The following is a 59,841-nucleotide window of genomic DNA, read 5'->3' as shown; positions in this document are numbered from 1 at the left end:
TTCTGTCTAGGTCTCTGTCTTCTGTGTTGGGGAAGCCTGCTAGGTTTCCTGCGTCTGCAAGTAAGGGCTATATTAAGAGATCCTATGCTGTCCAGGGCCTGACATTTCAGGAAGCGTTTCTGGTGTGCTGGGTGTACTCTGCTGTTGTGTTTTAGCTGTTCTTCCCCTAGGGCCAGTCTTCTGTAGTTTCTCCTTGCCTGCAGTGTGGACTATTTGGACCCCTTGACCACTGTGGTGAGTGTTAACCAGGTATGTTTTGGTCTATTTGCTAAAAGAAGCTAGATCTTGGGGCACTTGGGTGGCTCAGGTCATTGATTTCAGGGTCGTGGGACTGAGCTCTGCATTGGGCTCCCTGCTCAGCCGGGAACCTGCGTCTCCCTCTCCTCCTGCTTCTCCCCCTGCTTGTGCTCTCTCTCTCTCTCTGCCAAATAAAATCTTAAGATCTAGCCTTTTTTTTTTTTTTAAATAAATTTCCCCTAGAGCTGAAGCTGTGCAGCGCTCTGTGCCCAGTACACTTGGCGCAGGCCAGAGAGAGGTAGGGTGTGTGTGTGGGGGGGTGTGCGTGCCGCTCTCCTGGGGGAGAGGCCTGCTCTTGCTGTGACTCCCGGGCACACGAGGCCTAGTTCCCAAGTACCCGCGGCCAGGGAGGGGGCCGGGCCTGGAGTGAGGGGCGCAGGCCTCTCACTGCCGCTCACCGAAGCCCGTGCTAATGCCCGGGGGTAAAGATGCCTTGCGCCAGCTCCTTGGTCCCGAGCGGGAGCTCGTGCGGCCGGTGGCCCTGCGGACCGTCGTGCGTGCCGGGCTCCTTCAGGCCCCTGCCTTCAGCCTGCGCGGGCCCCTGTTTTAGCTCGGGCTCCGCTGGATCTCCCCCTCCGCCGCTTAGGGCCGGCGCGGTGCAGACCTGCTGACCTCTGGGGGGCGTCGCCCGCTGCGGTGGGTGCGGGAGCTCCTGGGGTCCCCGGGACAGCACAGCAAGGAGCCAGAGCAGGGGCTCAGCTCGGGCGGGGCAGCCCCGGCCCCTGTGGGCTCTGGCTCCTGAGAGAGGCCGCCCCCCTCCCAGATGCTCTCCAAGAGGAGGAGGAAGGGCTCGCCAGGCCACCAGGGGAGCCTGGGACCAAGAGGCCCCCGCCTCGGCCTCCACGGGAGCAGCGCTCCCCACCCTGTTGTGGGGGGTTTCCTGTGCGGTGCCCTCCCCGCCTCCGGGATCGGGCTCCCCCCTACAGCACCCCCCCAACCCCCACCTCCCACCTTCCCGTCCCCTCCATCTAGTCGTGCGGTTTCTTCAGTCCTCGGATTTCCTGGGTGTTCAGAACCCTGCGGGATCGACCTGCTGTGTTTGAGCGAGGAAGAGGCAGAGTCCCCCTTCTACTCTTCCACCTTAACTCCTCCCCCCACCTTTTTCTTATTTTGAGGGGCTTTTAGTTTTGTGTTTCCTCGTCTTCTAGATCACTGATGGGTTCTTCTGCATCTATTCCGTTGGTTCCTTCTAGCATATTTTTCAACTTATTTTACTCAACTGCGATTAGTTTTTAGTATTCTGTTGAGGTTGTGAATATATCCACTCTTTTCTCCAGTCCAGTGAGCACGTTTGACCATTACTTTGAATTTTTTTTTCCCCTAAGATTTTATTTATTCATGAGAGACAGAGAGAGGCAGAGACCTAGGGAGAGGGAGAAGCAGGCTCCGTGTGGGGAGCCCAATGTGGGACTCGATCCCAGGATATCAAGATCTTGACCCGAGCAAAAGGCACTCAGCTGAGCCACCCAGGTCTCCTACTTTCAACTTTGTATCAGTAGATTGGTTCTCTCCTTTTTAGTTTTTTTCTTTTGTGGCTTTTTCTTGCTCTTTCATAGGAAGCATATTCCTCTCCTTTTGCTGGACTCTGGGTTTCTCTGAATTAGAAATCCAACTACTTCTCCTGAATTTGAAGAAATGGTCTTGTGTGTGGTTGTCCGCTTGTGTAGGCTGTGTGGGCCTGGCAACTTTGGCTGTCTGCCCAGAGTTGCAGTGGCGTGGGCTGGGTTCCTGGGGCACTCCATGATGCGGTTGCCCTTGGTGGGATGCTGAAGTGAGCATGGGGTAGGGTGGTCCTGTGGATCTCCAGAAACTATGGCAGTATAGCTAAAGTGGACATTGGTACAGGCTATGGCAGTCCTGGGGCTCTCCAGAGGGCACCCTGGAGCTGTCTGGCAGGACAGCTGAAGTTAAAGTGTACACATCAGGATGTCCTGGGGTACTCCCCTTAGGTGGTACTTTGGTGGGGAGGTTGGAGCCTATGTGTACTACAGGCCAGGGGCGTATGTGTGTGGGTGGCTAGAGCCAAAGTGAGCAGGAGCCTGGAGGTCCTGGTGGCTCTCTGCATTGGGAGTGCTCTGGCCAGGTGTCTGGAGTGTTCCAGGATGCGGGGACCTGTCACCTTGGAGAGACAGGTATTGTAGTGAGCAGCGACTGCAGGTCTCCTGGTATGCACATGGATGGTCTTGGGCTGGTGGGTATGAGGGGTCAGAGTTCACGGACACACTGATCACAGTGCCTGCACTCCGCTCCTGTCTGTAGTATCAAGGTGGAGGGGGGACTGTAAATGGTAGTGATCACCCACCTACCCTAGTTCCAAAAGTGCCCTTCTGTTAGGTAGGGTTTCAGTGCTGTGATTTTTATATTCTAGTTGCTCGTTTAAATGGCAGCTTTTTCCTCTGTGCCCCCAGGCAAACCAATCTGTGCAGTCTTACATAAGCATTCCACCCCACTGCAGCAGTGTCAGGGTTTCCCTTTGTCACGGGCTGGTCCTTCTTATAATTTTCCACGTGCAGCTCTCAAGTTAGCGGTCTTCAGGAGAACTTGCTCTATAAATATGTGTAGATTTGGTTATGCCTGTGGAGGAGAGTTAAGGGTCTTCCTACTTTGCCATCTTGGACCCTTTTCCCCCAACCTCCTGAATTTAAGTATCAGCTAAAGACAACTGACAGTTGAGACTTCTCCATCCAGTAGTCAAACCAGTGCTAGACTCCATGGCCAAGGAAGCAAATCTGGTTGTCTTAGTCCTCTGGTCTCTTGTTATTCAGACTGTGGTCTAGGAATAAGCAGCAAAGCTGTGACTTAGAGACCATATCCAACAATTTCCTATGGAATCAGAATCCGCATGTTAAGATATCTGGTGAAGTTGTGAGGAAAATGTGAAATGAAGCAGAAATGCAGACTCATTGTGTCCAGAGTCCTTTTCATTCCCAAGCTTTTCATCTGTATCATGCTGGCCCAGCTCCTTTTGATCCTCCCCTCCATGTAACACTTGCCTCTTGAAAGGGACCATTGCAGGGCAGTCACCCCACCTCCTTGGGCTCTTGCACACAACAGCCATTACCGTAACTTTCCCACTGTATCTTGTCCCAGAGCCTGTTCCATTTCCTTCTCATCTTCGAGAGACCATGTCTTTGTCTCTATATTCTCAGTCTGGCACATCATTACCTGCCACTCAGCAGGCCTGTGATAGTTGTTAAACCCCCTAATTTCAGTAGGAAAGAGCCAGGAAGACTTAGGTAGGTCAGCTGTGGCCACAGAGGAGTCAGGGGGTTCCCAAACTCCTCAACCAGCAAAGTGCAAATATCATTTAGTGACTTCCGTGTAGGTCTCATTTTTATTCTCCCCAAAATCCACTACCCATTTGGGATATCTCCATTCTTGTTTCATGTTCTGAGAACAAGTCTGATTTTATCTAAGCTAATTGAAACAGAACTTCCATTATACTTCAAAGACCCAAAAATACTAATTTAAAGGAATATATAATATGAATTCCACAGGAGTCAAAACTGAAAACCTTTTCACATTGAACCAGCTGAAGTGACGCTCTAGTATTGTAGCATTTTTAAAGTGGTATCGCACTCTTAAGAGACAGGGCAGGAAGGAAAATCAAAGCCCCCATACGTTTGCTCTATTAATAGCTCCAAGAATCATTTTTAGTTGCAAAGATGTTGTTATCACTAAGATCTTAGTGGCAGAGATCCCGCTGGGCTGTGTCCCATTCATCCTGGCTTGTACCAACACAAAGAAAACCATGAATGTAAGCTTTGGCCTTTTTAGGGTAAGAATTAAAAATTGGCTTAAACCACCGATCACATAGGAAGCACATCTTTTTCAGTAGAGGAGAAAGCAGGTAACAATATGACAATCGTTCCAGTACCCACTGATAGGAGAAAATATTTCACAACACTAGTCAAAGGATGCTGAAATAAAACTGGTTTGAAGCTTTGAATAAGTTCCAAGTTTTTATATTTCACAATTTATATTTTTTATTAGAGTCCACAGTCTGCTAAATAAAAGCAGTAACAAGATATTTCACAAACTATTGTACAATTTAAATCATATGAATTTAATTTCATAAAAAAATTAGGTGCATATTCATAGTGGCTAACTTAAAAATGCTGTTTCACCTATGGTCTAAAATACTTTATAAGAGATTTAGTTCCAGCACTAAAAATAATCCCATCGTATATATATTTTTTACATGTTTTACAACATAAAGTTTGTGCTCTTAATCAAGAAGATCCACAGACTAACTCAGCATGTAAAAAATAATTTTACAAAACATCAAGTCAACCTTTCAAATCCACTTTTATTTTTTTTCTCCTCACATACAGAACATCTCCCCCCCCCCACCACATTTCTTACAGCTAGAAAGTCACTTGATGATGTTCAGGTACCATTTTATCCCTAAAACTTTGCTGGCATCAAAATAGGACAGTTAACCAGTGTTAAATCTATAAAATATTTACATAGCACAGCACATTAAGCTTTAGACACTTGGCAATTAAACCACATAAAAATAAGACAAGACCCCCATACTATTCAGATTTGGTGTTCATGGTCCCTATCTGGCGACTGTACACTGGTTCAAAAGGCAGCAGAGGCAACAGGCAGTTACTTGAGAGGACACTGAACACTATGATCTGAAAGCACATTATGATGTTACCCCAAGGTCATGTACCACACCCCACCTTTCTCCAAGGTGGTCTCATAATTCTAGACGGGCAGGTCCAGCTGATACAAAATGAAGACAGACAACACAACATTTACTCTGTGGAGATATCCTAACTCCTACTATGCACGTGCTATGACTTTGAACACAACTCGTCCTAAAAACTTGTCACGATCATCCTGGTTTTTTAGGTTGGGTGATCCATCAATCTTGCACTCGACTGTTACTTCATTTGTGGTACTGCTGGTCGCATTAAAGGAGACCTGGACAGCAACTAATGGCTGCAGATAACTCACCTGGCAAATAAAGGAAAATACATGAAACTCCTGTTCTATAGTAACTTCATTTACACTTTTATCAGGAGTTTATTCTGTAAAACTTTAAAAACAAGTTTTAATTAATAATACCTACTTTCTATTGTTATTTTCAATTGAATTTTTATGGATGTAGACAGTTCCTGCGAGCACTGCTTTAAATATATCTTGTAATTAGGTTGTGTCTTGTTACCAGTTTTTAGATATTCTATAATCTTAGTTTGAGTTTCCCCTTTACCCAAGGACTCCCTTACTGATTCTGTAATTTCATGCAAATATATTCCTAACTGTATTATCAGTGTGGTTTCTAGACACATTTCTTCACTAAAAGGAACTGGGGGCTGATTCTAGGATGGAGGCAGAGAAAGTACAAGATGAATGCAGAGTATCTTGTGGTGCCAGAAAGTAGACAGGTGCTCAAAGCAGCACAAGAGCATGTCTAAAGGATGTAAGAGTCTGCCTAAGTGTCTCACTGGCCAAATCGGAGACAATTTTAGCACCAAACAGTAACAGGTAAGAAGAGTCCATGAGAATACAGGGATGTAAATAAATGGTGGAGAAGGCAAAGCTCTTTCTCAGAGCAGAATGCCAACTAAATGGAGGGGAAAAAGGGGAAAAAAAATCTGGGAACAAGCCTATTAGTAGCTGATTCAGGCAAGAATCACCAACGTGCTTAAAACTGGAGGAGAAACAGAATTGTAGAGACTCTTAAAGTACTCTCTCCACGACATACTTGCTGGTTACAAAAGAAAATAAAGCAACCTGACAGCGGAGAAACCTGGCTGATGCCACCGGAACCCAGTGTTCACGGTTACCTGACCACTCACGTGACCAATCATAGCCACATCTCTCTTGCTAGGCTATTCTGAAAACATTTCTTCTGAGGCATTCTTGCCAAAAACGTACAATCTACATTTAATCGTGAAAAACATCAGGCAAACTCAAATTAAGGAACAAACAAAATAGGCCAAAAAAAGTCCTGTGCTCATTTTTGAAGAGCACAAGGGCAAGACACAGAGGAACTGCTCCAGGTTGTGACTAAAGATCTCTTGTACCAGGAATTTGCAAGAAAGGGCATTATTGGAACAACTGGCAAAACTTCAACAATGTCTGCAGACTGGATGATAGCATTATATCAATGTTAGTTTCCTTTGATAACTCAGTTATGGTCATATAGAATGTCCTTATTTTTAGGAAAAGAAAACAAGCATTTAGTGTAAAGAGGCACTATGTTTATAACTTAGTCCAAAATGGTTCAGGAAAAATATTAAACATAAATGGATACAAATGAGGTAAAATATTAACATTTGGGAAATCTGGAAAAAGTCTACAGGAATTCTTTGTACTGTTTTTTCACCTCTGTGTATACTCTACCCACATTCTAAGTAATGAAAGAGAAAAGGGCATTTTGAAAATAACCATCCTTTATCTGCTTGGGTTTTACATTTTGGCTGGAGATGTGGGATCTCTACTTGGCATCACCATTTATATTTAGAGACCAGAACAGAGGATGCACAAGTTACACAGGCCAGGGCCTGTCTACCCCAGACAAGTGACATTTACAACCACGTACAAACTTCTAAGTACTTACATGCAGTTTTTTCCCATAATATGGAAAATATTTTAAATCTATAACTCCATTGAAGGGGTAAGTTGACAGAGTTGCTGTGTTTTCACTCTAAAGTAGAAAACAAGAAAAATTCCTTTTTAGGTCACAAAAAACAACTTAAAAATATAAAGGCAGTATCAACTGTATATAGTAATCCTACAATGCTGTTCCAATTGCATTAATGACATTTTTGAGAACAGACCTATTAATCTTGATTTGAATTCTTTGACACAAACTGTCTTAACTCTTCTTACATTTCCTGGTACAGCCTACATGCTTTTCCAGGAGAATCCCTTCTTAGAGTCAGAGCTGTTCATTCACTGTCTGAAAATCTTATCTGTCTTCCAACTACCAAATGCCAGTTTCTCCAGCCACTGATAGCAGGAATACAGCAGTCTGTATGGGACCAATGCATTCCTGAAAGGATTTAAAATACTGTGCTTCCAGACTGTAAACAATGGCTGCCATACTATAGAATGCAGGATTCAGGCTTGGGAGGCAGAAGGTCCCAAAGTTTCCTGTGATTAGTAACTGTTAGGGTAGCCAGAAGGGGAAACTATGATGCACCTACCAAAAACTATTAGGAAAAATTTAAGGTACTCCAAGCAAAGCTTTTTTTTTTTTAAACTCTTCTTAACTGATTTAAATACCCTAAAATTGAGCAGCCTGGGTGGCTCGGCGGTTTAGCACCGCCTTCAGCCCATGGCCTGATTCTGGAGACCTGGGATCGAGTCCCACATCAGGTTCCCTGCAAGGAGCCTGCTTCTCCGCCTCTCTCTCTCTCTTTCTCTCATGAATAAATAAATAAAATCTTTTAAAAATACCCTTTAATTTATGAACACATGCAAAATCAAAGTCCTGAAATTTACTGAATCATACATATTCCATATATTTAAACTAGTAAATGTGACAAATCATCCATAATCCAACTCATTCATGCTATTATTTCTATTCTTCTTGATAACAAGAATTCTCAGGTAACACATTACGAACGGGATTAATTTTAATGACTATAACACACAGTAGATGACTAAGATCAGTGCAAGTTTAGTAAGCATGAATTAAAACGTCAGTAAATGCTTGAATTCTAGTTTTAAACACACTAATTTCTATTTTTGAAAGCACACAGGAAACACTATAGCAAAACTAGTATCTTCTCTAAGGAGAAGTCCTACTCCGCTTATGTAACTCCAGGAGTAGCACATGTAACAGACAAGTAACATAGCAAGATAGCACAATGCGGAGCGACGATACCCCACAAAATGGGCAAGTTCTGATGATCCAGGTCAAACATAGGTGGGAAGAACAGGAGATAACAAGACTAAAAAAAATTGTAGAAACCATTTCTACCCTACATTTGTACTCTGTAAAAAAAAAAAAAAAAAAAAAAAAAAATCATTGTGATGAGTGCCTTTCTGTATTAATTGCTTTTCTCTTAACACATGAGCTTAATTCACAGAAGTAGATGTTCCCCCAAGATATAAAGGTTTTCTGTGGATTACTGGTACTTCTAGCCAGACACCACACTTATATTAAATTCATTTGGACCCAAGAGCCTTCTATGGGCAGGATCAATTACAAAGAGGGGGAACTGAGGCTCAGTTAAAATCACATGCTCAAGATCACCCAGATGTGATGGACTCTTAACTGTTCTCTTGGTTTGTACCAAAACCGTAATGTTGGCAAGCTTTTGTTGTTGTTGGCAAGCTTTTACTTGAACTTTATACCTTCTGTAAAAATAAACATTGAGAATTTACGAATATTGAAATGCATATCTGAATAATGATACTTTAGGGTGAAGCATACCTGTCATAGTTTTAAAATGAGTGTATTTTCTTATACACACTCACCACCCTTAAAAGACCTGAACACAAACCAAATGTTCTAAGCAGTGGTTATCTCTGAGTAGCATTTACCAATTCTTTTCTCCTGCATTTTCCTAAATGAATATTCCATCTTTTGTAGGAACCATCTTTTAAATTAAATGCCTAGAAGCTTCTTTTAATTATTTTGGTATTTTCAGGACTTTTGTATAAAACAAAGCCAATCAAACTTAAGAATATGAGATATAAAAAAATGTATTACATAAAAAGTCAACTAAAGAATTTAAAGAACACTTGATATAGACAAATGTAATGCTAATAGCCACTAGGATGGTCTACAGTAAATGTTCCCCTCTGTTCTGCAGAGCCACACCTCTAAAACATATGCACTCCACCTGATGACTAGCCTAGAAGTACAACGAAAAGTTTTACAAGCTTTCTAAAAACAAACCTATTCTATAAATAAACAAAATCCCCATCTACTTCGATTATTTTACGTTCTTTACACACAACTCTTCACACAGGGACAACAAACTGAAATCTGAATCATCAACCACAATTTTTCATTAACATTTCCATCAACTATTCTAGAAGCAAAGGATACACGATAGATAAAAATCCATGTAGAACCTCAAGAAAACAGTTACGTGGAGTTGTTTATACTGGCCAAAGGTTTACAAAATTGAAATCTTAGGAGTTTAAAGCTTTTGCCTTTGTGGCCAAAATGTGTTTTCCTTTCTTAGTAGTGTTGGCTCCACAGAGCCACTACTCCAAGCTTATCTGTGTAGTCTGCTCACATGCAAAGGCAAAAGTTCCTGCCTACAGGTATGCTGTCATGAAATTAGCACTTCTCCCTGCCTGAAGTATAGCACATAAGCCTTGGGAACTTTCTATTGGAAAGACCTGCAAGCAAGGAGGAAAAAGTTACTTTTTCTAAATGTAGCTTGCAGCCATATGTTTTCTTACCAGATGAGAGAATATGCTTAGCTTTTCAGAAGTATTTGTTTAGCAAGAAAAGCTCAGCTTAATGTAGCATCTGGTTGTAAGTAACCTACTGGCTGCACTGGCTGTGTATAAGAAGGTCAAGTGAACTGCCCATGGTTCATACACATATATTCCAACCTACATGAGAAACCAGAATTTCCTGGCTTTTTATTCTAAACAGTGAATAAATCCTCAAAAGAAATTATTAAGGATACGCTAAAGCAGAAGTTCTCAAAGTAAGAGCCTGAGACTATCCCCATCACCTGGAAACTTTAGTTAGAACTACTGAGTCAGAACTTTGAGAATGGGACCCAACAAGCCCTCCAAGTGATTCTGATGCAAGAAAGAATTTGAGAACCACTGAGCAAGAAGTTTCTGCACAGGGCAGCCTGGGTGGCTCAACGGTTTAGTGCCACCTTCAGTCCAGGGCCTGATCCTGGAAACCCGGGATCGAGTCCCACGTCAGGCTCCCTGCATGGAGCCTGCTTCTCCCTCTGCCTGTGTGTGTCTCTGCCTCTCTCTCTGTGTCTCTCTCGTGAATAAATAAAATCTTAAAAAAAAAAAAAAATTCTTATAAGAAGTTTCTGCACAAATAAATCTATTCATGGCTAAAAGAATATAGTTTTCATCACAAACAACTTTTAAAAAGATTATTGAGAGTGTGAGAGAGGGCGTGCACACACACACATAAGCCAGGGTTGGGGTGGGGGGAGGGAGAAGCAGACTCCTCACTGAGCAAGGATTCGGACTTGGGGCTCAATCCTAGGACGCTGAGAGATCATGACCTGAGCAGATGCTTAACCCACTGAGCCACCAAACTGCCTCGCAAACAACTTTAGAAGTGATTTTCAATGTAACATTTCAAGTAAGATACTTTTGACAGATTTGGGATTGGAATGCTAAATTTTGTACAACAATAAAATTAAATTTAGAACTTAACATTTTCTCCTCAGAACTCTTACCCATCATTTATATATTTGTCTTAGTTGCACTTGCAGCATGGAGAGAAAACAAAAGAAGTTATGAGATGAAAACTGCATAGCACTCTAGAAAAAATAATAAAGTAGGGATAGGAGAGAAAAATACTGCCTCTACCTTAAGGAAAATGTACCATTTTTCATGAAATCTCAGATGCCACTGATGCACACCAATTTACCTACTATTAATAAAGAGAAAATCTCATGATACGCTAGTAAGACACCAGCAATTATAAGGCCAACCCCCATTTCAGTGTTATTAAGCTAGAAAAAAAGTGAATCTCAAAATCAATGAAATATGGTATATGTAAATGTAAACACAGTGTCTATGAAATCCATGCACATGGAAAACATCTTTTTGAATTACCATTTGCAAATAAAAAAGGGCTCTACACCCAAAATTTGGTGGAATTTTATTCTTCTAAGACTAGCACTACAGAGGACTTTCAACATGTGACAGGAGGAAAAAATGACTAAAAAAATCACTGTTTTAAAATATTAAGATCTATTAAAGCTTTAACAGAAGCTGGGTTAATTTTTTGAATACTAACCTTTGAAGTACATTCTATCCTTGGCATTCCTTGAGGTTTTAATCCAATTATCTGTGGTAAAGAAAAACTGATTAACTGAAACATCACAAACATAAATAAAAGAACTTCCTATTTTGTTGCTGGGGACCCAGGAGTGGAAGGATTGAGATAAATACCAACTCTGTGTATTAAAACCTTGTTATGTCTGCCTTTTAATTTTATTTTAGAGGGTTAGAATGGACTTTTCAATAAAATAATCTTACCAGTTAGCTGTCTTGTTACTGTACTGGGGCAATTTAGAAAAATCAGTTACCAAAGAATCAAGTAAAACATAGTATTGTACTCTGCTATCCTTAAAACAAGAAACAAACAGAAATCTTTAATGCAAATAATAAGAATTGCAGAAGCATAATAAAATGTTTTCATTAAGATTTATCAGGTCAATCTGCCAACATATGTTTCCACAAGGCTTCCATGGGGCCTTACCATATCTTACATCTATCTATTCCACAAAATGCATGTTGGGGAGAATCCCATTTTAAGATACAGCACTATTCAGTTCTATATAATGAGGCTACTTTCATGTATGTAGCAGATATAACTAACTCTGTATGGCAACAGACATTTATTCATCTGTTTTGTGGGAGGATCTTTTTATGTTTTAAATTTATATGCATTTTACATGCAAATGCCTGTAAAATGTAAATATTCCTCCCAAAAGATAAGTTTTGTAGCAACCAAAATATCAATAGCAGTGATTCTTGCCCATGTGATGACTTTGGAACAAAGATGAGCACTGAACATTAATAAAATCATGATTTTGGGCATGACAACCAGAATACTTATCCCTTGAAGAATTAATCTATGCCTAGATGCACATAACTAAAAAGGGAAAAGTTGTTTTACTTCCCTAATCCATGATTTAATGAACCAGTCTTAGATTTTTTCTGTATTAATTTTCCAAAGGTCAATTATTATCGTGGCTAATCTTATACGCAAGTTACCCATAAATGAGATAAAAGAGTTGCCAGCTTTCTAACAGAAGACACTAAAAGCAGCAGTGGCAAAATATGTACATACTCTGTTCATTTTCACAAGAACACAAGGGCTTCCTCTGGAGTAGCCAAAATCTGGATCATCCACACCACTGCATGCTTGGAGTAAGGGAAGAGGAAACTGACATGCACTATAAACTGGACCCTTCTGTTCAAAAAGTGCTCCATCAGAACAGGCTGTGAGATTCTTCTGTTCTTCTGACTCATATGCTAAAAAGTAAAGATACATGTGCATAGATCAGTCAGAAACAGACTTTAAATAAAACCAAAGACATCCCATCCGATGGACAACACTTTTCTTTATTTTTTGACAACACTTTTCAAAGACAAAGACACTTTCAAAGACATTTCCTTAGAATGATCCTAAGGAAAAAATGTTAAGTTTGTTCCTTTAAAGGTTTAATAAGCTTTAACAGTTCTGTTTGTTTTTTTTTTTAAAAAGATTTTATTTATTTATACATGAGAGACACAGAGAGGCAGAGACCTAGGCAGAGGGAGAAGCAGGCTCCATGCAAGGAGCCTGATGTGAGATTTGATCCCCAGATCCGGGATCACGCCCTGAGCAGAAGGCAGATGCTCAACTGCTGAGCCACCCAGGTGTCCTGCTTTAACAGTTCTGATGTTTGTTTGTATTCAACGATGGTAAAAACTGGATTACAGATCAATGTCTTTTGTCACCATTAGGTGGCGCCAGCCACGGCCATAGTATTATTTCAATGCCTCCTACGCTCATGGCCGTGGGGACAACTTATAAACTTGTCACATCACCATGTTGTAACCTGAAGCTAATGTAATATTATGTGTCAACTATACTCCCATAAAGAAAATACAGTGGTGAGAACACAGGCATTGTGGCTGCCCTTATGATGGATTTTACAGTATAACAGACCTTACAAACAGACATTAGCTCTAATAATCATAATGGAAGGGCCTAAAGAAAAACAGTGCTATGGCAGTATATTCTGGAGGGACTAGAACAAAGCTCAGTGCCAAGGGGCCCCTGTGAGTTAATGTTAACTTAGAGAAGGGTTGTTTGGTTTTTTTTTTAGCAGAAACAGGTAACATCTTAGATAAACTCAAGTGATAAAGGAATAAAATGGTCACAACCTGGAGATGTGAAAAGAAAGGAGGGAGAAAGACACAACGGGTTTTTGGCTGTTTGCTCCATACTGGCACAGTGTTAGGCAAGAGTGGCACAACAGTGAGCAAGCCTGATGTGGTCCCTGCCCTCTATGAATTTGTTTATTGAAAGATGCTAAGAAAGAGTTAAGATACACTCAACAGTACCTCCCTAAGAACTACTGGGGTATGGGTACAACTGGTACCAGAAAGAGGCCACCTAAAATGAATCCAAAACAGCAACAAAAATTTCAAAGTAAATGCATTTATTAAAAAGTGTAAAGATCTTTACTTTGGGGAGAAAAACTATCAAAAATCTTTGGTTTCATCTTATATTTATAAAAAATTAGGATATAATTGGAATTATGTACTCATTTAAAGGATTCAAATATTTGGGAGATGGAGTTAAACTCTACAACACAATAGGTATCATATGACATTCATCACTTCCTTTTTGACTTTGGTGGCACAATCATAAAGATCATTTTGCAAGAAATATTCAAGGCCTTCCCAATTTCCCCCAAGGGTTTCAACTGCATAGACCTTTTGGTATAGGTCAGTTCATCAGTTCAGTTTTGTATTATGCCACCTTCCACTTAATGCAAGGAGTTGTAATGATGAGAGGTCAGATTATGAAGAACCTCCTCCCTCCAACTCCAAGGCATGATGGGACATAGATCAATGATCCCGGACAGAGTAACATAAGAGCCCTATACACCTGAAGAAAGCCTAAAATAGGAAGGAAGAAAAGGAAAGGAGGAAAGAAACAAAGAAGACCTGAAAAGAAAAAGGTTAATTTGAACAAAATAAAACTTTAAATTTTAAGTGGTATCTATTGGGGAAAAAAAGGCAAATCTTTTAAAAAGAAATGTTACCTTTCTAATATGAGAAAGGCTTTCCTAAAACTCAGCAATAACAACTGTAAGTTAAAAGGCGAGGGGTGAGGCTTGAAGGGTTAAAGAGTTAAAAGACCCCAGAAAGTATAATACAGTAAAAATAGAAAATGAGAGCAAAACAAGAGATCCAAGACCCAACTAACAGAATAATTCTAGGAAAAAAAAACCAACAGAAAATTGAGTTGAGGAAATTATTAAAGTAGTAATAGAAGATAATTTCCTTGAACTGGAGAACTTAAGCCTTTATTTATCATGAAAGATCCCCATCAAGTTACCAGTAAAGTGATATTTTAGAGACTGAAACCAAAACAAATTTTAGAACCCAACGGAAATACATTTAAAAGCAAAATTTAAAAAACAGCCTTGCAGGAGAAAAAAATAAATACAAAGGAACTAAAATTCTCTATACAGCTGAAGTATCACCTATAAATGCAGAATTAGGTTATTTTCAGAAATGAAAGGACTCAAAATTTACATTTCATGTATCTTATGAAGTTACATAGAATAAATATACTCCATCAAAACTAGGTGGTAAATTCAGAAAAAAATCCAGAAGCCAAGAAACAGTGGATCCAACTAAAGTGATAAAAGGGAGTCTCAAAATGACAGCTGAATATGTTAAAGGCCTCACCAGTTACCATACAAACTATGGCAGGAGGAGAAAGGCTCTGAGTTTTCCAGAAAAAAGGGACTTGAGGATACCTCAAATGACATTGTACAAATAGAGAAATCAGAAGAGTGTCTACAGATGACAGAGTAAGACATAAAGACTATGTATAAATAACAAAACTAAAAATAGTAATTCAATTAATGTACTGAGTGGAGGTGGGTGGGAGGGAGGGCTGAGGCATGTGAAGTAAATTCTCATCTCTCATGGCAGGAAGTAAAGACAATGCACAAAAGTGATAAATCAAGAACCATCAGGAAACTATAATATTTAGAGATACAGAAAAAACCACTGTAAGAGAAAGATCAAAACCATGAAGTTCTTTCCCACTGAACATGTATCCAGAATCCAATTACAATGTCCACTGCTTCTTCTCTTGCCACAGCACCATTCTACTCATCTGGATTAGTGTAATGGCCTCCTAACTAGCTACCCCCTATAGTCTCAAAAAAGCAGCCTGAATGATCCTTTAAAAATTCAAATCAGATGATATTCCCTGCTTAAAAACCTCTACTTGGTCAGCATAAAAACCAAAGAACTTAACAGTGGCTTCTAAGGACCTACACCACCTAGTCCTTTACTTCCCTGACTTCCATCTCCTACAACTCTCACCCTAGCTTATTTCATCCAGCCCCTTTAACTTCCTTGATAAACCCTGAACACATTGGACACGGTAAGCCTCAGGCTAGTTCCCTTATGTTCAGATCCTTCCTCAAGGGTCACCTTTCCATGAGACCTTCCTGGACCACCCTGTTCAAAACTGCAACCCTTCCCACTGCTCCCATCTCCCTCTCCTCCACATCACTTTCCCATGCACCACCGGATGACAAGCTCCATGAACACATTTTTCTTGTGTTCACAGATAGAACTTAGTTAGAAGAGTGCTTGACACAAAGAAGACTCTCCAAAAAATATTTGTTGAGTAAATTAACAGAATTGCAGCTAAAAAGGAATAGGATGGAAAACTGTTTTCATTACAGACCTTTCTTTACTACTTGATTTTTTTTTCTTTTTTTCTTTTTAATTTTTATTTATGATAGTCACACACAGAGAGAGAGAGAGGCAAAGACACAGGCAGAGGGAGAAGCAGGCTCCATGCACCGGGAGCCCGACGTGGGATTCGATCCCGGGTCTCCAGGATCGCGCCCTGGGCCAAAGGCAGGCGCCAAACTGCTGCGCCACCCAGGGATCCCCTTTACTACTTGATTTTTAAACCATGGATTATATTTTCACAAAAACACCTTTAAAAAACTATCAAGGGTGGGGGGCTGGGGGAAAGGAGGAGGCCTGGGTGGCTCACAGCATGGTCCCAGGGTCCGGGATCAAGTTCCGCATCGGGCTCCCTGCAGGGAGCCTGCTTCTCCCTCTGCCTATGCCTCTACCTCTCTGTGTCTCTCATGAATAAATAAGTAAAATCTTAAAAAGAAAAAAAAAAAAATCAAGGGAGAGATTTAGAAAGACAGCCAAATGGATGGTGTAGGATCAAGAGGTTTTTGATTTAAGATTAGAGGAAGTGGAGGACTTCCGCATGCTGACGGGAAGGATCTAACAGAGATTAAATATATATGAGAAGGAATAGTAAATAATGCTTCCAAGACACTGAAAGCAGCTCCAAAAAGCAGGACTGGTACACATAACCTTAAATGTGAGGAATGGCATCAGAGCAGGAGAAATACCAGACAAAATGGCTGTAACTATTGGTTTGTTTTACTGGGAATGGGGAAACTGGTGGAGTTCCTACCACTTGAATATTTCCATTATTTCTTTAAGCAGAAAAGCAGGTTATATGAGGTGAGTTATAGGGGGAACGGTAACAGGTTAAAGTTTTGAGTAGAGGTTGGAAATAATCCTTTCAGAGGATTATCCAGAGAAAATTCAGTGGGACTGCCAGGCAGTAGAGCGGTCGACTTGAGGGAGGTGGTCAAGTATTCATAGCGCTGATTAGTCCTGAGGAAGGTCTTCAGCAGCCTGTTCAGGGGGTAGGCTCAAAGAAAGGGCTTCATTCAAGAATTATATGGTTTCATCTAGAAGAATTATGTGGCTTTTTCCAGGTGCATTTTCTGACAGGTATGGGATTTTAGAGTACTGGCAAAACTAGAAATGAGAAACCATGGAATAAGCTTGGTAAAAAGGGAAGTTGAGGCTGGGATAAAATAAAAGGGTAAGTGAGGCAGCAGTCCCCATGATGTAGAGGAATAGTTGAGGGAAAGTGAAACAGGCAAACTTGCAGGTTATATCAGGAAAGCCTCCATCAGTCATTTTGGCAATGGGGTCCTACATGTTTTAAGGAATGAATGTAGATATGTGTGCCTGAGGAAGAGGTGATGTGATCAAGGACAGGCCAGAGCATGTCATGATTATTCATGTGCATGTTAAAACTACAGAGTTAAGTTAAAAAAGGAGGAAAAAAACTGAGCTAGGACGACTACTGTAAAGCATTACAGACTGGTAACTCCAAAAACCAGAGTGGTAGATATTTGGTTTTGTTTTGTTTTTTTAATGATAAATACCATTCCCTGTCTCCTCCACAAGTACAATGGATCCAAAAGGTTCAAACATTATTTTATATAATTTAGTTTTGCTTTATGAAATAGTTTTTAATGTAGATATAATTATGTCTGTCTCAATAAACTTGACTCATATACTTACTTTAGAAAAGTCAAATCATCTGCCCATTAGGCTTAGACCCCTATGTCTTTCCGTAAGTTAGAACATGCTCATGCCAATTATAAAATCTACTTCCAAGTCCTCTCAGTTGACTGTGTTTAACAGAAAAGAAATAAAAGGTAAAACAGATTCTAAGATGTTTCTAAAAGCAATCATTATTTGGTACTAGTTTCTCTAATAACTAAAATCTTTTACCATGCCTTAAGAAAACATACTTACGTTTTAGAAACTTCCTAAGGTCTTCAATGTACCCTTTATAGGACTCCGGATCAGATACAGTGAATGAATATTCCAATGCAGTTACTGGTTTTGGGAAAACCGTAAGTCCTACAAAGAGATAAAAGAAAAAGGGGGAAATTAACTGCAGCAACTTCCCTTCTTTCTCCTTGCTTATACTTAAAAGGGTAGATCTCAGTAATTGTATAAAAAACGGTGTTCACAGGTATGCTAAAATGATCAAGAACTTCTGATTATGAAGGCACAGATATTTAAATGAAAGAATTGCAAACCTTCAAAATCATCTCAGAGGTTATCAGTTAGAAACCTCCCCCAAATTTGATTATCTACAGTTAATTATAATTTCTCTGTTTCTGACTTAAAAAGATACAAATTTTAGTATGTACTTCCTACATTCATTTTTCTACCAAATATTTTTAGGTTTTGCTGATTTGCTATTAAATAGGAGAAAAATTTTAGCAAATCAAAGTCTCTGCTCTTTTGTCATTCAAATTACAACTCTATGAAAACATAAAACTCAATGAAAGAGGCCTATACAATTTTAACTCTGGTTAAACATTCTTCCTTCAATAATAAACACTGCTCTATAATCAAAATGGGGTTTTCACATATTGAATATAGAATATAACCACCAACAATTTCATGTATCAGGAATCTACAGCTGTGTATATAGAACATGCTGAATGAGTTTATGAAAAGAAAATGTAAGCATATTTATCTGTAAGAAAGATAATCACGCTTCCAACTTTAATATAAGCTTTCTTTGTTTAAAAAGCATTAGATCTAGGGGCGCCTGGGTGGCTCAAATGGTTAAGTGTCTGACTCTTGGCTCAGGTCATGACATGCCCGGTCAGGCTCCTCGCTGCCCTTTCCCCACTTGCATGTGCACAAACACTCTCTCTCAAATAAATCAATCAATCTTAAAAAAAAAAAAAAAAAAAAAAAAAGGGCAAAGCATTAGATCTAGATTATTAATTTAGGCTTGCACCCAGACTTAAAAAAGTCCTAAAATTTTCACCAGTCTCAAACATTTCCCATATCACAGTTATTAGAGATGCTATGTTTTCCACTGAATCTGAAAATATACAAATAACAAGGGTTGTTTTAGTTTCCATTTAAACTGCTCACATATATCTAATTCTCTTGGGGTTTTTTTTGTTTGTTTTTTTAAAAATTCCAGTATAGTTAACATATAGTGTTACATTTTAGATTAGATCCAGTTTCTTTTAAACCCTAAACTTGCCTGTGTTGGTTTGCATGAATTTTGAGTTAGACTAGATGCAGTGCTACCCACATATGATAAAACAATGTTCCTAAATGGCAGAGCAAATCTCAGTCTATATTCAGCCCAAAAGACCTCCTGATTAAACTCCCCATTCACCTACATCAACATACCAGAGATCACTTGGATTTGGATAATCTCCTATGCCTGACTGTCCATCCACCACAAAATCTCTATAAAATCTAGAATAACTTTAAGACTTTCTGTAAAAGCATTTAATGAAAGAATAAAATACCTTACTGTCCATTATATTAAATGACCATCTGTATATGTCTGAAATTGTTTTTATTTTTAAGGTTTACAGCAGGAACAAGATATAATATACTGTAAGTAAAAAGGTAATGGAATTAAGGCAGCTTGCATATAACTATTAAAAATACCTAACTTTAAGAAAAACCCAAAATATCCATATTTTTTAAACATTTTATTTATTTATTCATGAGAGACAGAGAGAGAGAGAGAGAGAGAGAGAGGCAGAGGGTGAAGCAGGTTCCCTGTGAAGGCAGGCGCTAAACTGCTGAGCCACCCAGGGATCCCCAATATCCATATTTCTCAACTAAAGAAATTTTAAAGAAAAATACGAAGATATCTATGCTTTATACAAATGACTATATTCCTTTACATGACTAATGACTAATTTCTAAGGCAATGTTTTAGCCATTCAATTTGCAAAAACTTTGTATTAAGACCTGAAAGTCTAAAGCTGAATTGCTGAATTTTTTTAAAAAAGATTTTATTTTTTTCAAGTAATCCCTACCTAAGGTGGGGCCTGAACTTCCAACCCTGAGATTAAGAGTCATATGCTCTACCGACTGAGCCAGCCAGGTGCCCCTAAAACTGATTCTGATACCAGTTACTTCCCAGACCTTGCTTAACAATACTCTTGGACCCCTGGGTAACTTGCTATTTAACAATTAATTTGAAACTCTTAAGAAAAAAACTATGGTACAAGCACATTTTTGACATGGTATGCTTAATTCCTCCAAATAAAGTCCTGCCTTACCCAAAATAAAGAACATCAACAGAATGTAAAGACCAGTAACTCCTCTATCTCTTTCCAATTTAAACCACTGGAGTATGAGACTTTGTGTGCATAATATGCATGTTTGTCAGGGTATGATGATCAGTATGTGTTCATGCTATGTGGATGTATAGGTTACTTATACGTACCAATTTCAAACAAGCATTTATTTTACTGGGTACAAATAATATTAAAATGATGTCATTTAAAATTAAAACCAATATAGTCAATGCAAAACCCCCAGTATATTAAATACCATATATACTGTGGAAAATATAAGTAGAAAGAAAAAATATTAACCCATGACCCATAACCCTTTGTAAAGAGAAAATCTTAACAAGCTAATGTATATTCATCCATTAATATGTACACGTTATATATGTGCATATATATTTATTAAGTTAAAGATAAGACTAAGTACTACAGTATAGTTTGTTGGGTTTTTTTAAAGATTTTATTTATTTATTCATGAGAGACACACAGAGAGAACAGAGAGAGAGAGGCAGAGACACAGGCAGAGGGAGAAGTAGGCTCCATGCAGGGAGCCTGATGCAGGACTCAATCCTAGGTCTCCAGGATCATGCCTTGGGCCGAAGGCAGACACTCAACGCTGAGCCACCGGGGCTGCCCTACAGTACAGTTTTAAATAATTTTAAGGGACTCAGTTTGAAATTGTGAATTATTTTATTACTTTTGTTACTCATGCAATTATAAATAGTTTAGTATTCCTGAAATAGACTGGATCAAAGTCACATAACTTAGCAAGAAAAATATAGAATTAGGTTAGATAGGGATACCAGGGTGGCTCAGTTCATTAAGCATCTGACTCTTGGTTTCAGCGTAGGTCATGATCTCAGGGTTGGAGATTTCAGAGCCTGCACTGGGCTCCTCCCTCAGTAGGGAGTCGAGATTTGCTTGAGATTTCTCTCCCTCTGCCCCTCCCCCCAATCAATCTCTCTCTCAAAATAAATAAATCTTTAAAAAAAAAAGAGAAAGAGAGAGAATTAATCTAGGTAGAAGAAAACAGGCCTACCATTAGAGATGAGGGGAAAATGAGCATGGAGCTAGTTAAATAAAATACTTGATCAAATAAACTAATGATGTAAATGACATTAACTAGTGATTCCTGATGTTTACACAAATATTAGCAGCAAAATAAGGGAAAGTCCTTAGAATAAAATGTTCCAAGAAAAGATGGTTTGGGAAACTGGTGCCATTTGGCTGTTGATAAGGCTTACAAATCCATGCCCTGAGCAAGGATCTAGATCAGGGCTCCTCAGCACTGGCACTATTGACATTTTGGGCTTGGTAAATCTTTGTTGCATGGGGGCTTGTCCTGTGCATTGTAGGATGTTTAGCAACATGCCTGACCTCTGGTCACCAGTAGCACCCCTCCAGTTGTAACAACCAAAACTGTCTCCAGATATGACCACAAGGCCCTGGGGGAGCCAATCTTTGTTAGATGAGAACCACTGCTCTAGAAAGAAACCTCCCGGGATCCCTCGGTAGCTCAGCGGTTTAGGGCCTGCCTTTGGCCCAGAGCGTGATCCTAGAGACCCGGGATCGAGTCCCACCATCGGGCTCCCTGCAAGGAGCCTGCTTCTCCCTCTGCCTGTGTCTCTGCCTCTCTCTCTCTGTTCTCTCTCATGAATAAATAATTTAAAAAATAAAATAAATAAAAAATATATTAAAAAAAAAAAAAGAAACCTCCCACGATATTCCTTCCTTCCCACCCTTCCTGCTATCCCCCCCCCCACCCCCCGCCAGCCGTTCTCTATTATCTCTAGCAGGTGTTCACATTTTTGGGGAATTACACATATTGGAGTTTTGCATATTGTTATCTTCTTCTATAAAAACTGCCAGCACCTTGAGGACAAGAGCCATGTTCAACAAAGACAAAGCTGGCATTCAAAGACTTTAAAAAGGATGAAATCAGGCAGTAGAAAATACGATTTAAACAAGTGTTTAAGATATTTTCTGTAGTGGAGTATCCTGGAGAATTTTTTTTTTCCTCCCAACAATCAGTGGAAAAGAATTAAACACAGTAAGAATATATACCCATTCTATTCCCAATTGATGATGATTATTATTTATTTTTTTTTTTTTTACCACTTCCATGTTAAGCAATTAAAGATAGAAAGCTTGTTATTTTACAAGACCAATGCTCTGGCCCCCAAGCTAGAGCTAAACTATATACTTTATAAGTAAATTACTCAAGACAAAGTGAAAATGGTACACGATATTCACAAAAGCCATTTATAACTATATTGGTCATATTTGGCTTCACTCTAATTCCCCATATTCATTCCTGCTTACTCCTGGCAAAGGACTCAAGATTTATCAGCTCAGGTCCTTATATCAGTATGTAAATATTATAGGTCTTCAGTATGTAAATATTAAAGGTCTTTATATCATTATGCAAATATTAAACAACAAACAAAAATCAAAAATTTCACACTAATCCCAAAGTTTAACTTTTACCTATGTAAGAAATTTACAGTGAAGATAAGGTATAACCAAAAAAAATTTTTTTTTAAGATTTTTATTTATTTATTATGAGAGTCACAGAGAGAGGTAGACACAGAGGCAGAGGGAGAAGCAGGCTCCCCGCAAGGAGCCTGATGTGGGACTCGATCCTGGGACTCCTGGATCACGCTCTGAGCCAAAGGCAGATGCTCAATTCAACCACTGAGCCACCCGGGGTCCCCCCATTTTTTTAAAAAGACTTATTTTGAGAGAGAGAGAGAGAGAGCGCAAACGCGAGTGCAGGTGTGCGTGAGGCTAAAAGCAGGGGTAGGGACGGGGGGGAGAGTGAGAGAAGCAGACTCCCCACTCTTGATCCCAAGATCCCCAAGATCATGACCTGAGCTGAGCCAAAGCCCAGAGTCGGACGCTTAACTGACTGAGCCACTCAGGTACCCCAAAGTAGAACCAAATTTAGTTAAAAGCCACAATAACTGCAATATAATTACCTGGACTAGGAATCTGGTCACGGTATTTTGGAACTTCATCATTCAGTGTCTGAAGCATGGCCCACATTGTGAATGAGAAGAGTGCAGCCAGGAAGCCATAAAACACTAGATAGAAGAGCAAGATCAAACCTGCAAAAGAAAAGGAAACTTGGGAAAATTGGAGACACACACGTACACTGCACGTGGGGGACCGTGAGGGGCAGGTTAAGGAAACAAACCAACTGTCATGAGGCTACGGTTCCAAGCTCTGCCATGCACACAGCCAAGTCTCCATACTCAGAACAGTACAATCTGCCCAAGCAGAGGGTGTTTCGGCAGGCATCATCTACCCATCCCAGGACCCCGCATCTCCACAGTTGCTTCCAAGGTAGACAGCTTCCACAAACCATACTCTGGTTCAAGATCAGAGATTTAACATTCCAGCACCTAGGGGAATGTTTTCCAAATGAACTTGATGTCCTTCAGTGAGATAAGGATGATTTTAGGTGGAATAAAACCCCATTATGCACATGTTCCTTTAAGTCGCAAACAGAAAGGAATTAGTACTTCGATCCCATATTTCACAATAATTATTTGTATAAATTTAAGTTTTATAAAGTAAGTGGACTTAACGGCCAGGAAATGTGCACAGAGGCAAATCATGAAGATGGTATTCAATGAATAATGTTTAGGAAACTCTACAAGTAGAAGGCTCATGCAAAAGCAAACAAAGGACAAGACCAGAAACAAGTGCCCCAACCAATGGGACTTCAAAACTCCACTGCTCAGCACAAAGCAATAGTTGGCATACCCAAGTTTCAACATCAACATCTTTTTCCTTCACAATCTGGAAACACTAAAACAAGTCTATCCTAAGCCAGTGGCTTATTTGGGGGAACATCTAAAACCATTTTTCTCAAATGTCTATATTCAAAGTTCTAACATCAGAAGTGGTTACCATCAAGATTATATATTAGAATATATTGGTAAAGTCACATATTTATATTTAAATGTTAAAACTGATCAAAAGATAATAAATTCCCAGATACAGCAATAATGAAAACATTTAATTCCCTGGAACTGAATTAACATCAGCTTTATTTCCCCGTCTTAATAATATACTTGTTTATTTGCCTGACTCTATTACCAGCAGAGGGGCCATTGCAGAGGTTCCTACCTAAAATAAATGGACTCCAATCATCCATCCCCAGGCAAGGATTAACTTCAGAGTTTCTGAGATTTCTGTAATAATATATTTCTAAATATATCCATTCTTTACTCCCCAGAGAATCGCTCTACCAGGTTTTTCTGATTTTTCTAAAGACCCCATGACCCCAAAACAGACTATGCCACAAGCTAGGTAACTTTTATTTCTTAAATGTGAGCAGGACACTGCCCAGCCCTCCCCACTTCAAGTAAAGGCAAAATAGTTACAGCAATTTCATCTTAATCTAGACTAGCACCCACCCATCCTCCCTTGCCCCAATTACCAGGAGGCCAAAATAGGGAGCGAGAGGACAGAAGGAAGAAAGGAGGACAGCATGTCACCTTCAGATAGCATCACTTCCCTACCACATACAGCGATCCTGTTGCAGAAAAAGAAAAGGAAGACCAATCTCAAAGAGGTGCTTAATTTACTACAGAGGGAAATGAAACACATGCAAAGCCGAAAGGCTAGTTTAATGAGATATAGGAGAAATTATTCTTTCAGATCTAGATGTTTACAGGAACTGATAAATCCTCCATTCAACAGACTAGGGTCCACAAATACATAAATGTAACAAACATGGGCTATGTTCCATACTATAAAACACTACAGCAGCAGGCAGATTGAGTCATGGTAGTTTGCTGATGCAATAGTGAAGTTTGAAACTAAAGTGCTAAGAGTTTAATTATTTAGCTGTGTTTTTAAGTCATCCACAAATAATACTATTTTCAAAATCTGATTTTCAATTTCTAGGAAAAATAATGTAAATGAAATTCATAAAAAGTTACATGTGGAGTAAACATAAAACAGACATGAACAAGCTATATCCAAATATGCTTTCTCAAGAACCATTACATAATGAAAAAAGTGTTAAAATTTCCTATAAAGAGATATATCCATAAAAGAGATACACAAACTGAGGTGCCATCGGTTGAGCGTATGACTCTTGGTTTCGGTTTAGGTCATGATCTCTGGGTCAGGAGATTGAGCCGAGTCAGGCTCTGCACTCACTGTGGAGTCTGCTTGGGATTCTTTGCCTGTCCCTCACCCTCTGCCCCTGCTCGCTCTCTCTCTCCAAATAAATGAATGAAATCTTAAAAAAAAAAAAAAAAAAAGGATATACAGATTAATAACCATGTCCCACATCTGATGCTATATATTAATGGCCATTAAGTTGATTTTGAATGTAAGGAGTGTAGAAATAAGAAATAAGTGATTTCTAGCACTAAAATGAATTTTCTCTACTGGAACATTTACTAAGACCTAAACCTAATATTTAAAAATTAATCTCACTTATAAATATCATATATGAAGGATCACTCATAAGAGTAGCGACAATTTATCAACTTAACCTTTCTCATACTAAGAAAAACAAAAGTTGGGATATTTAGGTGGCTCAGAGGTTGAACTGCCTTTGGCTCAGGGTGTGATCCTAGAATTCCAGGATCGAGTCCCACATCAGGCTCTCTGCGTGAAGCCTTCTTCTCCCTCTGCCTAAGTCTTTGCCTCTCTCCTTCTGTCTCTCATGAATAAATAGTTAAATAATAATAAATAAATCATGAATAAATAAAATCATTACAGAAGTTATAAATTACTGCTGTCACATACAGTTCCTCAGATGCAGTTTGCTGATAGGCTTAACACATTGATGGGGATCAAATTGGGGCACCCTGGGTTAGTAAATGGATGGTGCAGATGGAACCTATTCAGTGTGGCATGTCTGTGTCAGTTCTAGTTAATAAAAGCAGGAAAAAGTAAATGAAGCTTAAATAGTGATTTTATTACTCATGTTCCTCAGCTTAAAATCCTTCAAGAATTTCCTTAAGTCATTAACCAACTAAAGAAACTAACATGCACAAAACTCTGAAGAAACATCAGCATTTTAAATAGTCTGAGGTCAGCAGAATTATAACCAAAGCTGTTTACTCAAAATAAATATCAAATACCAAAAATCTTCATGTTATAATTGGTGTTTTTGCATTTTCACATTGTTCTAATAGTATATATTAGCACAACAAATGCTACTTCTGTACTCACACTCAGATCTAAAGGCACATAAGAGAACTACTATCGAATGGCTAAAAACTACCTTTCTCTAACACAGGAACTGACTCTGCTTTTCATTTCTATTCCTTGAGAAGCCCCAACTTTTAAATCCCTTTCTTCTTTCTCATTTTATTTTTGTTGACAATAGGACAACAGACGGAGCAGGGTGGGTATATGCATAGGCTATGCTAGAGTATGACTTAAACTCAAATCCTGGCCAGACCACTTTCCCACGGTGACCTTGTACCTACTCTCATTCGAAGAGAAGGGGTAATAGTAGTATCTAATTATTTACATTATGGAAAGGAAACTAAAAGTCAAGAAATCTCACGACATAAAAAACTTCAGGGAGGAAAAAAAGCCAACAACTATCTAGAAACATTTTTGTAATGATACTGCAACTGGGCTCTAAGGCTAAATTCAAGGTTTAAATCTTAATGGAATCAATTGCACTTAACTCTCAAAAAATGTTTTCATAAATGAGGTTTGTTAATGTGAAGTCTATAAAAGAAACTAAGCAGCAAAAAATCAGGCCACGGTTTATGTCATTCAGGGGAAAGAGAAATGGATCTTGACCAGACACTTTGTTTCAACCCCACTGAATGTCCAACAATCCAGTTCTTGCATCAACTGCCCAGCATAGCACAGACTCTACTAGCTCAAGGCATGACCCTACACAAGAACGCCACTCACTTCAGATGCCTCTTGAACCTCTAAACCAACTGGCTACCAATCTGGGAGGGCCCTAATGCTCCTTCAAGTTTGAGAATTTGCTAGAATGACTCAGAACTCATTAAAGGGCTATACTTAAGATTACAGTTTTGTTATAAACGATATACACACACATACAGCGTAGCGTCTGGGAGGTAATGCATTTTTTTAAAGCCACCACTGTCTAAACCAAAGTCCTGAAGACTTGCATCTATGTTTTCTTTTAAGAATTTTATAGTTTTAGGACAGCCTGGGTTGGCTTAGCAGCTTAGCGCCGCCTTCAGCCCAGGGCGTCATCCTAGAGTCCCACGTCGGGCTCCCTGCAGGGGGCCTGCTTCTCCCTCTGCCTATGTCTCTGCCTCTGCCTAAGTCTCTCATGAATAAATAAGTAAAATCTTAAAAAAAAAAAAAAGAATTTTATAGTTTTAGCTTTTATGTTTGGATCTTTGACCTAGAGTTCATTTTGTAAAAAAAGGATTTATTTATCTATTTTTAAAGATTTTATTTATTCATGACACATACACAGAAAGAGGCAGAAACATAGGCAGAAGGAAAAGCAGGCTCCCTGCACAGAGCCTGATGTGGGACTCAATCCTAGGACCCCGGGATCATGCCCTGAGCCAAAGACAGACAACCACTGAGCCACCCAGGCATGCCTGTAAAAAAAATTTATTTTAAAAATATTAACTGGGATCCCTGGGTGGCGCAGCAGTTTAGCGCCTGCCTTTGGCCCAGGGCGTGATCCTGGAGACCCGGGATCGAATCCCACGTCGGGCTCCCTGTGCATGGAGCCTGCTTCTCCCTCTGCCTTTGTCTCTGCCTCTCTCTCTTTCTCTGTGTGACTATCATAAATAAATAAAAATTAAAAAAACATAAAAATATTAACTAATTAATTAATTACATGGTGCTTGAACTCACAACCCCGAGATCAAGACCTGAGCTGAGAACAAGACCTGATGCTTCGGAGTGCTGGGGTGGCTCAGTTGGTTAAGTGTCTGCCTTCAGCTGGGGTCGTGATCCCAGGACCCCTGGGAGCTTGGCAGGGAGTCTGCTTTTCCTTCTGCACCCCTGGCCCTGCTTGTGCTCTCTTGCTTTCTCTCTCAAAATCTTAAGAGTCAACACTTAACCAACTGAGCCACCAGGCACAGAGTTCATTTTTAAAAAATATTTTTTTAAGATTTTATTTTGAGAGAAGCATGTATGAGAGTTGGGGGAGGGGGAGGGGGAGAGAGAGAATCTTAATTAGACTCCATACTGAGTGCGGAGCCTGACTTGGGGCTTGATCATGACCTGAAATGAAATCAAGAGTTGGACAGTTGGGCATCCCAGGTGGCTCAGTGGTTTAGTGCCGTCTTCGGCCCAGGGCCTGATCCTGGAGACCGGGGATTGAGTCCCATGTAGGGCTCCCTGCATGGAGGCTGCTTCTCCCTCTGCCTGTGTCTCTGCCTCTCTCTCTGTGTCTCTCATGAATAAATAAATAAAAAATCTTAAAAAAAAAAAAAAAAGTTGGACAGTTAATGGACAGAGCCACCCAGGCATCCCGAGTTCATTCTTATATATGGTATGAGGAAGGAACTGGACTTCATTGTTTTGTATGTGGATATTCATTGTCGCAGAACCACCTGTTTAAAAAAATTGCTTTTGCGTGGTTGGCTGAAAAAAAAATAATTTGTTTCCCATTGAAAGAGTGACTTTTTAAAAAAATATTTTATTTATTTATTCATGAGACACACACAGAGAGAAAGGCAGAGACACAGGCAGAGGGAGAAGCAGGCTCCACACAGGGAGCCCGATGTGGGACTCGATCCGGGGTCCCCAGGATCACACCCCGGGCTCCAGGCCGCGCTAAACCGCTGTGCCACCGGAGCTGCCTGAAAGAGTGACTTTTCTTAAACTAATGGACATGTACCATTTTTGTAATAAAAATATGTATATATACACATGCAGTCATATTTTATATATTTATTTAAAAAATTAAACAAGAGGGCAGCCCCGGTGGCGCAGCAGTTTAGCGCCGCCTGCGGCCCGGGGTGTGATCCTGGAGACCCGGGATCGAGTCCCACGTCGGGCTCCCTGCGTGGAGCCTGCTTCTCTCTGCCTGTGTCTCTGCCTCTCTTTCGCTCTCTCTGAATAAATAAATAAATCTTCAAAAAAAAAAAAGAGTTAAAAAAAAATTACACAAGACTAAATAGCCTGCCTAAGATTAGCCTACCAGTGAGGGTGACATTCAGACCAGTACCTCTCCATGTGTTACCTTTACCTGGTCTGCTCTCCCTGGGAGCCTTCAGTTGTTACCTTTTATTTTTTTAAGATTTTATTTTTAAATAAACTCTACATTCCATGTGCTGCTCAAACTTACAACTCTGAGATTAAGAGTTGCATGCTCGGACTGAGCCAGCCAGGTACACCAAGTTGTTACTTTTTATTATAATCTAAACTCCTACTGTCTGAAAAATTTATCATTTAAGCATTCTATGTTGCTCCAGGTGATAGAAATTTACACAGAATAAGATCTGTTCCTTCTCTCCAAGAGTTCAGTTATCACAAGTGACAGACATATAAACAAAGAATTACAGACATCAAGGGTTAGGGAAAAAAAAGATAAAGAATGAACTGTCTCTAGCAGGGAGAGGAAGGAAAGGGATTTCATCAGGCCTCCCAGAAATAAGTACGTTGGCTCGCCAAGGATGGAGAAGAGGGGGGAGCTCTGAGTCAAAGACCAGACAGATGACTAGAGGATTCCATAGCAGGAGCAGACACACCGAGTTTAACTTTGGTCCTATCCCTCAATATATACACTTGCCTCTGGCATTAAGCAACTACTAACAGTAGCAACATCTACTTTGAAGTGGGAGAGGGAGTATAGATGCTTGGGCTGGAAAACCTGGCAATGTCCTGGGTAGGTTGGTAAAAGCCTGAAGCAGAAGAGAGTCCCCATACCTAGACCAGTCTTGGTTGACATATGCTACCTACATCCCCTATTTCTGTAACTAGAAAGTCTAAATACAAAGAGGAGGAGCACAGAGCCAATAATCCCCAAATATTTGAGAAAAATCTAATCTTCTTTTTTTTAAGATTTTATTTATTTATCCTTAAGAGAGAGAGAGAAAGAGAGGCAGAGACACAGGCAGAGGGAGAAGCAGACTCCATGCAGGGAGCCCGATGTGGGACTTGATCCCAGGTCTCCAGAACCAGGCCCTGGGCTGAAAGTGGCGCTAAACCGCTGAGCCACCTGGGCTGCCCGAGAAAAACCTAATCTGATAAAGTACAAGCTCAACAAAGAAAGTAGCTAATATCCAAAAGAAGTGGGTGCAAATAGAGCAAGAAGGAAAAAAGCATTAAGTATATTTAAAATACAGAGTAGAAGGTGAAAGAACAATTTTTAAAAATCAGATCTCACATTCTGATTATTAAAATAAAAACCTCATTAGATAAACTGAACTGGAGAAGAGTTAAACTCCAAAGAAAAATTCAGCCACTAGGGACGCCTGGTGGCTCAGTGGTTGAGCATCTGCCTTCAGCTCAGGCTGTGATCTCAGAGTCTGGGATGGAGTCCCGTATCGGGCTCCCTGCATGGAGCCTGCTTCTCCCTCTCTGTCTTTGCGTCTCTCATGAAGAAATAAATAAAATCTTAAAAAAAAAAAAAATTCAGACACTTAAGAAAACAAAAAAGCTAACCAAGACTAGGAGAAAATTTTTACAGAACATGTAACCAACAATGGACTTCACTTGCCTCTAGAATATGTAAAGAACTGTTACTACAAAAGAAATTTTTCAAAAATGCACACAAGTTTTGAAAGAAAATTTCAGCAAAGACGTAAGGATTACAAAAAATAAGCTCATGAAAAAGTGCTCAACATCACTAGTCATCAGAGGAGGGCAAATCAAAACCACAATTAGCTGCCACTACAAACTCACCAAAATGCTAGAAAACCTAGGGACTGACAATACCAAATGATGGCCCAGGAGTAGAACAACTGAACTCTCTCATACACTGCTGGTGGGAATATGGAAAAAGGAGAGAGGGATAAAAGTCCTATTTTAGAAACCAGTTTGATAATTATTTTTTAAGATTTTATTTATTTATTCATGAGACACAGAGAGAGGGTACAGACATAGGGAGAGGGAGAAGCAGGCTCCTTGCAGGGAGCCCGATGCAGGACTCAATCCTGGAACACCCGGATCACACCCTGAGCCAAAGGCAGACGCTCAACCACTGAGCCATCCAGATGTTCCTGTTTGATAATTTTTTGAATAAGTTAGCAACATACACCTATAATAGGATCCAGCTAATCCATTCCTAGATATTTAACCAAGAAAAATAAAAGCACACGTTCACAGAGGTTAAGGTATATGAATATTCATAGGTGCTTTATTTGTAATTCCTAAAAAGTACAAATCATATGCACATCAACAGAGGAATTAATAAATAAGTTAATTTTGGTATATCCACAGATTAGATACTATTCATGAACTATTTCTCAAATAATTATACTAAATGAAACAAGTCAGTCCCTCCTTGCCCACGCTAAAAGAATATACACTACATTGCATGTATTTAAAATTTCAGAAAACACAAACTGGGCTGAGGTGTCAAAAAGAAGATCTCTTTTTGCCTGGAGTCTGGGGAGATAGGGAAAGAGGATTAATTACAAAAGGGCAAGAAGAAATTTGGAGAGTAATGATTATGTTCATTATTTTCACTAGTGGTAGTTTCACAAGTATACTATATCATATGCATATATTTGAGTATATGTCAAAACTCAGGTTGTGCACTTTATGTTACAGCTTACTGCATGTCAATTACACTTCAATAAAGTTGTTTAAAACACAAAAACTTAGGAGAAAGGCTAACCTAGTAAATTGGCCAGCTAAAGGAAAATTCAGTGAGCTAAAAGATCAAGATTTTTTATAACACTAGGCAAAAAGAGGAAGGGAATAAATGGAAGTTATTGAGACATGGCGACAGAACCAGAATATCATCAACAGACCTAAAAGAAATTCCATCAGAAAAGGGAAGAGGGGGAAGAATGTTCAAAGAAGTAATGAATTTTGTGTCTAGATTGGAAAAAACTGAAAAATACTGGAAAACATCCAATACCCATACATATACAGGTAAAGTCTCAGAACACCAAAGAGAAAATTTCTTAATGCTTCTAAAAACATGAAATAGGCTCTACCTAAGGTAGACAACTGTAACTGACAAATATCTCGCTGGTCAAAAATGATATATACTCCAAATTGAGGAAAAATGATTGTAAACTAAAAGATCAACGAATTAAATAAACAAAAGGACATCTCCAGACATAAAGGACTCAGAAAATTTACTAACCTCAAATCCTAAGTGAAAGAATTGGTTATGCAATACAAAAAACTGAAGAGCAATAGCAAAATACTGCTAACAATGTAAGTGTCCTCAAACAAAGCAAAGAAGAAATAAAACATATTATGGAAAACTATAAACTAGTTATAAAAGGAATGAAACATTTCAAAAACCTCAAGTGAGAAAAAGTAATTCAGAATGAAATATACTACATGCTTATATTTAAAACATTCAAAAGAGTTACATTTCTGTAAATACACATGAAATACATTTTGTTAATGGACCAGAGACTTACAAATCAAATTCATAAATGGTGGTTGCCTCTGAATAAAAAAGGAAGGGATCAGAATTGGGACTGGGGATGTGGTCAAGGAGGATTTGAATTTTAGCTAAACTATCTTAATTCTTTTCTTTTTTTGAAGAACTTCTATATCTGACTTCAAAAAAAAGAGACGATAGGTGCCAAATTCCAAAACAAGTTAATATATATTTCCATTTTTAAAAGTTTTCTTTAAAAACCTAAGACAGAGGAAAAATATATAAAGCAATAGTAAGCAAAGAAACCAGTAAGACTTACTGGCAACATCTTAAGTGTCAATTTTATTTTCTTTTCCTTATCAGGTCTGAGGAATAATTTACACATAACTTTTATTAATTTTAATTGCACAATCCCAGTGAGTCTTTGATAGTTGCATAATCTGTGAAACCACCACTACACTAAAGATACAGAACATTTCTATCACTTCCAGAGTCCCTGTGCCCCCCTTTGCAATCCACACATCATTCACCTGGCAGCCAATCATCTCCTGTTATCACTATATTAGTTTATATTTTACATAAAGTTAAAATTTTAGACTTGTTTAAATTCAAAAACAAATTAAAACTCCAAAAACAATATGGCATGAATAATTTCATAGTAGTCAAACAAGACATTCTCAAAATGAGTTAAAAAAATCCACTAAATACTACTTACAGAAGAAAACCTAAAATTGTAACACATAATGGTTGAAAACAAAGGAGGTCTTGGCTTACAAAAAGAAATCTCAACTGATATTATTACTCTAAGCAATCTAGAATTCAAGTCAAAAAGCATTAATAGAACAAACGTTTCATATTAATAAAAATACATCAAGAAGGACAGCATCACAAAGGTTCCTATTCTGTCCTTTTTTTTTTTTTTTTAATTTATTTATGATAGTCACAGAGAGAGAGAGAGAGAGAGGCAGAGACACAGGCAGAGGGAGAAGCAGGCTCCATGCAGAGGGAGAAGCAGGCTCCATGCACCGGGAGCCCGATGTGGGATTCGATCCCGGGTCTCCAGGATCGCGCCCTGGGCCAAAGGCAGGCGCCAAACTGCTGCGCCACCCAGGGATCCCTATAAACTATCCTTTTATAGTATGTTCTGTAAGTTACCTAAATGGTTTTTATAAAGCCAGCATATGTGGTACCAAAACTGGACAGACAGTATCCACACAAATTGCACACATGTATTTTATTTTACAAATGCTCACATAGAGCTTACATGTTTGAAATTTGTGGTAACGACACAGGAATAGAGATACAGATCAACAAAATTCAAGAAAAGATCCATAAGATGAAGTTTTACATGAAGAAAGTTGGCAATTCAAATCAGTGAGAAAATAATGGATTATTCAATATATTTTGGGTTAAGTGATTAGGAACAATTCATTAAGACTATTAAATTTGTGACATTGTTTATTTAAAATAAATACTTTGAAATACAAGAATTAAGAGACAAAAGAGAGCAAAGACACTAGGTGACCATAAAAAAACTGAGCAAACAAAAATATGCGTTTACCAGAGACACTGCAAATTAAACCAACCAGGTATCAGCATGCCATCAAACTGGCAAAAATTTTTAAATAGTGATAAAATCCAATGCTCAGAAAGTCAAAGGGAAACCAGTACTTTATCCTTTGCTGGTGGGAATATAAATTGATACAGCTTTTTTTAGAGGACAGTCTATTAATATAAAAATAAGCACACACTAAAAAGTGGTAATTCAGTTTCTCAGGATTTACCCTAAAATAGTAGCACACACACATCAGCAATTTTCAGGAGAAAAATTGGAAACAATCTAAATATTTATAACAAAATATATGTATATCTTGTATAGCTCTACACTATGGATTATGTAAAATAATTCAAAGGAATGAGAAATACACACTGAGATGGAAACACAGGACACAATAAGTGGGGTGGAGGGGAGGCAAGTTTTAGAACACACATTTTTCCGATTACACATGTGAAAGACAATTGCTTATTCCTACATATTCTATATATGCCATATACACATTTAAGTATACACATATATGCATACATAAATGCACCGAAATAGGAATGGCAAGAAAACTGATTTAAAAAAAACCATTTTTTGTAAGAAAGATTCCACAACTGGTAGAAGGCAATCAAGAGAAATATCTACATAATCTACATATATTCATGTATTTTCTCAGAGCACTTGGGTGGTTCAGTTGATAGAGCATATGACTATTTAAGCTCAGGTCATGATCTCAGGATTGTGAGATAAGAGCCCTGAGTTGGGCTCCATGCTCAGCATGGATTCTGCTTGTTCCTATCCATATGTTCCCCACCCCCTCAAGCACGCCCTCTCTCAAATAAATCTTTTTTAAAAATATTTTTTCTCAAAAAAAAAAAGAAAAGTGTTCTCCAGTATTCAGTTAGCAATGTTTATAGATACACAGAAAGGTGGAATGTCAATGAACATCCACAAACCCACCCAGATTCTACAGTTAACATTCTACTATATCTCATATCTATTCACTATTTGTTTTTTTAATGCATTTCAAGTTCCCAATGTCAGTATGTATACGTCACCCCTAAACACTTCATCATGCATATTAACTAAAATTGAAGAAAAAAATCACCTTCAATGAAATACACAAACCTCTAATGTGCCATTAGATGGGTTTTGACAATCACACCCCAAAAAATAAACCAATTAAAAAAATGGGCAAGAGACGTGAACAGACATTTTTCCAAAGAAGACATACAGATAGCCAAGACACATGAAAAGATGCTCAACGTTACATATCAGGAAATGCAAATCAAAACTACAATGAGGTTATCATGTCACGCCTATCAGAATGGCTAAATCAACAACACAAGGAACAATAGCTGTTGGCAAAGATGTGGATGGAGAAAGGGGAACCCTCTTGCACTGTTGGTGAGAATGCAAACTGGTGCAGCCACTCTGGAAGATAGTATGGAAGTTCCTCAAAAAGATTAAAAAATAGAACTACTGGGGTGACTGGCTGGCTGAATCTATGGAGCATGTGACTCACGATCTCAGAGTTGTGAGTTCGAGCTCCACATTGCTGGGCATAGAAATTACTTAAAAATAAAATCTTAAAAAAAAGAAAAAATAGAACTACCCTATGACTTGGCAATAATTCAAAGGGATACATGCATTCCGATGTTTATCCACAATAGCCAAATCATGGAAACAGCCCAAGTGTCCATTGATTGCCAAATGGATAAAGGAGACATGGTGTGCATGCATGCATGCATACACATACAAACAATGGCCTATTAGCCATAAAAAAAGAATGAAATCTTGCTATTTGCAACGACATGGATGGAGCTAGAGAGTATTTCGCTAAGTGAAATAAGTCAGTCAAAGACAAATACCAGGTACGCCTTGGTGGCTCAGCAGTTGAATGCCTGCCTTCGGCTCAGGGTGTGATCCTGGAGTTCTGGGATCGAGTCCCACATCGGGCTCCCTGCATGGAGCCTGCTTCTTTCTCTCTCTCCCTTTGTCTCTGTCTCTCTCTCATGAATAAATAAAGTCTTCAAAAAAAAAAAAAAATAAAGACATACAATATAATCTCACTCATATGTGGAATTTAAGAGACAAAACAAAGGAGCAAAGGGAATAAAGAAAGAGACAAACCAAATTTCTTAACTATAGAGAACAAATTGATAGTTACCAGAGGGGAGGTGGGCAGGGGGATGGGTGAATAGGAGATGGGTGAATAGATGATGGAGATTTAGGAGTACACTTGTTATGAGCATAGGGTGATGTATGGAAGTGCTGAATCACTAAACTGTATACACCAGAAACTAATATTACACTGTGTGTTAACTAAAATTTAAAAACTTGGAAAAAAAAAAAAGGTTTTTGACAAATGCATTCTATAAGATCTAAGCCCCTAGCAAGAGGCAAAACATTATACCACCCTACTGAGTTCTCTGGTGCCCCTTCCCAGTCCCCATGACCACCAGCTTAGCGGCAAACACCATTCTGGGCTTTTTTTCTAGCACTAAGAAGTGTTGCTTGTTTTAGAATTCATATAAATGAAATCCTATTGTGTTCTGTTAGGTAAAGCTTCTTTCCTGCTCAGCCTAATTGTGAAATTCACCCATGTTCTTTTTTTCCATAGTTTGTTCCTTTTTACTGTGGAGTAGTATTCCACTGTTTGGACATACCAGTTTGTTGACCTAGTCTCCTGATGGCTGTTTCCAGTTTGGAGCTATTATGAATATTCTTGTACAAGTATTTTTTGTGAATATGTTTTCATTTCTCTTAGGTAAACACCTAGGAGTAGAACTGCTGGGTCATGGGATAGGAGTATATTTACTTTTATAAAAAACTACCAGAACTTTATCCAAAGTGGATATACCATGTATTATTGTTAACAGTGGTTACCCTGGAAAGCTGAAGAGGACAGTGGACTTACTAATTATTCACATCTGTACTGTAAAAATTCAAACAATAATGTTAACTTTCATTATGTGAAAAGAACAAAGCCAGGAGTGTACATCTTATTTAAGACCAGTTTAGGGACTCCCGGGTGGCTCAGTGGTTTAGCACCTGCCTTCGGCCCAGAGCCTGATCCTGGAGACCCGGGATCAAGTCCCATGTCAGACTCCCTGCATGGAGCCTGCTTCTCCCTATGTCTCTGCCTCTCTGTGTCCCTCATGAATAAATAAAATCTTAAAACAAACAAACAAACAAAAACCAGACCAGTTTAGATTTCTTGAGTCAGCCTACACGGACACTAACTTCTTTTCTAAAGAGGTCAGCAAACCACAGTAGCAGTTTTTGTAAATAAAATACTCTGAAATATAGCTAGGTCCATTAGTTTACAAATTCCTAGTGCCACTTTCAAGCTATAATACCTGAGTTGAGTAGTTACAACAGATACCAGATGACTAGCAAAGTCTAAAGGATTATCTGGTCCTTAAAGAAAAAGCTCACCGCCTGTTGTCCTGAAGTGTTTATATAGACTTTTTTTTTTTCCATTTCAAAGTGACATTTAGAAACTATCTTATACAACTTTTCTCCTACAGAAGAAACTAAAACTAAGAGACTTTAAAAATGAGTTATCTAAGCTTAGCTGATGTGTGGAATGAGAAATCAGGTCTATATTCTGAGTGAGTCCTTGTCTGGTCATCTCAGGATATTGGTATACTTCTAAAAGTCATGCAGTAAAAGAAATATATATATATGCCCACAGGCTCATTTATACTATGGTACCCTCTCTGGAAACTTCAAAATGAATTAGTTTAGTGGGGCAGAATCATGGTAAGGTAAGGGGAATTATGCCTTTACATACAAGTATCTCCACAGGGTGGGGGTGACTGGGTGATGGGCACTAAGGGGGGCACTTGATGGGATGAGCACTGGGTGTTATTCTATATGTTGGCAAATTGAACACCAATAAAAAATAAATTTATGTTAAAAAAAAAAAGTATCTCCACAAATAAGACTTTCACAGTGTGAAACTATACTAACCCACAATACTCTCACCTTTAGCCCAAGGAATAGGTGAATCACAAGCTGAAACTGATTAAATGACAATTTGTCCATCCAAAAAAAAAAAAAAGAAAGAAAAAAGGTGCTCTTACTATGTGTTAGATACTACAGGGATATGCAAATGTAAATCCTGATTTGTGAGAACATCTAGTTAGTAGGAGCACTGTACATAAACAACAATTCAGGATACAATGTTTCAAATGTTATAGGAAATAAATGTGGTATTATTTTCACCTGGGCGTATCAGAGAATGCTTAGGACAGCTGACACTCAAAGGTAGGTCTCTAAAGTAGGGAAGAATTTATGATGTAGGGATGAAGGACATGGGGGAGGGAATGAGCAGAGCATTCCAAATACACCCATTTTGGCTATGACATGTGGTATATGGGGAGTAAGGTGGGAAATGACAGGTTATAAGATTGGAAACTTAGTTCTAAATCAATATATATAATAAGCCTGGAATGCCAGCTGTTTGGAATTTAAGCCATCTGAAAGCAGTGGGAATCCAAACATAATTTTGGGTATGAGAAGTAGCATGATCAAAGCTGTAGCCCTAAAAATAACCTGAAAGAAGTGAAGTTACACCACTTTAGGTCACGATGATTCCAAATGATTCCCTGGATCTTTCTGGGGATGCCTCAGGCGTTAAGAGTTCACTTTCCCCAAAGTGAACAACACTACAACTTTTTTTGTAAACAGTAGGTAAAAACTGGAAAGCCAGTGGTCTTGGAACAACTATGGAAAAGTTATAAAAGCTCTTCATCTGGTGCTTTAAGTTTTTAATCAGAGAATTTTTAAGAAAAGGCACTACCAGACCCTGATACAGTGGGTCCAGGGCTGATGGGAGTTTAAGAACTAGGAAATTTGAAACAGGTGGTGTAAGTATTGTTAAGCTATGAAAAGTGAACACCCTGAACTCCTTCTGAACGTGGGTTTTCAAAAGATAATGGGGTGGGGGGAGCAAGGAAGGAGTAGGGCAGAGAAAATTAATTCCTGATTAACCACAGTAGAGGCAAGCAATGAGGGTGTGGGGGTCACAGATTTAAGAGATGTTACGGAAGTAGAACTGGGAAGACAGAAAAGATAGTGACCTCTGTTTTCAAAAACTGCTAATATAGGAGCAACTCAGAACTTCAGTAGAGGAAGGGGAGAAAACTGTTTGCCATAATATAATATATACTTTATATATATATATATATATATATAAGGTAGTTTAGTTACAGAGCTGGTCAAGACATTGAAGCCTTTCCCTCTTAAGTTCATGGGATATTCAGGAAGCAACTAAATCTGAGATAGGTGTTAACCAAGAAGTAAAATGAGTGATCTTTGCAATTGTTTTATGAGATTGCCAGGAAGAAGATGAGAAAAAAAGGCCAAAGACAGCACCTGGGAAATACACATTTAGGAAATGAGACAAGGAAAAACAGACAAGGAATCAGGAAAAAAAATTATTAGAGAGGTTTTGGACGAAGAGTGGTAGTAGTAAGGGTACATAAAGGGCCACTATTTATAGGCCAGAACCTGCCAAAGTGCCTTATGCCTTGGACAAGGGTCAGCCCCAAAATCATACCTTATGATGGCACTGACAAAATACTAAGTAAAAGTTACAAATAAGAGGCAGTCTACAACCAACTCAGTTATAAAGTTTGAACAGATATGTGGGAGGCTAAGTTAGAGAATCCTTTTCAGAAACAATATTAGTAAAGCACCCTGCAGGGCAGAGAATGACACTGTTAAAAAATGCCCATTAAATTTCAAAGAGGTTAAAAAATAAAACAAACCTTTAAGCAGGTCTCATAAGAGCAGTATAAGAAGCTGAACAGAGCAATAAAGCAGAAAGCAGGAGACCTGGATAATAATCCTGTTTCTGTTAACCTAATCAGATGCACCACTTAGGCATGCCACAAACTCAGCTGAATCTCCAAAGAGAAAGTTAAGTGGAAGCTTCCTCTTAACACTGAATTTCCATGAAACTCAGAGTGCTATTAAAAAACGGGGTAGGATGCCCAAATATTGGGGAACCCTTACACTATGATATGCCAATACCATCAAAGACATTTTAATGTTGCAAAAAGACTAATTACATGGACACATTTCATTAATAGTGCTCATTCATTCTACCTATTATTACCTTCCTAAGTACTGAGCAACAGGCTCAGAGAGAATCAGAGAATCAAAGCTGAGTTAATAAGAAACTTATATACTACTACAAAAAAAATCATTAAATGCTATAAAAAAAACTATTATGGGATACACAGGAGCACTTGACACAGTCTAAAGGCAAAGAAGGGTTCAAAGATACTTATCAGAGATCAGATATATTTATCAGAGCTGACATCTGAGTACCTAAGCCAAGGTGAAGGAAAGACTCAGAAGAAATAGGCCCAGAAGGGGTAGAGAATGGTAGAAGAGATGACAATGGAGATTTACATGAAGAGGTGTGTGAAACACTTCACAGTTCTATGAAACATCCAATTGAAGATCTCTGTCAGACTATATTAACACTAATATTAATATAAAAAGCCATAACAACTATAGACACAGATCTGGGAGTCTCAGCATAGAGAAAATAACTAAAGACACCAGAACACATACATTCTAGCAGGAAGTATGGACAGTCCCCACAGAGGTGATGGAGAGGGCCAAGGTTATCCCCAACACAAAACCGTTCCCCTTTAAGTGATAAAATTAGGTTATCTAACTGTAGATTTAAAAATTTTATTTATACATTAAAAAAAAATTGATACACAAAAAGGAAATAAGACTACTGAAATGTTGGGATGCCTGAGTGGCCCAGTGGTTGAGCATCTGCCTTTAGCTCATGATCTCAGGGTCCCGGGATCAAGTCCTGCATCAGGCTCCCCACCATCAGGCTCTTCTCAGGGAGCCTGCTTCTCCCTCTGCTTGTGTCTCTGTGTCTCTCATGAATAAATAAAATCTTAAAAAAAAAACTATTATGATGTTAATAGTGGTTATGCTAAGTGGTTAAAGATTACAAATAATTTTACTTCAAAATCAATGCAATGAATGCATAATTAGAAAATAATAACTTTATCTTTCAGAGTTAAATTTTTTTTTTCCGGGGTGCCTCGTAGCTCCGGTCAAGCAGTTGTCTTTGGCTCAGGTCACAATTCCAGGGTCCTGGGATGGAGCCGGGCATTGGCATCCCTACTCAGTGGGGAGTGTTTCTCCTGCTCCCTTCCTCACTTGCTCTCTTCCCCGACTCATGCTCTCTCTCTCAAATAAATAAAATCTTTTAAAAAAATAATAAATTATTTTAAAAATATATTAAAAATGTCTTTTTTCCTCCTTAATTAAACATGACCAATCATGGCAATATTGCTACTAAAGATAGGCAGGTTTTCAAACTCTTTTAATACAACTAATTTAATTCTACAGATATAAATCAGAAAGTCAATTTCAAAGAATCAAAATATTTTGAGGGTAGAGGAAGGTTGCTTTTTAACAACAGTAAAGCACATACTACCATAATGAAAACATCTAGAACATAACACACAAACTTACCCCGTCCCCTCCCTTCCACTACCAGTCCAGGAAGTGCTGTCTCCTGCTGGGTGATGGCTCAGTATGCCTCTGCTGCTGGCGCTGCCACACCCACCACTGACCTTCATTTATAGCCTGCACACAGGGTAAGGCAAGTCCTGTTACTTTCCCAACAGTGCACATTTTTGTAAAGTTTCTTTAATGTCACACTCCACAGGACAAAGAACATCATCTTACAAAACTATGTGATACTGGGAAAATAAACACACTTGCCTTCTCCCCTACAGTCAAACACCCAAGATGGGATGGAGTCTGATCTCCAAGGCAGAGCATTTACTGAGGCATGACCCAGAATGGGAGCAGGTGACTGAGAAAATGGCACTTCATGGATCTATAATAAAAGAAAAGGTACGTGAACAAAATGTAGGTGTTAACAGTTTTGGTCCAGAATCCTGACTAGCTGGGAAATCAGCAACTCCAGTATTAGGTCAATATAAATATAAAGCATCTATTGGCAGGTAGCCTTAAGATAATGAACTCCAAAGAAGCCCACAGCAGATGTCATTAAATGACATCAAGTCATAGCATAGTTAAAAAACAAAACAAAACAGGGATGCCTGGGTGGCTCAGCAGTTGAGCATCTGCCTTTGGCCAAGGGTGTGATTCTGGAGTCCTGGGATCGAGTCCCACATCAGGCTCCCTGCATGGAGCCTGCTTCTCCCTCTGCCTGTGCCTCTGCCTCTCTTTCTGTGTCTCTCATGAATAAATAAATAAAATCTTTAAAACAAAACAAAAACCACTCTGGCCTTGGAGGTAGTCTAAAGGCCAAGGATTCTATTGTTGAGTACATCTGGACAAATCAGACCTATGAGTTCAATTTTCTCATCTATGAAACGAGAGCACAAGGCTAGATTAGTGGCTTTCAAACTTTTTTTGACTGTGAGCCACAATAAGAAACACATTTTGTATTAGGGTAACTGTATATGCAAAATACAGAAAAGCTCATGGAAAATGTTTCCTTAGAATAAACAAATTAAAAAAAAAAAAGAATAAACAAATTAGGTAGAATAAAATGGTATTTTTGTTATTCTATTTCATTATTCTTAAAAATGTTAATTGCAACACATGGTCCATCACTTACAGTATAAATAGCAGATGATCCTTAAGCTTTCATTTTAATTGTATTTAACACATTTAGGTTTAATATTTGCAGCATAAGCCACAAGATTGTAAATTTTCTTTGTTCTGTGTTTTCATGCACAGCAACTACTTACTCCTGATGTGTCCTTACTGTTCAGCCTAAGAAACCAACTCTAAGTACACTTTGATCACCTACATAGTGTACTTTACTGTAGAAGATGGTTGTGAAAATCAAATGAGGTGACTTTATGTATGTGAGCATTTTGAAACTGCGCAACATACAAGAAGCTACTGAAAAGCTTTTATATAGGGGTCCATGGCTGGCTCAGTGGGTACAGTGTACATGCAACTCATGATCTTGGGGTTGTGGGTTCAAGGCCCATGCTGGGTATAGATTACTTAAAAAGATAAAATCTTAAAAAAACAAATCTTTTACATAGTCCTTTCAAATAAGGCAATGTGGTGTAACCTGCAGTATTTTCACTTTATCCCAAGTGTACATGGTAAAACTGCTTTTTAAATGTGTGCTTTTAGGGGCACCTGGGTGGCTCAGTTAAACATCCAACTGTTGATTTTGGCTCAGGTCATGATCTCAGGGTGGTGGGATCTAGTCCTGCATCCAGGCTCCACTCTGGGCATGGAGCCTGCTTTAGATTCTCTCTCTCTCTCTCCCTCTACTCCTAAAAAAAAAAAAGTATATGTTTTTAATATAATCCCATGCACTAGTGAGGAACTTCAGATTAAATGGAACTAATGTACTGAAGACTTGAATGTAAAAATAAAATTAGGAAACATCTTAAATGAATGTCTTTATAAAATCCTTAGGGTAGAGAAGGCTTTTTTTCCTACATACCAGGAGACACAGCAACTTTATCAAGGTCAAAATAATAATAATAATAATCTCCCTCATTCAAATTCAAAAGCAACTAGAAAAAAATTGCAAATGAGTTTCAAAAAACCCCAAAACAAAACAAAACAAAAACTGCAATACACTTCCAAAATGTAAAGAGTACACGTATTAATGCACAACCTAGAAATTCCACTAGTAGAAACATATCTCAAGAAATAAATTTGCAAAAACGTATGCTCAAGGCTGAAGGGACTAGGAGGAGAGAGCAGTACATAAAGTATGTACTGGTTAAAAAAAAAATCAGGGAAGGGCGGGGGGTGGGAGTGAATGGGTGATGGGCACTGGGGGTTATTCTGTATGTTAGTAAATTGAACACCAATAAAAAATAAATTAAAAAAAAATCAGGAGTTACTCATATTTCCCTGGGTATCTCCCATGCATACATAAGCTATATATCTTTAATAATAAACACATTGTTTTAAAAAATTACAGTAGTACATGGAACCATAAAACAGACCATTAGCCAGCCATTAAAAATGACGATATAGATCTATTTATTAAAATGGAAGGTACCCACAACATCGGGGCACCTAGGTGGCTCAGTCGGCTGAGCCATCGACTTAGTTTTGGCTCAGCTCAAGATCTCAAGAGTCTTGGGGTCGAGCCCCCAGGTTCAGGCACTCAATGGGGGTGTCTGCTTGAAAGATTCTCTCTCCTTCTGCCCCTCCTCCAGCTCTCTAAAATAAATCTGAAAAAAACAAAAACAAAACAACCCCACAACAAACACTATACAGCAACACTTATTGTATGATCTCTTTTCATAAAGAATAAATAAAAACTAACATTATACCCTTCTAAGTCTCTCCAGATATACACCGAAATATTAATAGTGGGTATCTCTGTAATGAGGAAATCAGGCAATGCCTTTCTGAGAATTAGAAAATACCCCCTTCTCCAGGCAGACTCCCCACACTTGAGGGCACACAGCCTGGAGGGCAGAGTATGGACTTCAGCCTCTACACACCTTGCCCGTACATATCCTTGGAGCAATGCCCTTGATGTTGGGCTGGGGTTATGGATAATTTATGCCGTTTCACACTGGTTTACTACTATTCCAATAAACTCAGAAATGTACTATTTGTTGATAAGAATAACATTTATCTTCAATTTTGCAAAAAAGGTCTTGCCTCAATCCTTCTGAAATAAATCCCAACTTCACTTGTAGTACCGTAGCCCTTATATAAGGCCTACACTTTGGTATCTTGTGCATATTTACTTAGTGCATATACTCAATAAAAATCTCAACCTCGACATCATATAAACACAAAGGTTAGATAAGAAGCACTATCTGCAGTAAGAAATGTCATTCCAACAAAAAAATCAAGGTACTGATTACTGGAAATAAGGCACACTAAGTTAGGTAGTCTACAAAAATCCCTCTCCACCACTCAAAAATTCCTTCAGCAAAAAGGTAGCACATTCTAGAAGCTATAACTTGACCATCCCCCCCACCCCATTTAACTCCAGATGCAAGATTTATTTCCTCTTCACATTAGTGGATTCCCAAAAGGCAGCTATCTAAATACAAATCCTGAGTGTGTGTTAGGCAAGGCATCTGTAAAATAATAAAACCGCTGGACTAGGATTAAAGGACAACTGGGTTCTTTTCTTGGCTCTCCGGAATATGTAATTTTACACAAAGCAAAATCACAACCTCTCTAGATCTCATTTTTCCTCATCTCTAAACCGGGGGTGGTGGGGGGGGGGGTGGTGGTGTGTGTGCTAGAAAACCTCCAAGGCCCCTTTCAGTTAGTGACTTTATTTATTTTTAAAGATTTTTTTTTTTTTTGTTTATTCATTCATGAGACACACAGAAAGAGAGAGAGAGACACACACACACACAGAGGCAGAGACACAGGCAGAGGGAGAAGCAGGCTCCATGCAGGGAGCCCGACGTGGGACTCGATCTCGGGTCTCCAGGATCACGCCCCGGGGCCGAAGGCGGCGCCAAACCGCTGAGCCACCCGGGCTGCCCCTCAGCTAGCGACTTTAAGTCGACTTTCCATTCCAGAGGAGCCGATTTCAGTCAGTAGCAACAGTTTATTTTCTGAGTCATACCTAATTTACTCTCTTCATGCTTCTCTTTAAAATGTCGTGCCCAAATAGTTCTCCCACTCTAGAAATTTATTCTCACTGAAGGGGGCGGGGGGAGGTCAAGACCCACTAACAAAGTGTTCTTCAAAAGGCGCACACACACACACACACACACACACAAAGTCCTCATCCAGACATTAATACAATTTTCCTGAAGAAAAAAAAAGAGAGAGAGAGAGAGAGAGAGAGAGAGGGGCACCCTAAAGCAGTACTACATTGGCGGATAGTTAAGTATTTCTTTTAAAACAAAAGAACTCCTACACAGAAAAACCAACATACACAACAACCATCACGTGTTTTGAAGGCACAAAAATTGTGCCACTCGGGATTCACCCCCCGCCCCCCCCCAAAGCCGCCTATTTGCTGGGAAGAAAACGTCTGTAAACCAAGAAGGAATTAGGCAGGAACCAACCTTTCCTTAAGGGTCTCTTCACGGTCCAAATTCAAGCGCATTTTCGCGTGCCCGGCGCTCGGTGAGGACTGGCCGCGGCACACTCGTGCGACCCACACACCTACGCTCCCTCGCACTCTTCCGACAGGGGCGGCAGCGTGGACGAGTCCCAAGAGAGCGGAGAGAGTGGAAATTTCCTCTCCCCGGCGTGAGGCAGGGTCGGCCTCCCGGAGCCTCCCCGAGCGCCGCCGCCGCCGCCGCCGCCGCCGCCTGGGCCTGCCCCGGACCGCGCGCTCCGTACAAAGGGAGGCCCGGCCGCCCGGCCCCGTACGCTCGGGCCCGGCTGCGCGCAGGGAGGCCGCGGCAGCACGTGCGCCGCGCTCCGGGCCGCGAGGAAGGGACCGGCGCGGCCGGGCGGGGGCCGCCTGCGGGCCGGGCTGCGTCGGCAGCGAGCGGCGGCCCGGCCGCCTCGCTAGGAATGAATGGGGCCGCGCGGCCCGCCCTCCGCCGCCGCCCCTCCGGCTGCCCCTCGGGCCCCGCGCGCCCAGCCGCCCCCCGCCCCTCCCCTCCCGCCCCGGCCCCGCCCGGCCGCCGCCCGCTCACCCCAGCTCTTGGCGGTGCGCCCCAGGAACTCTCCGGTGGTCGGGTTGTAGATGAAGAGCTTCCACTCGGCGAGGCTCTGGTTGAAGGACCTCTTCTCCTTCTTCGTCATGGTGTGTGCGCGGACGGCGAGGGGAGCGGCGGCCGCGGGGGCGGAGGCGGAGGCGGCGGCGGCGGCGGCGGCGAGGAGCGCGGAGGCGCGTCCCGGCTCAGGCGGCGGCAAGCGGACGGCCGAGGACACCTCCTCGCTGCGGTGCGCACTCGAGCCGACTGCGCCGCGCGAGCCCGGCGGCCGCTCGGGCCGCGGGAGCCTGACGTCTCCGCGCGCCGCAGCCAATCCGCGCGCCGCTCGGCCCGCGCCGCCGTCGCCGCCGCCACTGCCTCCCGCCCGCCGCCCGGCGCGGCCCGTTTCGGCGAGGAAGCTCCGCCCCCCGCGCCGCGGCCCCGCCCCCCGCGCCGCGGCCCCGCCCCCTCGCGCCTCGCGCCCCGCCCCCCCGCCCGGCTCCGGGGACGGCCGGGGGGGTGCCGCCCGGGGGGTGCCGCCCGGGGTCCCTGTGCCCTGGTCCCGGGAAGCAGAAACCGCACATGGCAACTTCAAAAAAAAAAAAAAATGACGAGGGCTCAGTACGGAAATGTATGATGACAAACCGAAGGTGGGCGTCCCTGACCCGCAGGTTCCTCGGGAGGCGGAGGGGGAGGAGGAGGAGGAGTCGGGAGATGCTGTGGGCCACCCGCCGGGAGAACGCGGAAACCACTGCGGCGGCCCGAGCCGTCCCGGCGGAGCAGGGGACTTGAGCACGCTGTCCCCGGGCCCCCGCCCCGCCCCGCCCCCGCCCCGGGCTCTGTGACGGGACCGGGAGGCTGCGGGGCCCCGTGGAGCCCACCCCCCGCTGCTCGCACAAGTGTCCTTACTTGGCCCTTTTCAGGGATTGAACCGGGAGCCGCAGGTCGATGGAAAGAAATGTCATCCTAAGGCTTGTCGGTGTTCAGTGAACAGAGCATGACTTTCTCCAGATTCGGTTGAATTTATCAAGGAAATCGATAGACGGTGCTTTCCTGAGCGTCCCGTGCACTCTTTAAGACCTGCTTATTTCTGAGGCCGGGTCTGCAGGAAAATCAGTTCTTGGTGGAGTGTGGATCCCTACATGAAGTTCCCGGCTTCTCCTGGTCGCCGGAGCCGCGGATGCTCCCCGAGGTCGGAGCTGAGCGTGCAGTCCACGTCTGTCTACACTAGGTGGAGCTGAGGAGTTCAGTGCCCGGCGACTGGCCACCGAATGGAAAAATAGTTTGGGCAGAAGGTGCTGGTTTTTTTTTTTTTTTTTTAGAAATAAATGGGGCGCTGCTTCTGTTTCATTGGGAAAGAAAAAAAAATTATGGAGGAGGAAGTGTAGCGCACTTATTTTTTGGAGTCATTGCATTATAACCCGTCTGGAAGGTTAAACACACACAGCCTGCAAATGCTGCAAGGGAGTAGTGGATAAAGACATTCTGGCATCTCTCACGGTTCCTCACTTTGCTTATTGGAGCAAGGAATTATGGATTACGTCTCCCGTAAATGGAAAAGAGATAGAAGAAGAATATATTCCTGTAAAGCCATTCCCACAAGCCCTGCCTTTACGAAAGCTGCTTTCGTCTCATTAAAAATCTAACTACAAATCAGCTAAAATACTAGTAGGGTTGATGACAGCCTTTTCAGTGTAGATAAGAGGTTAAGATATACAGTGTGATTAAAGTAAAATAGAAAACCCATCTGCTTCATTTATCTTGTGTGTCTGTGTGTGCTCTTAGCGAGCACGCTTTGAAAAACAGTTAACGCGGTACACACAAAGAAAACGTGGTAAAAAGGAACATTTTGAAAACAGTGCCTCAAAGATTGAGTGTTGTCAAGAGATTTGTGATCTGCATGTTTTTAGTGGTCCTCAAGATGGCTTTCGGATGTCATGCTTTGTGGTTTTCCAAATAAATATTTAAATACAAATATAATTCAGCAAGTGGTTTGAAAACCCATGCCTAGTTTAGGATTGTAACTGATCCAACAGATCTCAGTGTGGGGAAAAGGTGACATTCTACTCCAAAATACAGGCACTATGTGTTTCTCTGATATATGATAACTTGAGCATTACTCCGAAGAGAAAATTCTGACTGTACTGGAGATGGGAGGGGATAGGAGACTACCAAGTTTGAGCAGATGAAATACCATCTTTAATCACAACTTTATTCCTTATAAGTTTATTTTACCTAAGTTTCCTTTTAAAAGAGAAGTTCTTTTGCCAGGATACCCACTTAAATTTGAATTTCAGATAGACGATGGATAATTTTTTAATAGAGGTATATTCCGTGCAATATTTGGGATATACTTAGACTAAAAAATTATTCTTATCTACCTGAAATTCAAATTTACTTGGATATCCTGTATCTTTATTTGGTAAATCTCAGTACCCTACCTGTAGAGGATACCTATGAATCCCACAGGAATAATAATGATCGTTTATACGTATTTAAGTCCGTAGGCCCTATACCACTTGCTTAGTGTGATGTGTTTCTTAATCTTTACAAATATCCTAACAGGGAGATAATTGCTTCCCTGACTTTATAAAAGAGGAAACTGAGGTTTAGAGAAATTATGTAACTTCACCATGGTCAGAAAGCTACCAGACAACAGTATATTGATTCAAATCCCTGTCTTTCCTCCAACTACCCAGTACTGGCTCCCAGGGAATGATGGCAGAGCTCTGGGGACACTTCACAAAGCTGAATGAGGTGGAATGAGAGAAAATGAAACAGTTGTGGGGCACTTGGTTGAGTCTTCTCTCCAGTCAGCAGAATCCACTTTCTGGCTTCTATGGGCACAAATAAGATATTTTGGCTTTTAATTTGCTAACACTCTTAGTTTATTCCTGAATTTTAGAATCGTGTACAGAAAAATATAGTTCTTATAAGCAGCATCACATTTATAATTTGGTGTTTTGTGGTGTTCTGACTGACGTGACTATGATACGAAATCATAAAGGCCATTATTTGTCCCTAAAGGGTATTAAGATTTATTTTAAAAATAGTCCTTCCTTATAACAGCGGCTACAATTGTGTTGGCATTTTATTGTATCTGAGAAACCCGGTCATGAACACATACTTCTCTTTACAGAAAATGTCCTTGTCCACACATTGGTTTTCATATTGAATGCGTTCACTAATCCTTTAACAAACAATAGTTCTACACCCTTTGCAGATTAAAGGGCAGACACCTGCATTATTAATCATCTTAAATTAAATGAACCAGGGTTTTTGTAAAGTGTGACATAGTATACGGCATAGAAAGTGCTCTGTTAAATGGTCTGGGTTTTTATCATTTTTAATACTGTCATTCGCTGTATTAGGTAACATGAAAAAGTGTGTGATATGATCTAATGGTATAATTTATTAAAAATAAATTCAAATGACCAACTCAATGTGAAATATTTAATAATTTGGTTATAAAAACTTACAGGTATAGGTGAAACAAAAGGCAGAATGTTGATATTTATTGAAGTTGGGTGACAAGTCCATGGAGTTCATCATATTTTGTCTACTTTGTGCAACATCAAAATTTTTCATAATACAATTTGTTTTTTATTTTTAAGATTTTATTTGAAAGAGAGAATATGAGGTGGGGAACAGAGGGAGATGGACAAATAGGCTCCCCACTCAGCAGGGAGCTCAATGTGGGACTTGATCCCAGGACCTGGGATCATGACTTGAGCTGAAGGCAGACACTTAACCGACTAAGCCACCCAGGTTCTCCAAGAACTTGTTTTTTTTAATTGGGCAAAGGTTAGGCAATTTTCCTGATATACATTTTTCTGGTTCACTTAGTTGAAAAATAACAAAAGAAGGAATAGTTTTAATAGAGGAACCTGGGGGCTTAGTCGGTTAAGCGTCTGCCTTCCGCTCAGGTTGTGATCCCGGGGTCCTGGGGTGTAGTCTTGTGTTGGGCTCCCTGCTCAGTAGGGGAGTCTGCTTGTCTCTCTTGCTCTGTCCCCCGCTCATGCTCTCTCTCAAATAAATATATATATTTTTAAATCAACAGAAGAGCTGAAAAAAAAGATCAGTGGAATCTCCTAAAGTGTAAAGCGAAAAGACAGAAGGGAAGAAATATTTTTAAAAGCCAAAAAAACAAAACAAAACAAAAAAATAAAATAATAAAATAAAAGCCAAAAAACGACATAAGGTCATCAATCCAGGAGAGATAATAGCCAATTAATTAGTTCCAGAAGTAGACAAGAAAACTTGAGAGAAAAGATAATGAGGGCAATAATACAAGAACATTTTTTAGAGCTAAGATAGGAATCTTCAGATTAAAAGGTTTACCAAGTGCCACACAAAAGAAAATAAATACATACTTTATAAGCTTGTGATTTTATAATGCATTAAATACTAAGAGAAGATTCTAAAAGCTTCCAGAGAACAAGCAACAGGTCAACTACAACAGAACATGAATTTAATTGTCTTTTCATCAACGATGCTCAGTGCCAGAAGACAGACACTGCTTTCAGAGTTCTGAGGATCTGAGTATCATACCTACGTAAGCTATCACTCAGCTGTAAGGATAAAATGAAGACATGTTGAGGCATATAAGAACTCAGAAAGCTCACCTCTCAAAAATTCTTTCTGAAAAAATTAAGGATAAAACAGTGAAAAGAAAAAGGAATCCAAGAATAAGAAAAACTTGAGATCCAAGAAACACTAATCCCTAACTCAATGAAAGGAAGGCCTAGAATGATTGCTGCGCAGCAGGCCAAGAGAGCAACTGATATTGAACTGAAGAAGAATGTCCTCAGGCGGAAAGTGGATTCCATGCCACAGAGACTAGGATTAAGATCTTGGACAAATTTAGTCATATGGTGGAAGGCATGTGCTTTCTTTGTTAGGAAAAATGGAAAGCGATTAAAACCAAAGAAAACTGCATTCCGAATATAAAGCAAATGAAAGTGTGTTATTATTTGGCGCTTCTAATGGAGTATTTGAAAACGTAATTATATAATCCTGATGTTTGAAGCACCCCTCCTAGTAGTATGGGCTAGTAATATAAATTTGCCTTTTCTATCTAACTGGTGCATTTTGTTCTATCGTGAATACTATTTACATAAGCCAAATACTATAATTATAGTTTTTTGACTTTCCACACTTAGTATCAACTGAATGGCCATTCACAGAACAAAATGCAAATATTATAAACTCTAACAATATGAAAGTAATAGTGGAATTGACAGAAGTCAAGAGGTCTTTGGAGAAGAGAGAGTTAAAGGAAGAATGTTGAAGGGAAATTTAGATGTGTTCTTTCTCTTACATAATAAATAATAAGGTAAGAGATGTTAAGAGTTGCTTTCTGCCTGTGGACACCACCAAGTAAGCATCATTAAAGCCCACCTCCCACAGCTGTCATGTCTAAGTCAGAGTCTCCCAAAGAGTTTGAATAGCTGCAGAAGCTCTTCTTTGGGGGTTTGAGCTTTGAAACAACTGATGAGAGTCTGAGGAGCCATTCTGAGCAATGGGGAATACTCACAGTGGTATGCGTGCTGATGAGAGATTATGTGGTATTGAGAGATTCAAACACTAAGCGTTCCAGAAGCTTTGGGATATGCCACTATGGGGGAAGTGGAGGCAATCATGAATGGAAAGCCACACAAGGTGGATGGAATTGCTGTGGAACTGAAGAGGCCTATCTCAAAAGAATCTTCTCAAAGACCTGGTGCCCACTTAACTCTGAGAAAGATTTTTGTTGGTGGCATTAAAGAAGACGCCGAAGAACATCATCTAAGAGATTATTTTGAACAGTATGGGAAAATTGAAATGATTGATGACTATGACTCTGTGGATAAGATTATCATTCAAAAATACCATACTGTGAATGGCCATGACTCTGAAGTAAGGAAAGCCCTATCTAAACAAGAAATGGCTAGTGCTTCATCGAGCCAAAGAGGTCCAAGTGGTTGTGGAAACTTTGGTGGTGGTCATGGAAGTGGTTTTGGTGGGAATGACAACTTTGGTCACAGAGGAAACTTCACTGGTGAGGTGGCTTTTGTGGCAGTCGAGGTGGTGGTGAATGTGGTGGCAGTGAGGAGGGCTATAATGGATTTGGTAATGACGGAAGCATTTCAGAGGTGACGGAAGGTATAATAGTTTTGGGAGTTACAACAATAAATCTTCAAATTTTGGACCCATGAAAGGAGGAAATTTTGGAAGCAGAAGCTCCAGCCCCTAGGGTGGTGGAGGCCAATACTTTGCCAAACAGTGAAAGGTGGCTATGGCGGTTCCAGCAACAACAGTAGCTATGACAGTGGCAGGTTTTCATGACTGCCAGGAAACAAAGCTTAGTGGGAGAGGAGAGCCAGAGAAGTGACAAGGAAGCTACAGGTTACAACAGATTTGTAAACTCAGCCAAGCAGAGGACCTTGTTTTAGACAAAGACATGTTTTAGACAATATTTGTGTATGAACAAAAAATTCAAGGAGTGTATTTGTGATTAATTGTATAACAGGTTATTTTAGTTTCTGTTCTATGGAAAGTGTAAAGCATCCCCAACAGAAGGTTTACTAATAGATTTTTTTTTTTTTTTTTTTTTTTTTGCGCCCATGATGTTGATTGCTAAATATAATAGCCTGGTCATGACATGGAGTAAATGTGTGTGTAAAAAAGGAAAAAAAAAAAAAAAAAAAAGAGTGAGATGTTAAGAGTTTAAAAGTTAAAAGATGGGGCAGCCCTGGTGGCTCAGCAGTTTAGCACTGCCTTGGGTCCAGGGTGTGATCCTGGAGACCCAGGATTGAGTCCTATGTCGGGCTCCCTGCATGGAGCCTGCTCCTCCCTCTGCCTGTGTCTCTGCCTCTCTCTCTCTCTCTCTCTCTCTCTGTGTGTGTCTCTCATGAATAAATAAGTATGTTCTTTAAGGTTGTAAGTATAACCAATAGAAAAAGTAACTACTGAATAGTACTGTGTGTTTTTAGTACTAACATAATACTACAAATAACAAAATATGAAGTGGAGGATGAAGTAGGACATAATATATAAATAGCTCATTTATCATCTTTGCCAGGGAGTTAATAGTGTTTAAAACTGACCAAAAAGAAAAGGTATATAAGCATGTTATTTAAAGCTAAGGAGAGAGTGACTATCTTAATCCATTTGGGCTGCTATAGCCAGATACCATACACTAAGTGTCTCACAAACAACAGAAACTTATTTCTCACAGTTTTGGAGGCTGGAAGTCCAAGACCAGGGTGCCAGCATGGAGAAAAAGTCCTCTTTCAGGTTGCAAACTTCTAGTTATAACCTCACGTGGCCAAGGAGAGAGGGATCCCTCTGAAGCCTCTTTCATGAGGGCATTAATCCCATTCCTGGGCTCTATCCTCATGATCTAATCACCTCCCAAAGGCCCCCACCTCCTAAATACCATCACCTTAGGGGTTAAGATTTGAACATATGGTTGGGGTGGGGGGGGGGGGGATATAAACATTCAGACCATAGCAGTGACCAAGTGAAATAAAGTTAGAAAGGATTTAAAGTGATTGCCTAGGGAGTTCAGTGAATATCATGCTTTTCTAGTGGAATGGAGGACAGGATATGTGTAATTTTCTTTTTTTAGTCCTTTACACTTTTTTTTTTTTCCTCAATGTACAGGTTGTACTACATTGATAGTTTAAATTAAATGGTTGTGGAACGCCTGGGTGGCTCAGTGGTTAAGCATCTGCCTTTGGCTCAGGGTGTGATCCCAGGTCTGGGGATAAAGCACCCCCAAGCAGGCTCCCCACAGAGAGCCTGCTTCTCCCTTTGCCTGTCTCTGCCTCTCTCTCTGAGTCTTTCATGAATAAAAAAATGAAATCTTTTTTAAAAAAAATTTAATGGTTGTGGGGCTGGGGGACCTGGATGTCTCAGTAGGTTAAGTGTCCGACTTTTGATTTTGGCTCAGATCAGGATCTCAGGATTGTGAGATCCAGCCCCACTTTAAGCTCTGCGTTACTTAAGATTCTCTCTCTCCTTCTCCTTCCGTCCCTACCTCCCCCACAAAAATAAGTAAATTAAATAAATTAAATGGTTGGGAAAAAGCATTTTAGTACAACTGGCTCCTCCCATTACAAACTTTGAGACCCACAATTCCTAACTACAAACTGTTTTTTCCTCTTTAAAGGAAGATACAAGTTCTTCAGTTAGAGGGTAAGAACCAAGACTTTAAATAAACGAGTTATAAGGTATTGGGTGAAACCAAATGAAATTTTGACCTATGAAGATGCAATTTCATATGCTTCAACTTAATAAATGCTCATTTCACTAAAGGAGTAGAAATGAAGCCAAAACCATAATTATGGCCTGTTATACACCATTCGTTTTAGTTTTTTTATATTGATTTTTCTACTTAATTTAACTAAAAAAAATTTTTTAAACCCACAGGACTCTGTCAAAAACACAAAACTAAAAACAAAACAAAACAAAACAAAACAAAACAAAACACAAAACTACTTTCAGTCATAGAAAGAAAGAGCTAAGCCATCAGTCTCCAGTGAGTTTTGGTGTACTGTTGTTTCATATGTCCCTTGCAATGCAGCACACTAATTTAATTCAAATTTGAAACTAAAAGGACGTCACATGAAGGCATCTCTTGAGTAGTCAGGCCCCTTGCACATGTGATATGCTGAAGTAATACCTGCACTGAAATTTTTCAATTTCTTTTGTGAAGAGTGCTAACTGAAGAGGATTCAGAAGGAATTTCCTTGTATAAGACCAAAACAGATTTAAGAATAATGTCTCATACCTAATCATTGTTTTACAGCATAACTTGATAGTATCTAAATCTCAAAAGTTAGCCCTCAGACTTTTTTTGTTGCTGTTTATAAAACTCAAATGCTCCTGGCAAGTTTGAGGCATTTGATTACTTAAGGCTCTTTTGGGGCGCCTGAGTGGCTCAGTGGTTGAGCATCTGCCTTTGGCTCAGGTCATGGTCCCAGGGTCCTGGGATCGAGTCCAGCATCAGGCTCCCTATGGGGAGCCTCTGCCTGTGTCTACTTCTCTGTGTGTGTGTCTCTCATGAAAAAATAAATAAAATCTTTTTTTAAAAAAAGACTCTTTTATGAGTATTGTCATTCTATTTGTGACAATTTCTGATTGTTACCATGAAGGACTAAATCCTCCTGAGGATGTGTAGTTTCAAATGATAGTTCTTGACATTATAGTAGGATAATCATATTGCTCATAGACTCCTACATCTCTAGGGAAGATACACTTGAGATCAACTGGTCTAAGCCCCACTGTTCGTAGAGGAGAAAACTGTATCTCAGACACAGAGAAATTTATTCTACACAGAAAGTTCATGAGATAGATAAAGTGACCAGAGGGTGTTTAGCTCCTAGTGAGACCATCTTTCTGTTACACTGTGTTGGTTCCTCAATTCAGACACTCACCACCAAAAATATCAGTGTTCAAAAAAAATAAGAAACTAGCTTAAAATGGGCTTTTGTAACCTGGAAAATCATGATTCTCCAGAAACTCTATAAATAAAAAAATGTTGCCCCTCAGAGGTCAGGAATAATTGATGGTAAACAAAATTCTTTCCATATCCTGAAGTCTAGGGCATCCTATGAATAAGGATATGCAGGATTAAAGAATAGTAGGTTCTATCTATCCATACTCCATCTTTATTTGAACAAAGATATCTCATAAATTGTGATCAAGACTCATTTCCCTCTATTCAAATAAGTTGTGGGCTTCTAGTATGTTCACCAGACAACTCCTAGGGAAAAATTGGAGCAATTCAAAACTTGAATCCGATTTTCTAGTTCCAGGATTGTGTTATCTGATAGTATTAATAAATAACTGACTTATTTCAACAATCTCTTTTCCTTTCAGTTTGATGTTTTGTTTTTAGTGGAAAATAATTGTGTCAGAGAAGTGACTATGTTCTTTTAACAGGAACTATCTGTCACAATCCGGCTAAGAGGAACATGAGGGAAAATTTAAATGTCACTTTAAGCAATATCTCAACATTATTTCCTAAGAGACTTGATAATGTCTCCAGGGGCGTGGGAATTCAAGTTCCTTGATTCTAATTATTCTGTTGCAACTGACTCACTCTATGACCATAACTTAATTACTTTTACACAAATTCATTATCTCTAATGCATTGTGTACAAGTATATTACTGCCTTACTGGCAATATTATAAGGAAAGTAGTCTTTTGGTTAAACGATGGTTTGGGAGTTAGGAAATCCCCACAAATACATATTGTGTTTCAACTTCCTGTAAAGCACATAAGTTTATGTTAGTTAATGATCTTTCCATATCAAGACACAGAAAGCAAACTCAGATTGACTTAAACAATAAGGAGAATTTACAGGTGAATATAGCTTAAAGTCCAGAGGTTTACTGACTTCAGGAAAGGTTTGACCCAGGACCCAAATGAAGTAAATAAATCCTGGATTCTTGCTTTCCACTTATTGGTTCCATTACCTTAGGGTTAGTTTCCAGAAGCTATTGGGCCTACAATCTTCCAGGTCCAGTTCTAGCAGAAAAAAGAGTCAGCAACCTCCATAGCTTAAATAAAACTCCCAGTCTCATTGGCCCCCTACTGCCCGGACCTGTGACTGTGCTTGTCTTAAACCGACTCTGAAGGCCAGGGAGATGGCCTATGGTGATAGGGTAAAGCCCAAGAAGGTCCACTTTTGACCTGGAGGTGGGGTCAATCCCTCTCAAACACGTGATTCAGAAATTTAAAGTAGTGTTAGGGGGAGGGAAGGGGAGATAAATCCTACAGCCTTCTGTTTAAATGCTTTCAAAAGCTTGCATCTCAATCTAGAGTCATTCTTGCATTCACTGATTCATTCAATGAACATTTTTTCAGGGCTATGTGAGGTCTTGCCTCCATTCTTTTTCACTCCATTTCCAGGCTCCCCTTTAAGAACAAGAGCAAAGTCTAAGAATTGGACCACAGGGTGGGGGCAGGATTATGAGAAACATTAGGAAAACTGGTTTCCCATAACGTCCATATTTTTAGGACTCATTTCTTACATTTTCAGCTTTCTTGGAAAGGAAGAGAAACAGCATCCCACCATTGGCACACTCTCCCCAGGCACATCTTCCAGCTGCACCACTCACAATTTGGAGATTAATAGACTTCTTAAAGCCCATTCACAGGCCCAGGTTAAGAGCCCTTGGGCAAATATGATCATGAAGATATATAGGTGATCCACCTATACACACCATGAAGAAATATAGGTGTATATAAGATTTACAGTGCTGTCATGTTTTGACAGTGAAATTTGAAACAGAGTCTTGCTTTTCTGAAGGTCCAAAGAAAGATAAACACATTCTACTTCTTAGGAGAGATCACCTTTTACCTAAGTAGAGGAGAGAGGTAGTTACAGCATATAGTGGTAGTACTTGGCCCCCTAAAGCCACCCAAGTCCTTGGTTCCCAAATGCCACCCTAGTGGAGTTAGATCAGAAAACTTACTCTCGGGATGCCTAGGTGGCTCAGGGGTTGAGTGTCTGCCTTTGGCTAGGGTGTGATCCTGGATCCTGGGATCAAGTCCCACATCGGGCTCTCGGCGGGAAGCCTGCTTCTCCCTTTGCCTATGTCTCTGACTCTCTCTCTCTCTGTGTCTCTCATGAATAAATCAATAAACCTTAAAAAAATAAAAGATGTTAAAAAAAAAAACAAGAAAACTTACTCTCTTGAGCACATGGGTTATACAAAATAGGAAGGGACAGGGAGTGTTCATATATTTCAATGTTCCCACTGACTGAGCAGGAAGCAGCAAGAGAGATAACAGATGATTAAGGCCCCTTTCCAGGCTCCCTTTGAGAAAGAAGCCTTTGGGAAAACACATGGCAGTAAATGAGAGACAAATACAACTGAAATGTTTTTAACCATTCTTTGATTGTGCCTGCCCTATTTATAAAACATTCTGAAATAACCAAATGAAGTTGCTACACATCCAGTGTATTATGAAGAGGTGGGGAGACCCTGGCAATTGTACCAAACGTTAAGCACAGTGGCTGTTTTTGTTTGTTTATTTGTTTTAAATTAATCTCACTAGATCTGTGGACCTTGAGGATCCTTTATATTTCCTTTTCGGGGGGTGGGGGGGGGGGCGGTATAACTGCTTTGGTGTTCAACAAGGATGTTCTGATCCTCCTAGTGTAAACTATGGAACTTGTTCCAGTGCCCTTGCTTGAGGGCAGGCACACCTAATGTACACTTGGAAAATGGGAAGAGGAAATGGAAAAGAGAAGACAAATGGAAAAGTAGAGGAGGACAACAGCAGGCCTTTGATCCAACTTGGCCAAATGGTAGGAAAAAAGATGTACCTTAATTTTTACTAAGGTTTGACTTCATGTCCACAGTAAATATTTTAGTGGAAATCCTTTAGGGGTTGTTAAGGGACACAATGGAAGTGCAATAGAAAGGTGGGCTTTTATCTTTAAGACTCCACACTGGCCAGGAGGAAATTGAAATCCAAGCTTTAGTCCCTATCTTGTCTCCACACTCTTCTTTTGCAGGACATTCCCAAGATGTGGCCCTAAGGCATGGATTCTCTCAAGGGGCTAATATCATCAGAGATTAACTTCCTTTTGTGTTCCCCAGATTTACCAATAGAGCTGATCTTCAAATAGTTACTTTGGAAGTTAGGGCAAGGTGCTTACCAGCCAGTCTTTGTAAGAGGGGCTTAATTAGATGATGTCTTTCAGGCACTTTGGACTTCTTGGATGAGCCAGCTTGAATGTGTTTCAATTACCAGAGTTAACTTGGGGCTTGGAAGGGGGTTTCTACACACTAACATAAGACTTGTCTTCACAATTTTTTCCAGATTCTGCTCCTTTGAGACCCAGGAGATAAATGGGTCTTCTTAGAGCAGTAGTTTGTCAGCCTTTTCTGACTGCACTTGAGATTGTGAAGAAGTAGTTCATCTGTCTGGTGTAATGAATTTGGCTTGGAGCTTTTGCTAGGCTGCTGACACCTCCACCTCCCATCTCCTGGCTCAGCATTGCCTCC

General features: G+C 40.0%; 1 protein-coding gene and 2 long non-coding RNA genes across 4 annotated transcripts; 1 reads left to right on the top strand and 2 right to left on the bottom strand.

Annotated features, from left to right (window-relative positions):
* Positions 1–4,246: 4,246 nt before the first annotated feature.
* Positions 4,247–47,120, bottom strand: ATP1B3 (ATPase Na+/K+ transporting subunit beta 3). Of its 2 annotated transcripts, XM_025448926.3 has the most exons (7): positions 46,831–47,119; positions 23,123–23,251; positions 17,830–17,937; positions 12,287–12,471; positions 11,228–11,278; positions 6,875–6,961; positions 4,247–5,265 (listed from the first exon to the last, which is right to left on the bottom strand). In XM_025448926.3, exons 1-7 carry the CDS (start codon positions 46,937–46,939, stop codon positions 5,092–5,094), a joined length of 843 nt encoding a protein of 280 aa, XP_025304711.1. In that variant the 5' UTR covers positions 46,940–47,119; the 3' UTR covers positions 4,247–5,091. The 2 variants fall into 2 exon arrangements, with proteins under 2 accessions (XP_025304711.1, XP_048955654.1); XM_049099697.1 differs by lacking the exon at positions 23,123–23,251 and having other exon boundaries at positions 46,831–47,120.
* On the bottom strand, positions 23,258–41,827 carry LOC125753401 (uncharacterized). The gene is made up of 4 exons (XR_007405125.1): positions 41,714–41,827; positions 36,061–36,219; positions 24,592–24,687; positions 23,258–24,343 (listed from the first exon to the last, which is right to left on the bottom strand). It is a non-coding gene; the product is annotated as an uncharacterized LOC125753401 (long non-coding RNA).
* A 220-nt stretch (positions 47,121–47,340) lies between the features above and the next one.
* Positions 47,341–50,268, top strand: LOC118352067 (uncharacterized). The gene is made up of 2 exons (XR_004808550.2): positions 47,341–47,480; positions 47,754–50,268. It is a non-coding gene; the product is annotated as an uncharacterized LOC118352067 (long non-coding RNA).
* The last annotated feature ends 9,573 nt before the right edge of the window (positions 50,269–59,841 follow it).

This window comes from Canis lupus, chromosome 23, assembly GCF_003254725.2.
Source record: "Canis lupus dingo isolate Sandy chromosome 23, ASM325472v2, whole genome shotgun sequence".
Lineage (NCBI taxonomy): Eukaryota > Metazoa > Chordata > Mammalia > Carnivora > Canidae > Canis > Canis lupus.
Note: the sequence above shows the minus strand (reverse complement) of the source record. Positions and strands in the feature narration are given on the sequence as shown.

What these genes read in the sequence shown, in the direction of transcription:
- ATP1B3 (XM_025448926.3), bottom strand. Translation starts at nt 46,939, where the DNA reads ATGACGAAGAAGGAGAAGAGGTCCTTCAACCAGAGCCTCGCCGAGTGG. An exon ending in TGACCAGATTCCTAGTCCAG is followed by an intron (nt 17,938 to 23,122) that starts GTAATTATATTG and finishes ATCTCTTTGTAG; the next exon opens with GACTTACGGTTTTCCCAAAA. An exon ending in GGATAGAATGTACTTCAAAG is followed by an intron (nt 6,962 to 11,227) that starts GTTAGTATTCAA and finishes TTTCTACTTTAG; the next exon opens with AGTGAAAACACAGCAACTCT.